This window comes from Abramis brama (genome assembly GCF_963993115.1).
Source record: "Abramis brama genome assembly, chromosome: 9".
In the NCBI taxonomy this organism is placed as follows: Eukaryota; Metazoa; Chordata; class Actinopteri; order Cypriniformes; family Leuciscidae; genus Abramis; species Abramis brama.
The window spans coordinates 24,646,050-24,718,138 of record NC_139971.1 but is presented as its reverse complement, the minus strand read 5'-3'; the positions used below and the strand labels follow the sequence as shown (position 1 = coordinate 24,718,138).

The window sequence follows — 72,089 nt, the reverse complement described above, 5'->3', positions numbered from 1 at the left end:
GCTGATCATAGCTGTACAGGGCGCCTTATTATTTTTCATCTCCATAAATATATCTAGTAGTAAAGCTAATGCAAGGGCTAGAAATCAATTAATCTTTTGCTGATACTTCCTTGTCATCATGGAGAGCGCAGTTCATGGTTGCATAGCAACGACAGACGCCACGGGACAGCAAGCGCTTGTGGAAAGGAGAGAGTGGCGCGCTCGCGCTTTCCACTTGTTTTTACACATCTAAGGTGCGTTCCATTCGACAGGGTCCATACGCAGTGTTCACTGCTCCCCTACTCCCTGAGCACGGTATATCAGTTGAAGTGGACTTCACTGACAATAACCGCTCATTTGAAACGCCCTGCAAACGTCATCAAAGAAAGTCAATGACGGGGTCGCGCAGATTATGATATAACATAAATATATATATATGACTACATTCATATTTTAATTTTTATTATTATATTATATATTTACAATTATATTGCACTATTTTACAACTACCTAAAATAAAATCACTTTACTTCACAAACTAGCTAAGCTGGCTGCATTCACTGAGGTAAATTATAATCATCAAAAGTAGTATATGTAATATTCACAACAATAACCATTAAAATACTGTCATTTGTATAACAATGGCGAAATGTATGAATACTTACATACGTAAACTCCTCCATCGTTAGTTATGACCGTTCTGACTGGTGATGACGTGGTGCGCGAAATGACAGTTGGGTGATCATCGCTCTCCACTTCCTGTGAAGTGATGTATCGATGTTCCCTTATTCCCTATGCTGTGCGCAGTGCCCTTCGAACTGAACATGTTCGCTCCCTTCGGATTGGAATCTCACTTAAGATGGCGGAAAACCCTGTGAAGTCCACTTCGCAGTCCACAACGCACCTCTAGAGCGACATTGTTGATTGTTTGAGCATGTGACTGCGCATTTCTCCTTGTTTTCTATTGTTATGCGCAGCATATTTCCCGTGCGCACAAACACAGCCACAGACAATGAATTGTTTGTTCGGTTAGCGAAGAAGAGCATGATGTATTTTGTATAAAGTTTTTTTTTTTTGTTATTAACTGTTTTGAGAACTGGAAATGCACAATTCATGCATACAAATCTGTATATATTAATAAATGAAGATGATTAAATTAGACCGTTGCAAAAAAACGAAATTCAGGCCCTGCATTTATTAAGACAAACCTAATAAAAACGAATGCAGTCTATACACTGACTTGGCAGCTCTGTGAAATGTAATACAACAGTGCCACCTACTGTCTAAATGCATTAACATTAAAAGTGTGAGGTGAAACTTTTGCATAGACATAGTTAAATGGGTTTGTCAATTAGCCTGAAATAAAAAAAATAAAATAAAAAAATAAAAAATTAGATCTTGTGCATCCTCACATTGGAGTCTCGAGTTAATGTACAAAGTTTGGTTTCGATATGTGACAGCGTTCCTGAAATATGAACTACTTCCTGTTTTGGCGACTACGCCACTGGTTTCGTTTGGCTGTGACGGGCAAACGCTTCCGAAAATCAAAAATCCTTCTAGTAACTTTTGTGAGGCTTGGTCCAAGGATCATGTACGTCCAGTTTCGTGAAGTTCGGACCAAATTTGTGACCTGTGAAAGTTTATTTTCGCTTTCTGTTCAATCCACTATGGCAGACGAACGACATGGACTCGTGATGTCATCTTCGCGAGCAACTTACACTGGTACTGATCGTACGTTTTAAAGTTGGAACAGTGTCTCTGTCTCAAAGGGCCTAGGCGCAGGAGCTGGCCAAAATTTTTCTCCCGGGAATAATAATAATAACTAGAAAAATGCATTTCCGGAGGAACTGCAAAGTGTGCTTGCTCGGGTGCAGTGCACTAACGTTAGCAGGTAGTGGATAGATGCGAGAAAAAAGATGTCAAACTGTCTTTTATTTTCGAATTTAATTCCTCAATCAGCGCTGCACCGGCATTTTCTGTCTTCCGCTGAGCCCTGGCCATAGACAGATCATATGTTTTACGCTGTCAATGCAGTGGTCTGCGTTGCACTGATCTTATTCACACTATCGAGTGTAGGTGCAGCATTCTAACATTGAGTCATAATGAGCTGTTTGTGAAGAAATTATCCGCTTCCAAATTATGTCATTTTAATCACGAAATTGAAACATTAAAAAACAATTTGCTCTTTATGGTGTGCGAGTGATAGAGCGCGGCAGCAACGAACCATCAGCTTGCAGCGTAACAACATTGAATGCTCGGCCGAACAGCTGATCATAGCTGTACAGGGCGCCTTATTATTTTTCATCTCCATAAATATATCTAGTAGTAAAGCTAATGCAAGGGCTAGAAATCTATTAATCTTTTGCTGATACTTCCTTAGCTGTGTCTGAAACCGCTCACTCATTCACTAATCCCTACATAGTGAATAGCAGTTGAGTGCACTACATCAGCAAAGAATTCGGACGCTGACATAATTATCACGCGCCAGAGAGCTCGGACAATTTGTCATAAACATTACCTACCCATCTTTAATATTTCCTTTTTTTGGCTGTATGAATTATATGTAACAATTTTATGTATGTATTTTTCACGTTTATTGCGTTATTTGATTAAAACAAAAGATAATAAAAACACTTGCTTGTCATATTTATTTACTTTTTACATTTATATGTGAAAATAAAAGAGAACAAAACACTACACAACACATTTGTTTATTCAAATATAGATATAACGGTATATATAAATAAATAACCAGGCGTCTGGTCTTATAAATGATTGTTTTCTAACTCGCGTGCACCGTTGCCATGGTGACATTTTTGTTTATTTTTCATTCGCGCTCTATCGCCTTATCGTGTTGGATTGTGGGAAATAGTGTCTCAGCAAGTGTACATCGTATGTACACTCGAATTCAGAGAGGATTGTGGGTAAAAGTAGTGAAGAATGTAGGGAATGATATCGTTCACTCAGAATTCGGACACCACTACAAAATGGCCGACACCCTAAATAGTGCACTATATAGTGGATAGGGAGCGATTTCAGACACAGCTCTTGTCATCATGGAGAGCGCAGTTCACGGTTGCATAGCAACGACAGACGCCACAGGAGAACAAGCGCTTGTGGAAAGGAGACAGCGGCGCGCTCGCGCTTTCCACTTGTTTTTACACATCTAATGTGCGTTCCATTCGACAGGGTCCATACGCAGTGTTCACTGCTCCCCTACTCCCTGAGCACGGTATATCAGTTGAAGTGGACTTCACTGACAATAACCGCTCATTTGAAACGCCCTGCAAATGTCATCAAAGAAAGTCAACGACGGAGTCGCGCAGATTATGATATAACATAAATATATATAGGACTACATTCATATTTTAATTTTTATTATTATATTATATATTTACAATTATATTGCACTATTTTACAACTACATAAAATAAAATCACTTTACTTCACAAACTAGTTAAGCTGGCTGCATTCACTGAGGTAAATTATAATCATCAAAAATAGTATATGTAATATTCACAACAATAACCGTTAAAAATACTGTCATTTGTATAACAATGGCGAAATGTATGAATACTTACACACATACGTAAACTCCTCCATCGTTAGTTATGACCGTTCTGACTGGTGCGCGAAATGACAGTTGGGTGATCATCGCTCTCCACTTCCTGTGAAATGATGTATCGATGTTCCCTTATTCCCTATGCCGTGCGCAGTGCCCTTCGAACTGAACATATTCGCTCCCTTCGGATTAGAATCTAACTTAAGATGGCGGAAAACCCTGTGAAGTCCACTTCGCAGTCCACTTACGGTCAAATGGAACGCACCTCTATAGAGCGACGTTGTTGATTGTTTGAGCATGTGACTGCGCGTTTCTCCTTGTTTTCTATTGTTATGCACAGCATATTTCCCGTGCGCACAAACACAGCCACAGACAATGAATTGTTTGTTTGGTTAGCGAAGAAGAGCATGATGTATTTTGTATAAAGTTTTTTTTTGTTTGTTTGTTTGTTATTAACTGCTTTGAGAACTGGAAATGCACAATTCATGCATACAAATCTATATTAATAAATGAAGATGATTAAATTAGACCAATGCAAAAAACGAAATTCATGCCTGCATTTATTAAGACAAACCTAGTAAAAACGAATGCAGTATATACACTGACTTGGCAGCTCTGTGAAATAAAATACAACAGTGCTACCTACTGTCTAAATGCATTAACATTAAAAGTGTGAGGTGAAACTCTTGCATAGACATAGGTAAATGGGTTTGTCTATTAGCCTGAAATAAAAAAAATTTTGAAACAAAATTCAGATCTTGTGCTTCCTCACATTGGAGTCCCGAGTTCATGTACAAAGTTTGGTTTCGATACGTGACAGAGTTCCTGAGATATGGACGACTTCCTGTTTGGCGACTACGCCGCTGATTTCGTTTGGCTGTGACGGGCAAACGCTTCCGAAAATCAAAAATCCTTCTAGTAACTTTTGTGAGGCTTAGTCCAAGGATCATGTACGTCCAGTTTCGTGAAGTTCGGACCAAATTTGTGACCTGTGAAACTTTAGTTTCGCTTTCTGTTCAATCCACTATGGCGGACAAACGACATGGACTCGTGATGTCATCTTCGCGAGCAACTTACACCGGTACTGACCATACGTTTTAAAGTTGGAACGGTGTCTCTGTCTCAAAGGGCCTAGGCGCAGGAGCTGGCCAAAATTTTTCTCCCGGGAATAATAATAAATATAGCTGCGAGCAGCGATTGCGGGCCCAAGCCGGTGGCACCGCCACCCTGGTGCCTTTAGTTACACTAAAGCCCACCGGGGTGGCGGTGTCACCGGCTTGGGCCCTCCATCGCTGCTCGCAGCTATATTTATATATATATATATATATGGTGTGCGTCCACGGTGAGGAACGGGCAGAGAAGAGCGAACGTTTTTAGTTCATTCCTACTTCCATAGGAATTCATTGAAAACGCTTGCTCTGCACCATTATCCATGTCAGTGCGGTCAAAAGCATTTTGAAAGTGACACACTTCCTACTGCCAGTTGGCGCTAGTTACATCCATCTGATCGGCCTGCTGAAGCACGAACACACTGCTGAAGTTTCATCAAGATCAGTTAACGTATGCAGAAGTTATATTACTTTGTGTTTCTCTTTTCTCGCCATAAATTCGTTTCCTCGCCACGGCCAAACCGTTCGAGATATCAAAAATCCGTCCGCAATTTAGCATCCACAATGTCTTCACTTCATGCTGACCAAGTTTGGAGGCGATTGGATGAATTCTCTAGGATGAGTACATCAAATTCCACAGCATGCGTTTTTCAAACAACCCATAATAGCCGACTTCCTGTTGGGCGGAGCTAATAACTTAGAGTGCGGAAGTTGTTCGGCCCGATGAGATCTATATGTGTACCGAGTTTCATATTAATTCATGCAAGTGTGTTTGATATATGGACCAAGTTTTCAGACTGTGTCCAAGGGGACGCTGTTGAGCCCCCCTGCCACGCCCGGGTACCAGCTTCAGCCCGGCTCTGATGACCGTGGGTTCTGACCTGTGTGAAAAGTTTCAAGAGTTTTTGAGCACGTTAAGGGCCCCAAAAGCCCCTGGAACCTTGAAAAACAAAGATTAAATGGAATAGACAAATCCCCCCCCCCCCCACACAGACAGACAGACAGACAGACAGAGAGAGAAAATTCTCCAGAAAATCCACATTCAAACCAAAATATCTGACTTCCTGTTGGTCTGAGGTAATGACTGTAAATTAGAAAGTTGTCCGGCTTGATGAGAACAATACACCTACCAAGTTTTGTGATTCTAGGAAAAACTAAGCCCCCATTTTTGACTAAAGGTGGCGCTACTGAGCCATTCCACCACGCCCGTTTCTGAAACTTTGCACATGTCTACTGGATAATAAATGTGATGTGTCTGTCGAGTTTCATGCATTTTCAAGCATGTGAAGAGTCTCAAAAGCATCCGAAAAGAATATTAAAGTTTGATGCGTTGCCACGGCAACAGTATTTAAGATATCAATAATCTTTTCACAGGTCTACATCTGCCGTGTGTCTACATTATACACATAAAGTTGAAGCAAATCGGGTAAAAATAAGAGGGTGATTTCAAAGCATTTTGAAAGTGACACACTTCCTGTTGCCAGTTGGTGGCGCTATAACTTTGACTCACAAATGTCACATCCATGTGATCGGCCTCTTACAACGAACACACTGCTGAAGTTTCAGCAAGATCAGATAATGTATGCAGAAGTTATAACACACTTCCTGTGTCCCATTATTCGCCATAAATTTGTTTCCTCGCCACGGCCAAACCGTTCGAGATATCAAAAATCTGTTCGCAAGAATTCATCCTCAATGTGTTGACTTCATTCACACTGAGTTTGGTGGCGATCGGATGAATTCCCTAGGAGGAGTATTTCACATTCCATTGTATGCGTTTTCCAAACAACGTATAATAACCGACTTCCTGTTGGGCTTTTGTAAAACTTAGAGCACGAAAGTTGTTCGGCCCGATGAGATCTATATGTGTACTGAGTTTCATATTATTACATGCAAGCGTGTTTGATTTATGGACCAAGTTTTCGGACCCCATTCCAGGGGGCGCTGTCGAGCCCCCCTGCCACGCCCCGGTACCAGCTTCAGCCCGGCCCTGATGGCCGCAGGTTCTGACATGTGTGCAAAATTTCAAGAGTTTTTGAGCATGTTAAGGGCCCCAAAAGTGGCAAAAAGGCACAAAAAAAAAAATGAAAAAAAAAAAAAAAAAAAATCCTTACGGAAACAATAGGGCCTTCGCCCTTTCAGGGCTTGGGCCCTAATAAGAAGAAGAAAACTTAAGAAGAACAATAAGTGTGCTGCTTTCAGCAAGCACACTTAATAATAATAATAAGAAGAAGAAGAAGAAAACTTAAGAAGAACAATAAGTGTGCTGCTTTCAGCAAGCACACTTAATAATAAGAAGAAGAAGAAGAAGAAAACTTAAGAAGAACAATAAGTGAAGGCATGGGGCATTAAACATCAATGCACGCAGCATGCACCTCAATGACCCCCGCTAGTATTTTTCAGCATCATGGAGAGTGACGTTCTGTCAGAATAAACCACATGAGTGGAGGACAGAGATTTATGAAACTTGACTGGCAGTGACTGATCACACAGCTTTTTCTGTCTGAACCCCACTGCTGAAGACCCCTACAAGGTGCTGCTTATATTTCATCTTGAGTGACAGACAGAGAAAAGGAAGCTTAAGGGGTAAACTGAGCCACCCAGATATTAAACAGTCCCTCCCGGATTTCGCGGGCCTTTTTTGTGATTGTTGCGGCCTAAAATGCCTCATGTTGCGGCCACTTTTCTAAAAAGTTGCGATGAAAGTTGCGATGTTCTTCGGCATTTGTTTTTATAGGTTAAAACGGCAAAGGTAGATAGATTTTTACTTAAAGGGATACTTCACCTCTGTAAAGATGAATGTGTATTTAAAATGGGTCATTTATGTAGTAGAAATGTGAAATTATTTTTGAATTTGGAGCTTTCTAGACTGAGAAAAGCCAGAAAATGTATTTGTGGCTTATGTGGATGAAAGACAACAACTCCCAGAATGCACTTGCTTCGCTGCCCTACGAGGCCACTCCCAAGCCACGCCCTACCAGTAAGAGAGCGCAGTTAAACAACAAGGCTATCTACTAGTGAGTCTCTGTGACGAGTCTGCACGGGATTTCAAGATCGCCAAAAATGTCCGGGATTCGACTTTTGCGTTCTACAGTCGCCATTCATCATGTTTACTGTGGTGAGCAGGACGAGACTGAGGGCCGTGAGAGAACAATGAGAGGCCGGTGGCGTGATTACTAATGAGCGACACCTGTGAGACGCACCGGTCTCGTATCTCTCACGGAGGAGCGGGAATTTTCTTAGCAATGATAAAACGCACATTGACCCATCACTTGTTTAGCGTTCATGTAAACACTACATTCAGATTCACCAATCGGAATGAATTCAGTTAGATTGAAACAAAAGGTGTGCATGTAAACAATGAATGTCGACTGCAGAAAACAAAAAACAAATCCCAGACATTTTGGACGATCTCAACGGCCGGACATGTCTGGGAAAAAGAGGATGGTAACCCCTACTCAGCTTTTTCCACAGAATAAGAACCTGTTAGCTTAGCTTCCAAAAAAAGATGGCTGACACTATTTGAACATTCTGTGAGTGAGATTTGGGCGGGTTGAAAACATGCGGATCTAGCACCTTCTACTGGCTGTAGTTTTTAGCCTCTGGCCAAAAAAGTCTCCGATGATGCAAAATTACGATTTTTGCGTCATCGAAGGATTTTTTACAGACAAAAAATACATAAATCTCTCGTCTCAGGGGGATATGAGGGAGGGAAGCACGATAATTTTAAAATACTACAGGTTTCCTACTGCTACAAAGCTTAATCCTTAATCCTGAAGTATCCCTTTAAAGTGCTCATATTATACTTTTTGGCTTTTTCCCTTTCCTTTATTGTGTTATATATCTTTTTTTGTGCATGTTATAGGTTTACAAAGTGAAAAAGCCCAAAGTCCACCCCAAAGGGACTTACCATGTCCCATAGAAAACACTGTTCACCATCTGCTCTATTGTAGTCCAGCCTTTACTTCAGAGACAAATGTGCTCACTTTGTAACACACATTATAATGCTCGCCTAGCTGCAAAACATAATGTTGTATGTAACTTTGAAATGTGTTTTACCTATTTTGATACAAATGTGAATCAGCAAAAATGGAAATGTCACTTTTTTAGAGTATTCTATTTTAAAAATAATTTATAAAATCCACAAAAGTTTACGGGTGTTTATTTTAAAGTGGCCAAACAATGTGTTTTATTCTTGTTTTGCATATTCACATTTTTATAAAAAATGCCACCTCTGATGCAGATTCTGTTTTCTCTGCAGTGGGAAAAATATGTTTTGTTGATACTAGTCAATTTGATTGGTAAAATGTAGTGACTTAAAATGTATAGAATTTGACATGAAAGATGACAGTTAGGGGGAAATTGCCTTTATAAATGTAAAAAAAAAAAAATGCAATGAGAATCAATTTAAGATTATTGGTTCAGAATAAATTACTTTTACAACACAAAAATTAAACACTTTACTGAAGTAGTTATTGCACCACCACAGGATTTTATAAGGGTAGAGCTTTTATTATAATAAGGTGGTAGATTACATGAGTGAGTCACCAGCTGAGGAGAGTGAGTCGCTCGCTGCGTGAGGAAAGTGAGTCGCCCGTTGTGTGAGGAAAGTGAGTCGCCCGTTGTGTGAGGAGGGTGAGTCGCTGCGTGAGGAAAGTGAGTCGCCCGTTGTGTGAGGAAAGTGAGTCGCCCGTTGTGTGAGGAGGGTGAGTCGCTGCGTGAGGAAAGTGAGTCGCCCGTTGTGTGAGGAAAGTGAGTCGCCCGTTGTGTGAGGAGGGTGAGTCGCTGCGTGAGGAAAGTGAGTCGCCCGTTGTGTGAGGAGAGTGAGTCGCTGCGTGAGGAAAGTGAGTCGCCCGTTGTGTGAGGAGAGTGAGCCGCTGCGTGAGGAAAGTGGACGACGCTTTGCTGGAGACCGCGATGATTGGTCAAAGTTGCAGAAAAGTTGCGGTGATTGGTCAAAATTGCAAGTCGCGCTGAATTTACAGGGATTTGTTGAAGTTGTGTTAATAGTTGCGATCGCAACATCGCGAAATCCTGGAGGGACTGATTAAACACTATAGAATCTCAAGATTTAACATACAAACCACAATAAGAGTGAAGGATGAGCTATGAATAATCACCACATAACAAAAAACTGAAGCTGACAAACACAACAACAACAGCACAAATAAAAGCAGCAAACAGCAAAACAATAAATAGTAACACAGTGTTCCATTTAATTTATTCACACCGGCGCTGCATCGCTGGGAATTTGAATACCATGTCTAGTTTAATTGTATCCACAGATTAAACTCCTTTCTCAAAAATGATGTTCTTACCATTTAATATTTAAAGCATTTTTGAATGACAGAAAGAGCGCCTGTCAAAGATGTGCAATGGTGCCTCAAGAAAAATACGTGGAAGGAGCTCAGACACTGCTGACAACATTCAAAGACATCAAACAGAGTGAAATATGAGCAGTTAATCTGCAAACTAACCAAAGTAACCTGTCAGGAACAGAAAAAAAAAAATCTGATATGCGGAGGGTGAACTAACTCCAGGGTCAGGTTAATGATATGTGCTTTCCCTTTAAAAACACAATTAAATAGATTTCCTTGTCAGTCCCTTGTGCATTATGTGTGCAGGAGTGCGGACACGACCAGATGCTGGCTGCAGCTCCCTTAATGGCCACCGGTGTCACTAATTACAAGGGTTTCTGAATTCTATAGCCCCTTAAAACTAATTCTTGTTTCATTATTTTACTGCTGTTTTTATGACATCATAGTAATTAACCAAATAAATGCAATTTGTAATTAAAATTATTTTGTCAAACACTTATGTATGAGATGATAACTGTAACTCTCATAATGTATAATCAGACAAACACATGGCTGTTTCTATTTCCCCTGTCAGTTTATTGATCAGGATAATTGACTTGAAAGTAATAGGACACAATGCTAATTGAGCTTCTGCGTGTAAACAAACACAGTCAGGCTGTAATAATGGACAGCCGAGCTCAGGAAACAGAAAACAGAGTGATTAAAATAATAAAAAAAATCAGTATACACTTTAACCAGTATATACACTTTACAGTGTGAACACTTTAACTTTTAACATTTGAATCGAAAATGATAAGTGATACACAACCAAGTGCAGTGTGCACTTTCTCATAGAAGAAAGAAATCACTTACATTTGCAGTAGGTCTAATCATCTTTTTATGCTACAGGACCTATGATAATCCCCCAAAAATCCAAAGTCTGTCTTTGATCAATACACCCTCCAAAAAACTCTACATCAAGTAATGCAAGCCAACTCATCAACACATCACTGACCTATGTAACCTTACACACTATACAGCCCAAACATCTGAGGTTATGCATGTAACCTCACATTATGACTAAGGTATTTGAAGCAAGTGTGGAAAACAAGCCAATCACATTGGTTGAAGAATGGTCAGGTGGCGTAACATCAGTGCATCACGAAGACCAATAATAGATGCCCGAAAAATGCACCATGAAATTCTTATTGTCTGAAAGAAGATGTTTCAAGCTCTGCTGAAGTATGGTAAGGCAACGCATTGTCTCGTTCCCTCTCAGGAAACCGGGTTACTTGCGTAACCTGAGACATTCCATTTTGAGTGGAACTCAGTACTGGGTAATGATGTTAACGCTATGGAAACATTACTGCCCATGCCACCATACTGAGGGAATGCCTGACCAAAGGATGTGAACTATGCACAAGCACAAACCCTAGGCCTAAGGAACAGATTAACCCAAAGGTCAAGTCTGGTGTCGATCCTAATTTATGGCAATATACATGAAGTGTGTGGAAAGGACTAGCCTGCCACATAAACAACTTTACAAGGACCGCAATTGATAAGTGACCTAAAACATTCACATTCTTATTCAGTGAACTTGCTAAACAGTAAGATTACTAGGTTGTACAGCCAGTAAAAATGAACTAACCTAAAAGGACCTGAGACCCTGGGGTTGAATCGACATCCAGACTATAAAACCTTATTAATGTGTGTGAAGATGACCAACCAGCCACAACTCAAACACCTAAAGGTTTGAAGGATTGCCGGATGGATGGCCGCAGGGGTCACTTTTGGAATGTAACCCAACCTCGGGTGTAGAATCACTTTAACCAGACCAGGGGCAAAATCTAGACAGGAGGGGGCAACTGATAAAGCTTGCAAGCCTCCTACTCTCTTAAGTTAGAGCCAGCAACAGAGACATCTTAAGAGTCAGAAACTTCAAAGCGAGCCTCTGATAGCCCTTCCAAAACTACTGAAAGATCCCAGGAAGGAACCCACGACCTGCAGATAGGCCTCAGCCATCTGGCACCGCAGAGGAAACGAGGCACAAGGAGAGGCAACCCCACAGAGGCTCCATTAATGTTATTGTGGGAAGCAAATATAGTGGCCATGTATACTTTAAGTATAGCGGGGGATACACCTGTTGAAAGGCGGTCCTGTACAAACTTCAGCTCTGAACCAATCAGGCAGTGGACTGGGTCAGTATGGTGCTGTGCACACCATGATTTGAAAAGATGCCACTTCAGGGCATAAAGTTTTCTGGTAAAGGGAGCTCTAGCATTTAAAATGGTTTCAACAACCTCAGTTGAGAGACCAGAATGGCATTGCTGCATACCCATACTCTCCAAATCCCACTATAGTCGAGTAATTTGATGTTGAGGGGGTGTGGATACGAGCCGAGTATGGGCTGTACTAGGACCTCGACACCTCAGTGTGGAGGTCTGGAAAGGATGGCAGATGTGTACAGGGCTGATGACCCCGACAGCTAGTGAGAAAGCACTCATCTAGCTTCTTTTCGTTTGTGTTTTCCCATCTGGCCATTCAATACTAATCTTCTCAACTGCTCGAGTAACCACCTCTAAAAACTCCTCAAACACTTTAGATGACTGAGGGGGAACTCACGGCATCAGCGCTACCACCCGGTTCCTCAGAACAGTAGCAGGCAGTGGGTCCTCATCTGGATCAGAAAGAAATCGCCAGGCTAGCTTCCGAATCCAGAACGAGATCTCAGGATTCTGGCGATGCAGCAAGAGAGAGGGCAGAACTCATCCACCAGATCTTTCTATGAACCCCATGATTTATGTGGACAGGTGGCCTTGGCAGACGCAGGACTTGAACCACGGGGCACAGACGCCTGACTCCCATCCCTTTAGAAGAGAGTCAGATGTGAGTGGAGCTTATGCAGGGTGAATTTCTCACAGTGTGGGCAATCGCCTCCCTCGAGAGATGTTCTCTGCTCTCAAGCATATCACACATAAGCTTATATTGCTTGTCTGATGCCATAACTCGTTCCTTCACAACAAACATACAGTAGATGATAGACAAACGTAGATTTTTTTTTTTCCCAATCCTAACACACACAATGGACTTTCTACATACACAAAAACATACAGCTTCCTGAAGACAAAGAAGCTAATGACATGTTTTCTGGGCGTCTATTTCTGGTCTTCATGATGTACTGACATTATATCACTTGACTGTTTTTCTGGCGATATGATTGGCTTGTTTTCCACACATGCTTCAGACACCGGCTCACGCAGATGCATTCCCATAAAAATAACATCATAACGCAGCACTCACTTGAGTTACACTCCAAAGGGGACACAGTTCACATGCTACATCATAGAAACCTCAAACCTTAGACATTGTTTTACTTTAATTAAAAGACTGCGGGAGGAAGCAAAGATTATTTATTAGGGTCACTGAGGTTGCACAGCAGTTTAAAACGAATCCAAGTCATTTCTTAATAGATTCTGCAGGGCCACTGCATTTTACTATAAACATCCCGTTTACAGTAAATTAAGCTGGTCATTTCATGCGGTGGTACACAATGATTTTAGTCATCTGTGCTGTCTCTTGAGGACTCACAGAACTCAGCTTATCAGTGTAGTGTTGTGCATCTAATAAGTCACCACAAATTAACTGCTATCATTCTTCTGACAAACTATAAACACTTAGTTGTGTGTTTACAGTTCCACTGGAACATATTGGAAGCACTTTGCAGTCTACATCCAGCGGGCAACATATTAACAATGTTGACTGCGCTATTAACCAAATTTCTCTGTGGACCAATCTGTAATTTACAGTAAGAGAAGCCAATAAACATCAATTCCTATGAGGACCTGAATGCTTCTGTCAAATAGAGCATAAATTTCTAAAACATATGGTGCATAATATTCCAGGGTCTTTTTCTCAGGGTCTCATCTGAACAGTTATTTTCATTCCAACTTTTTTTTCTCTTTCTATGGCCAGTCATCCCTAACTGGGTCATTAAGGATCAGGTGGTTATTTTCTTAATAAAAAACCTGTTCATTTAAAGTGCTTCATGCCTGCAATGCGGTAGAATTAAAGCTCCCTGGACATGGGATTGACTTTTTTATAACTCGATAACATAAAATGAGAGCTTCAATGAAATGTATTACTTAAAAAAAGAGCATTTTAAATTATTCACTGCAGTACTCAATAAAAAAAGGCGAAGAGAACAGACAAATATTCAATAGGACAAAAAAAAAAAAAAAAAAAAGTCAATAGGGCAGAACTGCTAAAAGAAACTCCCAAAGACAGTGAAATAGTTGTTTTTTTTTGTTGTTGTTTTTTATGCTTTTCAATGTTTCATAAAATTGTCTCACCTATCATTCTAAACATTCAAAACTAACTAACAACCTGAAAATGTGAATTCTAAATGGACAAAACTGGACTTAATATTTGAATGAATGAATGGATGGAAGAAATATAGATGACCTTGAAATTAACAGACAAGTACTAAAGCAACAAAACAATTTTGACTTTAAAAGCTTCATTTAAATGTTCTGATGGAAGCATTTAAAACATTCTTAGCACAGCCACAATCACAGATTGGCAGATTAACAGACCATAGATATCTGGAATGAAAATTGAAGAAGAAATAATTATTGTGTAAAAGTATGGCATGTCAAGGAATGTCAGGTGTATTCATTTAAAACAGCACGGTAGAACTGTAATTAGTGATTTTGAGACAAAAAAAAAAAAAATCTGTAAGCTATCTGTCCTCACTCTTGAGAGCAATGCTTCAAACATCAATAAAATATCTACTTGTATCAGTCTGCTCTTTCAGAGGGCTTAAGGATATCGTAGGAGGTCTGGGTCATGACCAGCTTCTATAGAATGAAGATGTCAGCGTCCAGCCTGAATGAGTGCCAGCCCTGTTGCTTGGCTCGCTACATCCTGCCCAATCTCATTCTTGTAGAAATTGAGGTTTGTGAAGGTCGTTATTGAGAAGTGCTGTCTTATTACAGTCAGTGACCTTCACCTCAGTCTTTGTCTCTCTCCTCTGTGTTATTTAGTCAGGTATAACACATGTGTTTGAGTGTGTGTGTGTGAGGCCATCTGAGAAGAGGAATAAACCTCATAGCACTTTTCCTTGCCTCTTTATTGCTATATGGCAGAGTAACTGTTAGTCTTCCTTCCTCACTGTTGCCCAGGGACAGACAACAACGTGATTGGCAGAATACTGCTTTTTCACCAATGATCTGACACTGCCTATAAGAAACAGAGAGAATCTCAACAACACTGACCCAAAGCCTTTTACCTCATGGGAATTCTAATGTAGTACATCCTAATAAAACAAGAATTGACTCTCTCAGGGGAATTAAATGAACAACGTTGAGACTTTAGCACAAAGTATGTCAGAAAATATTCAACAAAGAGTTAAAATTGTTACATTGGCATTCAAAATTTTAAAGTCCGCGTGAAAAGCGGGCTATTTCCCAGTGAAAAGGAATATTGAACAGAGGGCAGGGTTGTACTCTAGCGCTCCTCCTCTCCATCTCTGCTCATAGCAGACTAATGGTTTGAGGGGAGTGGTTAAGCGTTTCCCAACCCAAGCCGTCAAACCTACATCATCAGAGAAGGAACGCCATTCCAGACCGGAAATAACTTTTCAGACTTTGATTAAAGATTACGACGGCAAACAATTTCTTTTCTGTGTATTAACTTGCACGGATTAATTTTTCATCACAAGACTAGTAATATGCGCTAACAAAGTAAATAGGGTCAATTTTGATTTCAGTTGGACTTTAAAGGTTCAGTAAGCGATTTCTGAGAAACACTGTTGATATTTGAAATCAACACCCAAGCAAGCGCACCACTCCATTCATTGCTCCACCCCCAAAATAACGAACATGCTATGCAACACAGGCAACCACCAGCTGGCGCACCAGATCAGACAGCTTGCGCAAGTATGGATACATTCGCTGTGATTCAACAACAACAACAGCATATCTTGGTTCTGTGAAACAGAAAAAAAAAAAAAAAAAAAACATGTTCCCTTTCGAAAGGGAAATCGCACTGCGTTGAGTGACGCTAAGGGGAACAGAGCTGGTGGATGTGATGGATCGTGCTGCGGGCAGGCTGCGGTTGCCTTGGCAGAACGTTAGGGGAGAGGTTGCTCGCGGAAGGCTTGGCGATCGGTTTCTCCCCGGCCATAAGCCACCAGCTCAGGTGAGCCTTCCATTCCTTCCTGATCTCCATACGGAGATCGTGAGGGCATGGAAGAATCCATATTCGTCCCGTATCCACCATCATCAGCGGGCTAGTTTCACTGATGTTGAGGGGATAGGGGAACATGGCTATGTGTCGATGCCGCCCATCGACGAGACGTTCGGGAACTATCTTGCGTCTGGGCAGGCATCGACACTGAGATCTCCAACCCTGCCATCCAAACCGCTTAAAGCAACATCCCGTTTGAATGGCAGAGCACATGGCAGTGGGTCAGGCCAGTGCTGCCCTGCACACCATGGCGGTGTTGCAGGCGTACTAGGCTGATCTGCTGGGGGATCTCGACCAGGGGGCAGGGATGTCCCCTGAGGCGGTTGCTGAGCCACTAAGGTTGCTGAGCCAGCTCCGGGCCACTAAGCAAACCGCTGACCATGGAGTGCTCAACTGTTAATTTTCTGGCCAATCAGACAATTGGCTTCAGTGGGCCTCTCTGGAGGCTAGCCCCGATTATGCTCGGCCGAACAGAATTGACCACTGTCAGGCGATTGGCCTTATCAGGCCACCATGTAGCTCGGTCCCAAACCTTACGGCCATGGCAGTCAGTTTCCTAAAGAAAACATTCAGACGACTGGCTTTAACCCTCTGGGGACCAAGCTGTTTTTGGGGTCCTTGAGATGTTCTGACATGCCTTGACATTTGTGCTTTTTTCAGTTATTTATAAACATGTTAATGGCAAAGGTGTAAATTCACTCTATATAGCACAAACAGGGCTACCATAATATGCGAGCAACGTGTATGTAGATGTTTGTATTTTTAAGAGAATAATGTTTATGCGTGGTTATTGGAAAAAAATTAAAATGAAAGTTGCTGAATTAAGACCACAAAAAACATATTAAATATGTGTCCACAAGACTTTTGACTAATGGATGTTGTCCCTTTGAGTTCTAGCTTCAAAATGATGTAAAAATAGTCTTGCTTTATCGTTCACAAAAAAAAATACATTGATTTAAATGGTGTAAAACAGGTTTTGCTTGGAAAGCCAATATGCGAGGGGGAGGAGTAGTTTACACCTTAGATTATGAATGTCCCACCCACTCTGCATAATTAGCCATTCACTCAGGTGTGAAACTGACTGAGCCACAATGCAAGGACAAAAGATGTATTTAGAAGAAGACTTATATTGACCATTTAAGATTTCGCTTACATCTCTCTTGTAAATATGTTTTGCTATTTTATTAAAAATGTTACAATTACAACAATAATTACAATTTCAACAATATTTCAAGTGTACTCTTTCTTTGTAAAAAAAAAAAAAAAAAAGATTATAGGCCTACATTTTATCATATGTATTCATTAGTTTGAATATAGCCAACATTTTTTTTTGCAGTTTAATACGTTGCTTATACAAATACATTTTATTTCAACATATTCCAGTCGATTTTTACTCATCTCAGTAGGCTATAGCAAAGCAGTTTATTCTTTCACACACAGACGCGCGATTCATATTTAGGCTAAACAGTCTTTACAAATATGTCCCCTTCATTCATCTCACAGAAAGGCGAGTCATATTATAGAAATGCGATTCATCTTTTTGCGGTTTACATAGGCCTACACTAACGTTATTCCATAACGTTATTCCACACGTGAGAAAAGAAAACAGCCTACCTCACTCCTCAGCGGAATCTGCTCCTCATTTCAGGAGATATTGCTCCTCATCAGCACTGTTCTGAGGAATCTTTTCTCCATAAGGTAGGCTATAATGTCTCACTCGCGAGGAGTCGCGACGCGCTTTGTTTACAGCTGATGTGGGCGTTTCACAGCTATGAAATAGTTCTCAGAATTTGCGTTTGAATAGCACGCGCTCTCCGGGGAGTGGTCACATTACTGTGAATTAGGTCGTAATGAGCTCGACAGGAGTCGCTCTCTTTTTATACAGATTACAGAAGCTGAGAATATTTGTTTTTTATATAAATGACTTCATTTAAAAGATGCGATCTCAAGCTTTATGCCCGTGGGTCTGTTTGCCTGTTTGACTGAATTTTCGCGGAGTTATAGATCATTTTCGAACGCGTTTCAAATGGGAGTTTACTGACAGAGAGAAGGCAGAAATCGCATCATGTTAATTTTTCTTTATTTGTCAAAAAGCAAAACACTTTATTTTTATTGTGAGTATACAGAAAAAAAATAGAAACTGAACAGGATCGATTGATGTATTACACGAAAATGAAAGATCAAAATTAACAGAGCATTTAGTGTTTATTTTCATTGCTAAAAAAAAAAAACGAGCAAAACGCGCGGGCGCGTTTGTGGTCCCCAGAGGGTTAACAGGCCACTCCGAGACTGAGCCCCAAGACTGGCAGGCCTTAGCAGGCTGCCCTGGGACTGACACCCAGAATCAGGGTTCATGCCAATAACCAGTTTTAGTTTGCTATCGGGTAGTAGGCCTCTCCAGGCCTCCTTAAAGGCGAGTTCCCACGGATGCTAGCTATCAGGTAGTCCCAAGGATGGGCAACTGCACAGCTAGCTTTATTGGCTGCCAGGTAGTAGACCTCACTAGGCCTCCCTAAAGGCAAGTTCCCAAATACGGGTACTAGGTAGCCAGCCCTCTGGTTATCAGGTAGTAGGCCTCACCAGGCCTCCTTGTAAGCAGTCTCCCAGCAACGCTGGGTTCCGGCAGCTAGTGGCCGCTTGCTATCAGTTCAGCAGTACAGAGTCTGGTCAGATGGTCGTAGGCCTCTCATGATGCCTCCCAGTTAGATCAACCGTTAGGCCTTTTCAGGCCTCTTCAGTGTTTTGAAACACAAACGCTGGGTAGATCCGTGGATCGAGCAGAGTAACTCCCCTCGCTAGCAAGGGTTGTAAGCACTATGCTGAGTCATGTTCTCTGGGATACCCCGTCTCAGAGATCCGGGCCTGCCTACCAAACAGTCCCTTCAGACGAAAAGGTGATTATCATGTTTGCATGGTGACCTTATATACTTCCAGGTCGCACGTTAATGATTCATGGGCTGTCACCGGTCAATAGGATTACCGTCATGCCTGAGGCGTTCCCCTTAGCGTCAATCGATGCAGTGTCTCGTTCCCTGTTCTCAGGGAACAGAGGTTACTCATTTTTTTCTTTTTAGCTTTATTTTACATCAAGATTTTAAATAAAAAAGAATGCATAATTTTATTATTAATATTTTATGTACTATATTATATAGCATAATTGCAATATGGAAACTAAAAAATGGAATATCGTTACATCTAAAAATATGCTCATTTCCATTTTAAGCCCAACCCACATCTGATTCTATTCAAATACAGATACAGATACAGATACAGAAACAGAAACAGAAACAAATTATTTAGTCATTGCAACAGATAAAGATACAGTACAGATAATGCAATAATAATTAATGTTATAATAATTAAAGCAATGGTCTTATAATTCATTCTTAGTGAATTGCCCCGTAAAAAAAAATGCAAATGATTAGCTTTATTATAGTGCTTTCTTCCTTGATTCTTCAGTAAAGAAACCCTCAAAAACCACACAATTCTCTCGCTCTCAGAACTTGCATTCTTTGTCATGTTTTCTTCCACACAGCTGCAGCCCACCAAACAGTGAAAAGAACCCCTGTAGATTTATCCAGCACCTAAAAATGGGTTTCTGGGATGATGTATAATCCAGGTCTGCTCTTGAATGGCAATATTGGGCATCTTTATCTTGCCGCCGTCTCTTTTGTAAGGAGAGTGTATGGATTGGTTAAATAACAAGAATGAGACGTCTGCTCTTAAAAGCCCAGCCACTTTTGTTGAATCAAAACTTTGCGGTGTGTTTATGTGTACCTGCTTGTGTGTGCGTGGAGATCTGTTTGTTATCTCGAACACTTAGCGGATAGCTAATATACGTGAGCAAGAGACTTTTTGTGCGGCTCGTGAGCATGCCCTGGCTGCCTGTGATTTATCTTCGGTGCTGATACGGGACAGACTTTATCAGGGGAAACAGCCTGTATTTCAGCCACTGTGCCGTGGCCTGTCTGCTTAACTCTATCTGCTCATCTTGTGTAGACATTATTGACTAGTTTTGAGACCCAAAATGTGTTTTCAAGCTCTGCTGACAGCTGCTTCTTACAGGTAAAAAGACAAAAAGTGTCACACCGTAGCAGGGGAGAGAAATGGCAGCGAGATCTGTGAGGTAAACCTCATGTAGCACCCCCGCTGACCCCATTGACCTTTGATTCGCACCACTGAATGGATTCAATCTTTCAATCTGTCTGTGGCTCTCCCAGAGGAAACCTTGACCAATTCTGCTATCACTGTGGTATTACTGACTGGATCAAACTCGAAAAGTTGTACAGCTGACACAGACAAACAATTCTTCAAAGGCAACTCTTGAACAGTTCCAAACCCCTCTTTAATTTCCCTCACGGTGGCATCTGGCCTCACTCACAGCTGAACGAAAACCACCTAATTCTCTCATAAAGCTCTAAGATAAACCATCAGCCTGTTGACATCTGTTCTGAGCTGAATCCGAAAGTACATGATGCTTCTCTTCAGGCTAAACTCAACACCTGTCTGTTACCGAAGTCAAAGGATGCTGCTAAGTCTCTCTGCTCTCCATCTGTCGTGTGGCAACATTCTCAACATGTGACCAAATCTGGTCAGACCACATCTTATTTTAATCCTTGGCTCCAGAAAACCTAGTCAAGCAGGCATAAGTCAGTCAGAGATCTCACTCAGGTCAATTTTCCAATGATGCTGGGAGCAGGGTTTACATTTACATTTTTAGTCATTTAGCAGATGCCTTTGTCCAAAGCGACTTACAAATGAGGACTAAATTAAGCGAGTCATTGTGAAGAGGCAAACACAATGCAAGAAGTGTTCAAAATACAAAGTTCATGCATTGCTCAGAGTAGCATAAACCAGACAAGGGAGGATTAAAGGAAAAAGAAGGTTAAGTGCTCACGGAAGAGATGAGTTTTCAATTGTCTTTTGAATGTTGTCAGGGATTCTGCATTCCGGATGAGGGTGGGGAGAGCATTCCACCAGCATGGAACCGTGAATGAGAATGTTTTGGAGAGTGATTTTGTGGCTCTCTGTGATGGTACCACGAGCCATCGCTCACTGACCGATCGTAGGCTTCTGGTAGGGATGTAGACTCGTAGGAGCGAGTGAAAGTAGGAGGGAGCTGAGCCTGTGGTAGATCTGTAAGCAAGCGTCAATGCCTTGAACTTGATGCAAGCAGCGAGTGGTAGCCAGTGCAGAGAGATGAACAGAGGAGTGACATGGGCCCTTTTGGGCTCGTCAAAGACAAGACGGGCTGCAGCATTCTGAATCATTTGTAGAGGTTTGGTTGCACATGATGGAAGTCAAGCCAGAAGAGCCTGGAATGGAATGAATGCATATGAATGTAAATTCCCATGATAAACCTCTGGGATTTTGGAGCACAAGCTTGTAGAAGTGCATAACAGTAGGTCAACACAACATAACTACAATGCGTTCTTAAATTTCGCGTCTTATTCTGCCATCTAGTGGCATATCAAAATTATTACAAACCTTAACAAAAAGAGACAGTGTTATTACCAGACCAAACACAATTAAAATCATACTAATAAAGTATACAGTGAGGAAAATAAGTATTTGAACACCCTGCTATTTTGCAAGTTCTCCCACTTAGAAATCATGGAGGGGTCTGAAATTGTCATCGTAGGTGCATGTCCACTGTGAGAGACATAATCTAAAAAAAAAAATCCAGAAATCCCAATGTATGATTTTTTAACTATTTATTTGTATGATACAGCTGCAAATAAGTATTTGAACACCTGAGAAAATCAATGTTAATATTTGGTACAGTAGCCTTTGTTTGCAATTACAGAGGTCAAACGTTTCCTGTAGTTTTTCACCAGGTTTGCACACACTGCAGGAGGGATTTTGGCCCACTCCTCCACACAGATCTTCTCTAGATCAGTCAGGTTTCTGGGCTGTCGCTGAAAAAAACACGGAGTTTGAGCTCCCTCCAAAGATTCTCTATTGGGTTTAGGTCTGGAGACTGGCTAGGCCACGCCAGAACCTTGATATGCTTCTTACAGAGCCATTCCTTGGTTATCCTGGCTGTGTGCTTCGGGTCATTGTCATGTTGGAAGACCCAGCCTCGACCCATCTTCAATGCTCTAACTGAGGGAAGGAGGTTGTTCCCCAAAATCTCGCAATACATGGCCCCGGTCATCCTCTCCTTAATACAGTGCAGTCGCCCTGTCCCATGTGCAGAAAAACACCCCCAAAGCATGATGCTACCACCCCCATGCTTCACAGAAGGGATGGTGTTCTTGGGATGGTACTCATCATTCTTCTTCCTCCAAACACGTTTAGTGGAATTATGACCAAAAAGTTCTATTTTGGTCTCATCTGACCACATGACTTTCTCCCATGACTCCTCTGGATCATCCAAATGGTCATTGGCAAACTTAAGACGGGCCTTGACATGTGCTGGTTTAAGCAGGGGAACCTTCCGTGCCATGCATGATTTCAAACCATGACGTCTTAGCCTTTGTATTACCAACAGTAACCTTGGAAACGGTGGTCCCAGCTCTTTTCAGGTCATTGATCAGCTCCTCCTGTGTAGTTCTGGGCTGATTTCTCACCTTTCTTAGGATCATTGAGACCCCACGAGGTGAGATCTTGCATGGAGCCCCAGTCCGAGGGAGATTGACAGTCATGTTTAGCTTCTTCCATTTTCTAATGATTGCTCCAACAGTGGACCTTTTTTCACCAAGCTGCTTGGCAATTTCCCCGTAGCCCTTTCCAGCCTTGTGGAGGTGTACAATTTTGTCTCTAGTGTCTTTGGACAGCTCTTTGGTCTTGGCCATGTTAGTAGTTGGATTCTTACTGATTGTATGGGGTGGACAGGTGTCTTTATGCAGCTAACGACCTCAAACAGGTGCATCTAATTTAGGATAATAAATGGAGTGGAGGTGGACATTTTAAAGGCAGACTAACTAAGGGTCAGAATTCTAGCTGATAGACAGGTGTTCAAATACTTATTTGCAGCTGTATCATACAAATAAATAGTTAAAAAATCATATATTGTGATTTCTGGATTTTTTTTTCTTAGATTATGTCTCTCACAGTGGACATGCACCTACGATGACAATTTCAGTCCCCTCCATGATTTCCATGTGGGAGAACTTGCAAAATAGCAGGGTGTTCAAATACTTATTTTCCTCACTGTATATGTACAATATAATCTGATGAGCCCAGAATATAAACTCAACGCGTTTAATTACAAGTTACGCATTGCCAAATTACGGAAAGGACGTCAATAAATGCACGCGTCACCTGTACATCTTCTTTGTTGCATGCGCAAATTATGATCACTAATACAAAATAAAACATTTTATTCACAAAAATGCCTCTATTATTGCTGCACATTCGTTGAATTCTGAATTTTGCACACATAAGTAGAAAGCAATTTGTTTGTGGATAGTAGCCTAAAACATATCTGCAACATTTATCAAGTTCACGGATAATTGTGCGTGAATTTCTTAATCATTATGATACTAAAATCATAATAAAGTATACTACAAAAAATCAGATGAGTCCAGAATATGAACGCAACGCGTTTAATTTCACGTTAAGCATTTTCCGCCCATTAGTACGCTAAATGTGGCTTAACGCAGGCTATATTTGTTGCATGCGCAAATTATAATACAACATTTATTCACAAAAATTTCTCTATTTGTAGAAATTGCTGCACATTCGTTGAATTCTGAATTTTGCACACATAAGTTGAAAGCAATTTGTTTGTGTATAGCCTAAAACATATATGCAACATTTATTAAGTTCACGGATAATTGTGCGTGCATTTATTAATCATTACGATACTAAAAACTAAAGTATACTACAAAAAATCAGATTAGTCCAGAATATGAACGCGTATAATTTCACGTTAAGCATTTTCCTCCATATAGAAAACCATTATAAGAACGCTAAATGTGGCTTAATGCATATTGGAATGTCCCCTTACTATGTTGAAATAACGAGATATTTATGTCGAAATAACGAGATATGTCGAAATAACGACTTATGTCGAAATAACTTATGTCGAAATAACAAGATATTATGTTGAAATAACGACTTATGTCGAAATAATGAGATATTATGTCGAAATAATGACTTATCTCGAAATAACGAGATATTATGTCAATATAACGACTTATTATGTCGAAATAACGACTTAATATCTCGAAATAACGAGATAAGTTTTCTTTTCTTTTTTTTTTTCTCACCTTGTGGTTCAGGGCTTCCGTACAATAGAATTAACAAATTATTGATAGGTAGATAAATAACACTGTTATTAATAACTAAAACTATTTTAAAAATAATAACTAAAAAAAAAAAAAAAACTGAAATCAAATAAATCTTATGTGACAAAAATAAAAACAAATGAAAATTAGAAAAGTTGCTTATGACAACTGAAAAAAAGTGCTAAAATTACTCAAAACTGAAATGAAAAATAGCACAGAGCAAAATTAATTAAACTAAAATGAAAAGGAAAACTGAAAAAAATAACTATATTTTCAAAATATTAATATAAACTATAATAGTATAGAAATAATTCTGAATAATGATAGAACAATAGATCGATGGACATAGTCTAGATAGATTGATTGTCAGCATGGGGTTGTGGCAAACACACAAAGACAAAATGAAGGTAAATATTACTTCAATAAGCTTCACGTGAGATTCGAGGAACAGGTAAACAAAATACACAACCTAAACAGTGCGTAACTTAAACGAGACCGGGCAAACACTGAGTGAAGGTGATGAACTACACATGGTGATGAATTAAATGACGAACAGCTGTGATGAATGCATGTCCATGGTTACTGATGAGTGGCTGGAAATAAGAACAAAGGAAACATGTGACTGAAGACAAACAAACTAAAAGTCCATGAAAGAGAAACTAACTGAACATAAACATGACATAGATAGATAGATAGATAGATAGATAGATAGATAGATAGATAGATAGATAGATAGATAGATAGATAGATAGATAGATAGATAGATAGATAAAAACAAAAATGACTAAATCTATGTATTACCATGTACTACTATGCAATTACTATAACATATAGTACATTCATGTAGTAATAATAATAGTACATAAATAATACAAAAATAACACTGATAGAACAACAGACAGAACGATAGATAGAATAACAGACAGACAGACTGGAAGCCAATTCTGAATTTTGCACTTTGGCTTGTGGAGGGAGCTTGGACATTTTGAATCATGTTACGGATTGTGAAAAAACGAACTGCCTGTTTCATTTTTCAATGGATGGCAGAGTGAATGACGTGAATTCTTCAGCACATTCCTCTTTGACAGAGACCATGAATCAGCCTCAACATGCAGGACCTGTGAGGAATATTTGTCAAGTTTCCAATACCTAGTGCACTCGGTGGCGATGTTAATGGGACAAGGTGAGCAAGCTGAGGCCATGGGCATTTCATCTCCTCGAAAGGTCCTTGTGAGAGAACAGAGGTGACACAAGACAGCCGTATCAGGAAAAGTGTCAATGGACTGAAACGAAGGTTTGCCAATTTTAATAATGCATGTGCATTGATCACCTAATGATCCATTATGAGGATCCATTATGAAGAGAAACAAGTTATTAATGATTTTAATAGGTCATTAGAGAGAATTCGATGAAGGACTGTAATTATAATGTCGATATTAGTGCAACGCTGGTAGTGCAGTGATAACATTGCTTGTTTTGAATGTTCATTTTTTTTCCTCTGACCTGAGAAATAAATGACTAGCTCTTCTGTAAACACTGGCACAGTGCAAAGGGAATCGATGGCTTCCATGAGTAAATAGCATTGTCTCCTGTTTGTGTAACAAGATGACCTTATGAAAACATTACGCTAAATTTTGCTACGTCTCTATTAGGTTGTGCTCTGAGTACCATGGGGACTCAGTTCATGAATTCCCTATCTGAATCACCTCATGTGAGGTTAACTAAAATGTTGACATTGCTTGTGCTGACATATTCGCATAAACCTCATATAAATTATAAATTTAGGGCCAGATTTACTAACAGCTTGCGCCAGCTCAAACCCTCGTTTGGTGTTAAAAAAACTATTGTCAGGGTTTACTAAAGACATGCAGTGAAAAACTAGCGCTGTAAAGGCGTGGACACATTTATCATTGCGGCTGACCTTATTGCATTTCCATTTGTGGGAGTTTCTTTTTCAAACACAAAATTTATGGGAGGAGAGTATTTAAATGAAGCCAGCAAGGTGATTTACTAAGATTTGTGCTTGTCAATTTACTGGTATTTGCACTATTATTTACTGTCCAAAAAAGCTCATCTGAAACCAGACGCTAATTTGCACTGCTCTTGCTCTTGGTAGATTGGTTTGGTCATTATGGAAATTATCTGGCTGCGTATGTGTTCTTTAATTTGTGCGTCATTACTAGATCACGTAAGTGCATCACATTACGTTTTCATCAACTTACAGGTTATAAAGGTTACTGTTACTATATGAATGTTCAGGTTTTTTTCTGTCATTTGCCCAAAGTCTCATGTTACAAAAGATGAAGTGCTAGTCACAGGCCATTTAAGACAGTACTGGTTATGACCAAATGACAAATGCTAGACTAAGACAATACAGAAAACGCTGTAATTATTCAAACACTTCTCCATTTACCCTTGCATTGCAAACAAGCAGAGAATGTCCCCACAGATTAGTCATACAGATTTGGAACAACAAGAGTTAATGACAAAATAATTTGGTAACACTTTATTTTACGACCCGCAAACAACTGCGTAAGTAAACCGAAATTACGGTGTACGTTTCTGTAATTATAGTGTACTTCCGTGTAGGTATAAGGGAACAATATGTTAAGTTTTGGGTAATAAAGTGGTAACAAGCAGATATACAACCTGCAAAGAACTTCGTAAGTAAACCGAAATTACGGTGTACGTTTCTGTAATTATAGTGTACTTCCGTGTAGGTATAAAGGAACAATATGTTAAGTTTTGGGTACTAAAGGGGTACAACCAGATATACAAGCAAATTATTTATAATGTAATTATTTTAAAAATAACAGGTACCTATTCTGTTAATATATTCCAGGCAAAAATTGTACGTCTGTTGTATATAAAAGGTTTTATCACATTTCTGGCAAAATTATGTTCTTGTGCAATGTAGTTACATGGTAATTTTAACATTGGTGGGTTGTAAATTAAACTTTTATATATATATATATATATATATATATATGGCTGTATGTAAGCACAGTATGATAAAAATGTAATCTGAAACAATTTTATAAACACCTGATTTTGAAAAAATATATATATAATGGGGGGATATAATGTGTTACTTTGTTGTTTGATACTGTAGAAAAGACAATGTTTTATTAAGATGAAAAACTGTTTTGAAATTTTCTTGTAAAATAAAAGTCAGAAATTAAATGGGATCCTTTATTGTATATTTACTGCACTTACCCTGTAACTACACAGAACAAGGGGGTAACAAGCGACACTTTAATTTACAGCCCGCAGGAGTTACACTTACCCTGTAAATACACAGTTGAAACGGGTAACAAACACTACTTACTATGTAACAATACGAAACAACACTATTTGCACAGTAATTACAGAGAAAGGTACTCTTATTAAAAAAACCTTTTAATTACACAGTATATTTGCCCTGACATTTAAGTGTCATTGCAATACAATGTGATAAGGTAAGTACTAAGTACTAGCCTACATGGTACGTTCTAAATTAAAATCATAGCAGAAACTAATTTTTTTGGCTTATATATATATATATATATATATATATATATATATATATATATATATATATATATATAAAGTTTAATTTACAACCCACAGATGTCAAAATTACCCTGTAACTACATTGCACGAGAACATATTTTGCCAGAAATGTGATAAAAACTTTTATATACAACAGACGTACAATTTTTGCCTGGAATATATTAACAGAATAGGTACCTGTTAGTTTCAAAATAATTACATTATAAATAATTTGCTTGTATATCTGGTTGTACCCCTTTAGTACCCAAAACTTAACATATTGTTCCCTTATACCTACACGGAAGTATACTATAATTACAGAAACGTACACCGTAATTTCGGTTTACTTACTAAGTTCTTTGCAGGTTGTATATCTGCTTGTTACCCCTTTATTACCCAAAACTTAACATATTGTTCCCTTATACCTACGCGGAAGTACACTATAATTACATAAACGTACACCGTAATTTCGGTTTACTTACGAAGTTGTTTGCGGGTCGTAATATAAAGTGTTACCAATAATTTTATTTTATTTTATATTTTTGGTAAAACTATTCATCTAACACATTAGCAAAAGTTTAGTGTGACTAAAAAAAAATAAGCTTACAAATTAGCATTTCTGGCAGACTTCATGAGCACAACTATTCAAAGGTACTGTAAAAATTTAGAAAAAAGGTACAATGATTCTGACATTTAAAAAGGGAAAGGAAACTCACAGTGTGAGCACATGGACATGTTAAAGCACTCTCAAGTTGATTTTTCTTCATTAAGCCTGTGACAATGTTAAACAGTCAAATAATGTTCAAACTCTGGATCCATAGAGAAGAGAAAAGTGGAGTGGAGAGGCCTCATGGATTCTTTGGATGAATGTATAATTCAAAAAGATACATCCAAGACAGTTTGCACAGGGCATAGGCAGAAATTAACTTCATATTCACCATTTCTGGGACTGAAATAAAATATCATATTCATGACAGCATGGGCCAGTAAATAAACAAATGTACTCATAAGAATTGACTTGATTCAATTTATCTCCTTCCAAAATGCACTTCAATTCAATAGAAGCAGGACAAAAAAAATACAATATGAGATCTCTTTAAAATCTCAGTTGTTCCTCCTCAGTAGTTCAGAGATTAAATGGAGAGCAAATTTTGCTCAAGTCAGAGATGTTTCTCCTGAGAAAGACTCCTAATCGGACAACTTTAGAAGAGGTCTCAATTTAGGCTATTACACAAATAAATTATGGACACATGGAAAAACAAGAGAGAACCAACTAAATACTAATTTTGTAAATGTATGATTTTTCCTGTGTTTTTCTTTGCAATTTTCTTTCTTTAAAACCTGTAGTTGTATTTTGCCTTTCTTGTGTCAATAATATGGTCAGATAAATACCTTAACCAAGTTTAGTGTTTTGATGATGGTTTAATGATGGTTTAATCAAATGTAGGATCATTAAAAACAAATATTCCCTCCGGACATCACTTTTGGCCACTACTGTGTATATGCTTCCATTGAACAAAGGCTCACAGAACTGTAGACCTGTATCTACACTTCTGGTGAGGGTTTCTAATGAGATGTCTGTCTGTCGCTGAAACTCTTTAAAACACCACACATTTGTCGCAGAATTCACTGGCATTTCCTCTGTAGTGTCAAGAGTCCCGAGAGCGGTTCCCGAAGCCTGTGCTGTCCCTGGACGCCAAAGCTAACACATCAAGAGCTGCTCCAAGTGCCAGACGACACGCTTATATATAGATACAGATATAGGTACTATTAAAAAAAAGCCTGCATGTGCATTTTATTTTATGGTTACAATCAAGGCTGCTGCACTTGCAGACATGTCATTATTTCACTGAACATTAGAGATTAACACACGTTCCAAACTCACAAATCAAAGTACTAATGTCACATGGTTACATAATCTGTGATGGTGGTATATCAAAAGGTGGTATATCACATCATATTCCATACATGATTTGATCGTTCTGTATTTTTTTTTTTTCAAGAAGGCATTCAAGGAGGTCTATAAAATCTAGAGAGAGTTATCCGTTAGTATTCCAAATTATCCCATTCAACCTTATTACTCTGCATCACACAAAAACAATAACATTTCTGTTAACAATGGCATTGTACAACTGTACGCAACCAAACTGTATATTTTTTTCTCAGTTTGGGCCTCTGTTTTTTCCTACTCGAGTATGAGCTCTATATTCTCCTATATCATACTATGAGCCATACAAGCCAGACGTATCAAATAAGATACTGGGAAATAAATCATTCAAACTTTTATATTTTGTCTAAAAGTCCAATAAACTCTTATGAAAAGTCTTATGTCTGTTGTTATACAAATGCCAATATAATACACCAACAAATTTTAACTAAAATGATATTATACATTTAATATATAACATATAGGGGCGGTTTCCCGAACAGTGATTAAGCCTAATCCTAGACTAAAATTGCCCTTTAAACCAGATTAACAGAAATCTGCTTTCTCGGTCAAGGCTTTAAAATAGTCCTAGATTTAGTTTAGTCCAGAGTTTAATAAGCTGATTTCCTGGAGGAGGACTAGAGTTACTCCAGGACTAAATTGAGGCTTAAATTAAACCTACCAGGAGGCAGGTTTAACTTCAGATTAACATTGTGTTTCAAAGTGGACACGTGTATTACTTGGATACACACACACACACACATACACACACATACACACATACATACATACATACATACATACATATATACACTCACCTAAAGGATTATTAGGAACACCATACTAATACTGTGTTTGACCCCCTTTCGCCTTCAGAACTGCCTTAATTCTTCGTGGCATTGATTCAACAAGGTGCTGAAAGCATTCTTTAGAAATGTTGGCCCATATTGATAGGATAGCATCTTGCAGTTGATGGAGATTTGTGGGATGCACATCCAGGGCACGAAGCTCCCGTTCCACCACATCCCAAAGATGCTCTATTGGGTTGAGATCTTGTGACTGTGGGGGCCATTTTAGTATAGTGAACTCATTGTCATGTTCAAGAAACCAATTTGAAATGATTCGAGCTTTGTGACATGGTGCATTATCCTGCTGGAAGTAGCCATCAGAGGATGGGTACATGGTGGTCATAAAGGGATGGACATGGTCAGAAACAATGCTCAGGTAGGCCGTGGCATTTAAACGATGCCCAATTGGCACTAAGGGGCCGAAAGTGTGCCAAGAAAACATCCCCCACACCATTACACCACCACCACCAGCCTGCACAGTGGTAACAAGGCATGATGGATCCATGTTCTCATTCTGTTTACGCCAAATTCTGACTCTACCATCTGAATGTATCAACAGAAATCGAGACTCATCAGACCAGGCAACATTTTTCCAGTCTTCAACTGTCCAATTTTGGTGAGCTCGTGCAAATTGTAGCCTCTTTTTCCTATTTGTAGTGGAGATGAGTGGTACCCGGTGGGGTCTTCTGCTGTTGTAGCCCATCCGCCTCAAGGTTGTGTGTGTTGTGGCTTCACAAATGCTTTGCTGCATACCTCGGTTGTAACGAGTGGTTATTTCAGTCAAAGCTGCTCTTCTATCAGCTTGAATCAGTCGGCCCATTCTCCTCTGACCTCTAGCATCAACAAGGCATTTTCGCCCACAGGACTGCCGCATACTGGATGTTTTTCCCTTTTCACACCATTCTTTGTAAACCCTAGAAATGGTTGTGCGTGAAAATCCCAGTAACTGAGCAGATTGTGAAATACTCAGACCGGCCCGTCTGGCACCAACAACCATGCCATGCTCAAAATTGCTTAAATCACCATTCTTTCCCATTCTGACATTCAGTTTGGAGTTCAGGAGATTGTCTTGACCAGGACCACACCCCTAAATGCATTGAAGCAACTGCCATGTGATTGGTTGATTAGATAATTGCATTAATGAGAAACTGAATAGGTGTTACTAATAATCCTTTAGGTGAGTGTATATATATATATATACAGTACCGTTCAAAAGTTTGGGGTCAGTACGATTTTTTATGTTTTTAAAAGAAGTCTCTTCTGCTCACCAAGGCTGCATTTATTTGATTAAAAATACAAACAAAAACAGTAATATTGTGAAATATTATTCAAATTTAAAACAGCTGTTTTCTATGTGAATATACAGTAAAGTGTAATTTATTCCTGTGATCAAAGCTGAATTTTCAGCATCATTACTCCAGTCTTCAGTGTCACATGATCCTTCAGAAATCATTCTAATATGATGATTTGATGCTCAAGAAACATTCATTATTATTATCAATGTTGAAAACAGTTGTGTACAATTTTTTTTCAAAATTCTTTGATGAATAGAAAGTTCAAAAGAACAGCATTTATCTGAAACCTAAAGCTTTTGTAACATTAAACACTACCGTTCAAAAGTTTGGGGTCAGTAAGAATTTTAATTTTATTTTTGGGGGAAAGAAATAAAATAAATCAATACTTTTATTCATCAAGGATGAGTTAAACTGATCAAAAGTTACAGTAAAGACATTTATAATAGCCGCTTTCCGACCAAGTAGTTACAGGAACTTAGTTCTAGGAACTGTCCACTTCTAAACAGTTCTATGAACTACTCTCCCCCAAACTCGGTTTTGCTGTTTGCGTTCGCACTGGCCAAGTGGCCATAGGAACTGGTAGGAGGGGTAAGGGAGTGACGCAAGCACGGTGACTTTTATTTTGACGGTGCGACGGACCTTTATTTTGGCGGCGCTGAGAATGCCAGAGCAAACGATGCTCGCATTCTCTGTGTTTATTAGTTAGCAATCTGTCTAACAGTACTGTTTAATATCTTATTAGATAGAACTGTTATAGAAAGTAGACAGTATTTGAAAAAAAGGTTATTAGCCTATGCCGTGTGGTTGATGTCCAGTTTGGCTTGGTCCCCTCAAAGTTGCGTTGGATTTTCTCTTCAGCATAAAGGTTTAGAGACCCATCTATCACTGTTTTCCATGTTTGTATAGTTAGTTTATGGAGTAAATATATAGGCTATAATCTGTGTGTTTACATTCTAGCTGTTTTAAAAATGGCGGGTGCTGGTGTTCCCAAGCGGGAAGGAAGTCGACCGGAAGTTGAAGCCGGCCACGTGCCACCATCTTGTAGCAGAACTTCACTTGCGTTAGCATTCCATTGACTCCCATTCATTTTGGCGTCACTTTGACAGCGAATAACTTTACATCTGAGGCGTTTGAAGACTCCATTTTGTCCATTATTTATTTCTAAAGAAACACGACAATGTATAAAATGCTCCATTACCTTGTAGTTTGTTATGGCCCCGTAGAAGCAGTTTTTGTAAAAGTAGGCTAACGATTGCGTCATAACCACGCAACTCTCTGTCGCACAGTAGAGAGATTACCGTATGGACGGGAGGAGAAGCTTGCGAGCAATCGGGGAGACGTGGAGGCAAAATGACAAAATAATTAATCAGAATACCTAGCAAAAGTTTCTCCTGCTCCAAGCTCATAGACAGCTCCTACTCACACTCTCCGTCTCTGCAAGTTTCGGAAGGGAATGATTCAGATTTCTCATGCCACAGCCACTAGAAGACAGACGGGTTGCTCACGTCACATCTACGTCGTCAAGCTCTGTTTGAGTCGGTTTGAGTCTGCGCGTCAGGAACGGAAGTCCTAAAAAATCGCTAAAAATGGGCTTCACTTGTCTCAATTGAGTTCCAATGAGATGGCTCTGTCCACTTCTTATATTGTCTATGGGTGTTCCACGTGCGTTCGGTCAATCAGCGTACACTAACGTCACGGGTAGTTCCTATAGTGCTGGTTTAGACCCTACTCTGAAGTAGGACCTAAATTAGTTCCTACAAATGGAGTTCCTAGAACTAAAATCATTCCTAGTTCCTGCGGTGCGAACACGCCGACATCCGGGTACTTTAGCCAATAGTTCTAGGAACTGTGAAAAGGTTCCTCCGGTCGGAAAGCGGCTAATGTTAGAAAATATTCTATTTTAAATAAATGCTGTTCTTTTAAACTTTCTATTCATTTTTATTTATTTTTTTGAATAATTTTGAAAATTTGTACACAACTGTTTTCAACATTGATAATAATAATGAATGTTTCTTGAGCATCAAATCATCATATTAGAATGATTTCTGAAGGATCATGTGACACTGAAGACTGGAGTAATGATGCTGAAAATTCAGCTTTGATCACAGGAATAAATTACAGTTTAAAATATATTAAAATAGAAAACAGTCATTTTAAATTGTCATAATATTTCACAATATTACTGTTTTTTTATAGTTTTTTATCAAATAAATGCAACCTTGGTGAGCAGAAGATACTTCTTTTAAAAACATAAAAAATCTTACTGACCCCAAACTTTTGAACGGTAGTGTGTGTGTGTGTGTATATATATATATATATATATATATATATATATATATATATATATATACAAACAGACTTCCAGCATTTATTTTCTTTTATTCCATAGCTGGTGTGTGCAGTTTATTTAGCTTGCTTAAAATAATTTTCTCTTGTTTAGTAAAAAAAATTTTTTGATTGCAGTCTTTTTCTGATTCCATTGTTTCCTTGGATTTGCTTCTCAGTTCCATGCAATTTTAAGCTTTTTTTGGTTCATTCCATGTTTTATAGGCAACCTCTATCATGCTAATTCGGATTAGCACAGTTGGTTTTAAATTGATCTGGTTTATTTTAGTTCAGGACTCCATAGTCCAGGTGTAACTAATCCGTACTTAATCTGTGTTACAGAAAGCCATTTTTTAAGACACGATTAACTATTCTAGATTAAGGCCTACTCCTGGCTTAATTTAAACCCTGTCCGGGAAACCACCCCAATGTGTTTGCCAAGATGTTCTGAGCAGTGTTTTTAGCATTAGTAACTACGGTAACACTTTATTTCAATGGTCCACTTTAGGCATTCTACTAACTATAAGTAATTTTGCAACTAAATGTCAACTAACTCGCCTTAGGGTATTAGTAGACTGTAGTAGAATGTTAGTTTAGGGTTAGGTGTTAGGGTTTGGTTAAGTTGAATAAGTTGTGTAGGTACTTCTAGTCAGTAAAATGTCTGTTGGGGTTTCATCAAAAGAAAGTGTTAGCAAGTCTACTAAAGACCTGGATATACTTAATTTTCCGTGTTCTGCTCCGTCTTGCACACAGTTGAAAGAGCAAGCCTTTCAAAGTATACAGAAAGATGCGTTCATTGAGACCTTGTGGACTGTTTTCAAGCGCTCTCAAGTCACTCACACATGCACTGTTTTACACACACCATCTCCGCGGACACAAAGGCTGTTTCTCAGTATACGTTCTTGTCTGTACTTGTGTTCTTGTGGACTTGTGAAATGTCATCAGTCGCTGGCCAAGTATTGTTCCAATTCAAAGTTCACATCTAGCCAAGTACAGTTCAAAGTATACTTTGGGCTTAATACTCTGGTGTCTGGTTGCTGCAAAGTTACTTATAGTTAGTAGAATGATTAAAGTAGAACATCAAAATAAAGTGTTATCATAACTACCATAATTTTTAAATATAAATGATCTCCTTCAGTGAAGTACTGTCATCTATGGATGGGGATTTACAAAGTGTCAGGCAGTCAAGGTTTCAGTTAATGAACTTTTGGGGATATTGACATTAAGGTGTCAGCAAAAAATCATAACCACTTAATGAGCAAAGAGGGCACGTGCCCTTTATGGGCTATGTCCCCTACAGCCCCTTGGCAGGGTGCTTAGACCTGGTTAGGGGCCTCTGTGACCGCTGACACTTACTGTGTCATTCATACAATCCTGAACTCAAGCCTGCTGATTCCCACAGCTGCTCTGCTTTGCCCTGTATAATTACTGAACTAAAACTAAAAGTTACGGTTGGTACTTATAAAGTGAATGTGTAAGAAATGGAAAAGCAGTTTTTTTATTGGAATCGGACAGTACACATTATTGCTTTAAAACTCCCATCAGTGTAAATCATGTATCTGTCAACTAAAAAAGGGTAAGAGTTATGGAGAAATTATTTATAAAGAGAGAAAAAAGGTGAAGCTCATGTTTGAGCGTTCAAGTGTGAAAAGGAGGAGAGAAAATCACAGTTTAAATATGACTAGATGCATACCTCTGGGAGACATGTTCAATTTTTCATGGCTTCAGTCCATGTCATAACACATCCACATCAAGAATGTTACATGCATCTTCAAAGATCTGTTTAGTGGGTCTGCAGTGGGCATGGAAGTGCATTTTAAATAGAGTATTTTTTTCTACGTACAGTTATTTATTTATTTACTTTACGTTATATATATTTACTTTAATGCATGTTCCTTATCTTTATTGCATGACATATGCAGATGTTATTCTAGAAAAATCCCCAAAATTGACTAATTTGTTCAGACTAAACTTTCCTTTTCACTTTAGTAAGGCTACTTAAGTTTCAACCAACAGTTTCTGGTTGTGTTTCAGAAGGACTGCAAACTCTCATAAGGAATGCCAAAGACTAAAGGCATACATTTTCAACTAAAAACTGAAACCTTTTCATGCATTTTGGCTGTTCATTTACACAACACTGGCATTTTTGGGGCCTGAAAACCTTTGAAAACGTCTCGGGTTACAACTGTAACCCTTGTTCCCTGAGGAGGGAACGAGACACTGCGTCGTTGTAAAACGACTCTTTGGGGACGCTCCCTTAGCGTGCGCCTCTGAAGTATGAATGGAACTAATCCAATCCTGATTGGTGTTGCATCATGACGTAACGTGATGGCATAACCGGATGCATAAAAGTGACGCTGGCACACACACACATTAGCATCGTGATGAAGCAAGCCGCTCCTAGGCATTGAGGGGCGTGGCAAGACGACGCAGTGTCTCGTTCCCTCCTCAGGGAACAAGGGTTACAGTTGTAACCCGAGACGTTCCTTTTCATTAGGGAACTCGCACTGTGTTGTTGTAAAACAACTCTTTGGGGAACGAATGCCCACTAGACCACGCACCGAAAAAGGCCTGCCCTAGAGTGAAACTGATCTCAGGCACTCAGCTAGGACTAGAGCACACGTGCGCCAGGCATACAAGGGAGGTGCAGACTATAAAACCTGATAAAAGTGTGCGGGGTAGTCCAACCAGCTGCCTCACAGATCTCCTGGAGGGGCACTCCCGAGAAGAGGGCCCTAGAGGACGCCATGCCTCTAGTAGAATGAGCCCTTACGGCCAAAGGTGAAGGCAAATTGCGCACCTTGTAGGCCTACTTATGGTTTGTTTAGCCAGGAGCCCCTTATTAGGTGATCCAAAACACACTACAGTAGGTCCGACCTCCTCCAAGAAGAGGACCTCTCAAGGTAATACTCGGAACTCTGACTGGCAGAGCAAGGAACCTGTCCTCTTCTGCCAACACGTGGTGGAGGATGAAATGCTTGCAGGACCATGGACCGAGCCATGTTAGATTGCACTTAACCCTCTGGGGTCTAAGGTTTTTTTGGGGTCCTTGAGATGTTCTGACATGCCCTGACATTTGTGCTTTTTTCAGTTGCTTATAAACATATTAATGGCAAAAAAAAAATACACTCTATTTGGCACAAACAGGGCTACCATAATATATGAGCAACAATAATGTACATGTTTGCATTTTTGAGAGAATAATGTTTATGCATGGTTATTGAAAAAAACTAAAAACTAAAGTTTCTGAAATAAGGCCACAAAACACATACTAAATATGTGTCAATAAGACTTTTGACTAATGGATGTTGTCGCCTAGAGTTTTTTTCTTCAAAATGATGTGAAAATCACCCTGCCTTATCATTCACATAACACAATACATTGATTTAAATTTTGCAAAGCACTTTCTGTTTGGAAAGGCAATATTCGAGTGGGCGTCAACGATCCAATGACACCATCATGCATATTTAGTGGTTCGCACCTGAGGAGACAATGGGGCCCGCATACTTAATGAGCCATTCATTCAGGTGTGTCACCTATAGCCACAAGAAAGAATGCAAGAGCATTGGTTGGAAGCATCTCAATTTTATTTTATTTTTCCACAAATTGTGCTTGCAAATTGGCCTATAATATCCAAGGTAAACATGTCTAGTAATTGTGCAGTTAATTCTCATACTGTATTTTCAGTTTTGGAATATTTATCCTCTCCCCAAATTTGTCACTAATAAAACACAATAAAAATTATTTAAAGAAAAGGCTTTTCACCTTTTAATAGTTTGTTTACATCTACCTTGTAAATATATTTTTTTTATTAAAAAGGTAACAATTACAACAACAATTCAAGTGTAATCTTTCTTTGTAAAAACTAAAGTATACATTTTATCATACATATTTCAAAGTTAAGGATTTGATTGATTATTTGATTATTTTTGACAAAACATACTATATTTAACATATGAGCAAAAATTGGCAAACAAAAGCTTATTTGAGGTGGCAGATATTTTACAGTAAAAATGTATAATCTATCCAAAACTAATCAACGAAATGTTGTCTTTCATATGTCTGTAACATAGGTCTTTCGTTTTTATTATAAGAAATATAAATGTTAATTTGCAGTTTAATACGTTGCTTATACAAATACATTTTATTTCAACATATTTCAGTCGATTTTTACTCAGTATAGCAATACAGTTTGCTAAAAGCGAAACATTCATTCACACACAGAAACGCCTGACTGTAACATTGTTTTTATGAAATATTAGGGCATATAAATGTTAATTTGCAGTTTAATACGTTGCTTATACAAATAGCCTACATTTTATTTCAACATATTTCAGTCGATTTTTACTCATCTCAGTTAGTGTTGCACGGTGTACCGATACTTCAAAAGTATCGCGATACTCGGAAATTAAAAACGTCATTAATAGAACCGACGCCTATTTTTCACGCGACACGCAAGCGTGTTGGAAGCGTTTCCAGGCCAAATAGAATAGGAAAAGCTGTTTCTGTCATTTTGACACGAATACATATTAATAAATGACATTTTGATGTTTGAAAGATTTGACATAAATACAATATAAATGTAATTAAAAAAAATATTATCGATTTTCAAATATTGCACCTCTCAATACAGAACGAATTATTCTGTAGCCTATTTTGCCGTCAACACTGCCGACGTTGTCTTTGCTGCTATATATTTATGTTTAACATGAAGTATAGGCCTTCCACAACTCTCTCCCCACATGCCAAATATATCACCAATGAGGCTTATCATATGTTACCAATATTAAACATTGTTTAATATAATCGCTGTTCATATTTATATTCAAAGTTCAGAATCAAGTGAAAAGCTCTTATGTTTCTTATGATAAATGAGATAATGCTGCTAAATTTATATTTTTGTTTACCTTGAATGTCATTGCTCTAATTTATTTTTTATATTTTGATATTTCATATTTTGTTCAAATGTTTAATATATCTGCTGTTCATATGTTCATTTATTAGTTTGTTATATGATTAGAATGTTGTCCCGGTTTTAAAATAAAGCACAGCAATGATATTTGAGAGTGTTTCTCCCTTTTCAGGAAAAGTATCGAAAAAGTATCGAAATCGCAATACTTGACTTGGTATCGGTATCGAAACAATAATTTTGGTATCGTGACAACACTAATCTCAGTATACCAATACAGTTTGCTAAAACATCATCATTCATTCACACACAGAAACGCGAGTGTGCGAGCTGTGGTAAACAGCACGCATCTCTGCCGTTCATTCATTCACAAACAGAAACGCGATTCACTTGAGAAGGAAAAAAAACTTACTTCAGTATTCCTCAGCTCAGTCGGATCCTTGCTCCTCGAAATACCCGCACTTCTGAGGTACATTTTCCATTATTATGACCGCCGCTAGCGTAGCGTTTGACGTTGTCAAAGTTTTTTTTTTTTTTTTTTTTCGTCATCTACTGAATTTTTCGTCAACGATACCAGGGACACCGAAACACCGGGGAACATGAAATTTGGTGGGCATGTAGCCCCACTAGACTTTTACGGAAAAATTTTGTTTGGTCCCCGGGGGCCACTCCCCCCCCGCGCTGGGCCCCCCCAAACCCAAAAAATGCAGTTTTTCCTAAATAACTACCTGAACCGTGGCACCGAGGATGAAGAAATTTTTATGGTATGTTGGTCTTAAGGGCCCACATCAACCTAGCCCATAATCGATTTTCAAAGTTTTTTTGTTTTTTTTTCCCGTCATCTACTGAATTTTTTCGTCAACGATACCAGGGACACCGAAACACCGGGGAACATGAAATTTGGTGGGCATGTAGCCCCACTAGACTTTTACGGAAAAATTTCGTTTGGTCCCCGGGGGCCACTCCCCCCCCGCGCTGGGCCCCCCCAAACCCAAAATATGCAGTTTTTCCTAAATAACTACCTGAACCGTGGCACCGAGGATGAAGAAATTTTTATGGTATGTTGGTCTTAAGGGCCCACATCAACCTAGCCCATAATCGATTGTCAAAGTTTTTTTTTTTTTTTTTCGTCATCTACTGAATTTTTTCGTCAACGATACCAGGGACACCGAAACACCGGGGAACATGAAATTTGGTGGGCATGTAGCCCCACTAGACTTTTACGGAAAAATTTCGTTTGGTCCCCGGGGGCCACTCCCCCCCGCGCGCTGGGCCCCCCCAAACCCAAAAAAATGCAGTTTTTCCTAAATAACTACCTGAACCGTGGCACCGAGGATGAAGAAATTTTTATGGTATGTTGCTCTTAAGGGCCCACATCAACCTAGCCCATAATCACTCATTTGTGATTTGCGCCCCTCCCATAAAAAATGAAAATGCAATATTATTCTGCTTTAATCGCCCCTATCTTCAGTTGAGATGTTCAGAACTGCACCATATTTCATGTGTATGATTAACTTGACATCCTCTGGGGGTATGCCAAGTTTCGTAGAATTTCATCCATGGGGGGGTATAAAATAAATTCATTTATGTGCACATTTAGTGACTGTACACTCATCGGCCTGATGATACTGTCACTAAGGTTGCCAACTGTCCCGAATTAGGCGGGACGTCCCGCATTTTGGGCCTAATTTATTTGTCCCTTGCGTGACCTCCCGTGTCCCGTTTTTTGACAAGCTGATAAACCACTGACTGATACAACAGCAACAGCAGCAGTGCTGACCACGACACTTGAGAATGATCACCGACACCTGTCATCATCCAATCACAGCTTTTTTTAATCACTGTTTTGAGACAAATCATTGTTTGATTTGCGAACATCCTCTGCCGTCTGGTCGCTTCCGCTTCAAGCCGGACTCGTCTCGCGCTAACGGTAATTTCCTTTCACTGTCCACGTTTTGATTTCGGCTAATCAATTTTGGCGAATGCAAACAACGTGATTATTGTTCATGAGTCTAACATCCAGCCACGCAAGAAAACATGTAATCTACCTGAGGGAATAATATGCTCAAAAAACATTTCTGATTATTATTAATGTTTTAAAGCTTTTAGAAAGTACATAGAAAGCTTTTGTAACATTATCTTAACTGTCACTTTTGATTAATGTAATGCATCCTTGCTGAATAAAAGTAGGCAATTACTTTCTTTATTTTTTTTCCCAAAAAATAATCTTACTAACCCCAAACTTTTGAACTGTAAGCCTAGTGTATAATGTTAAAAAAGCTTTCTATTTTAGATAAATGCTGTTATTTTGAACTATGGTTTGTTTGTAATGTGACTTTTTTCATGTATGACATTAAAATTATTTTTAGAATTAAATACATAAATAGGTTAAGCAATACAAATGTGTTTATGTCTGATAACCTTTTAAACACAAACTTAACTGCAGACACTGAAATGACGTACACTGTGTGATACAGTACAAATATTTTGAGTGTCCCTCATTTTCCTATAAATAACCACGATTGTCCCGCATTTTCCTTTTCTGAAGTTGGCAACCCTAACTGTCATACACACACATGCAGGAATACAAACAAACGCAAGCATGCACACACACTGACATCCACACGCACAGACACACACCCATACACACACACATACACATACAAATCCACATGCACAGACACACACACAAACACACATGCGCACACACATGTACGCACGCATACATACACGCACAGACACACACACACACAGACACACACATACACAAACACACACACATACACACACACACACACAGACAGACATGCACATACTACTACTTTTTTTAGGTATATACATAAACACGCAATACAGCCAAATTGCTCCACGTCATTTCTTTATGTGGAAAGCCAGTGCAGGCCTGAGCGGCGGTCATATTTTGTACCGCCATGCGGTACATCTAGTTATTATTCCTCACAGCGCTGCGAGACAGTGTAAACAAATAATGATCTGAATAAACTTGTGTTTTCTCGAGCTGATATGGGGGCGTTCACAGGTTTGCATGGATTGCCTCAGTCATTTGCGTTTGAATAGCGCGCGCTCTCCGTGGGCGGAGTCACATTAAAAATAATTAGATGAGATGAGAACGACTGACATCTCGCTCTTTTCTTACAGATTACATGAACTGAGAATATTTGTTTTTTATATAAATTACTTCATTTAAAAGAAGAGAATTCAAGCTTCATGCCTGTGTGTCTGTATGCCTGTTTGACTGAGTATTCGCTGAGTTATTGTTCATTTTCGGACGCGTTTCAGAATGGACTTAACTGACAGAGAGAAGGCAGAACTCGCTTCGTGTCTATTTTTCTTTATTTGGCAAAAAGCACAACACTTTGTTTTTATTGTGAGTATACACAAAAATAATACACATTTAACAGGATCGATTGATGTATGAAACTGGTTTGTAAGATCAAAGTCAACAGAGTATTTGGACTCTCGTTTGAACTAATAGGAAAAAAAACGAGCAAATCACGCCGGCGTGATTGCCGACCTCAGAGGGTTAAGGCACATAGCTGAGTCTCGGATGCAGGATGGCCTTAACTCCACTGGGGCAAACCCCAAGCAAGCTGGCGTTGGAGATTGGAGATCTCCCAGTCTCTTTAAAGAAATAGCTAAGAGAAAGGCTATCTTGAATGTGAGGTCCTGGGCAAAGCCGACTGAAGGGATTCGAAGGGAGCCAGGGATAGCCCTTCGAGAACCACCGCCAGGTACCAGGAAGGAACCCTGGACCTGACTGTCAGTCTCATCCTCCATGTACCATGGAGAAATAGTATGACCAGTTGGTGCCTCCCCAAAGGCCCAACATTCAGTGGTGCATGGAACGCCACAATGGCAGCCACGTACACCTTACGTGTGGATGGGGAGAGATTCGCAGAGAAACGATCTTGAAGAAACTCCAGAACTGAGGCCACTGGGCAGTTAACTGGACCTAACTCATGTTCTCTACACCAAGTGGAAAAACATTCCACTTGAGGCCATATAATCTCCTAGTAGACGGAGCCCTAGAGATAAGTATGGTTTCGACCACCCCAGATGATAGACCAGCATCTAGGTACTGAGCCCCCTCAAAGGCCAGACCCACAATTTCCACAGCTCCGGATGGAATATAGTGCCCTCCGCCTGAGACAACAGATCCCTCCTCAGAGGAATCTGCCATGGCGGAGCTATCAGGAGTGAAAATAAGACCGAAAACCATACTCGGGCCAGCCAAAACGGGGCAACCAGAAGAAGACTGATGCCCTCCTGACGGACCCTCTCCAGGACTCCCGGGAGCAGAGCAATCGGGGGAAAAACGTACAGGTGAAGCCTCGGCCAGGCCTGTACCATGTTCATGTTCTGTACCAGAATCAGGCCAACCCCAGCTGGATGAGTGAGGGAGAACCAAAGTGGACAGTGGGACGTCCCTCGAGACGCAAACAGATCCACTTCCATTGGTCCAAACCTCTGCCAAATCAACTCCACCACCTCTGGATGGAGTCTCCATTCCCCAGGCCTCAGCCCCTGCCTCGACAGGATGTCTGCTCCCTGATTCTGAACCCCCGGGACATATATTGCTCTTATAGATAATATTTTCCCTTGGGACCATAAAATAATCTGATGCGCCAATCTGGATAGAGGGCGCGATCTGAGTCCCCCTTGTCGGTTCAGATACGCTACCACTGATGTATTGTCCAAACGTATCAAGACGTGGTAACCTTTGATGTCTGGGAGGAAGCTCCTCAGAGCCCTCAACACAGCCAACATTTCTAGGCAATTTATATGCCAAGAATGATGATGGTCCTGCCATAGACCCCTGGCAAAGCGGCCGATAACCGCGCCCCAGCCAGTGAGGGAAGCGTCTGTCGAAATGGTTTTCTGGCGACATGACACCCCTAATACTGGCCCTTGGGACAAGAACCAAGGTTTCATCAATATTAATAGGGAACGAAGGCATCTGCGCGTAACCTTTATTATACGGAACGGATTCCCCTTGGGGGAAAAACCCCTTGGCTTTGAGCCACCACTGAAGGGGCCTCATGTGAAGAAGGCCCAAAGGATTTATGTTGGATGCCGCTGCCATGAGGCCCAGCAGTCTTTGAAATTGCTTTACAGTGATGGCCTGTGCCCGGTTGCATAAAGCACCTTAAGTTTTTCCCTTAAGTATGATACTTAAGGGGCGATTTCCCCTTAGCTAAGAGAATAACTTAAGGGTGTTGCATATAATCTCTTAAACGGTTCTCTTAGGTAAGGGAAACATTTAAGTGTTTGACGACAGCGATCCTGGATTCACGTTATAAAAGTCTGTTGTTGCCATAGATATGCAAAACACTAACACTAGCAATTTCGCAGTTTCATCAAATAAAGTAGGCTCGGAATGGACAAAGAAAACAAAAAAGAAAGCCTAATTGGACAGAGGAGGAGAAATGCATTCTTCTTGACGAATATGGTAAAAGAAAAACAATTTTGAAAAACAAACTAAATCCCAATGTAACTGCGGCAAAAAAACAGAAACAGTGGGAAGAAATAACAGAAAAAAATTAATGCACGGAATTTTGATGTGAAGAGGACGGTTCAGGAAGTCATTAAAAATACGAAAACATCTCTGTGGTCGCAAAAAAAGAGCTGAGCGCTTATAAGAAAGAAGCCAACAAAACAGGTAAGATTAAGCAAGACTACGCTTTTAAGATTGTAGCCTATGCACCGCACCGTGGTGAAGAGTTCGCTTTATTGCTGTACAGTGTTAAGACCTAACGATTACAAAACTGACCAACAGGTGGAGGACCCCCACCGGCTGAGTTGTCGGACTGTACTATAATGGTACAAAACATCATTGGAGCTGACTCACCTGTCCTGTCTGGCATCTGTGGCGGTTTAGAGAGTGAAGCTGAACCAGTGCAACAGTGTAACATAGAGTGAGGCATTATTGTCCTGTATCAGCATAGAATAGCTAACACTAGTGGCTTAGAGGATACATTATTATTTTTACATCATTAGAGACATAATATGTTATAACATAATGATATAACTGACATTCCTTTCACACTTAGACCCTTACAGCACTCTGAAAAACAACTTCAGCACCATCAGATCGCCAGCAGAGCGCCGATACAGGCAACCGCTAAGTAATGATTTATGTGTTAACTATCGCTTCAGCCTATTATTAATCCAACGTAGAACAGCTTTAATGTTATTTTTAAGATTTTCTTAATTTTCCCCATCACTTGCGTATTTGAGAACACCGCAAACATCACCTGCAGCCACAAGAGAAGATGTGCTGGAACTGCAGAGAGAGGTTCTACAGCTACAAAAGGAGAAACTGCAGCTGGAGATTCAAAAACTGAAGAAGGAGACGGAAAATCAGGAGCTCTATAATTTTATTCTAAATAACAAACTGTTACAGCTAAAGGATGAAGGAAAAATAACAATAACTGAAATTGAGTAATTTTTTTAAATATTTGTTAATTTAATTAAATTATTTGTGTGTGTGTGTGTATGTTATAATAATAAAAACTACTACTACTACTTATTAAGATTACTACTATTACTACAAATCAATTAAAGAAAGCATTGACAATGGCATCTCTAGCAGCATATCCAGCCTGTTGGAAATCTTGATTTTGAATCAGATGCAGTTCTTCATAGCCCTCTTCATTCCCGTGCTCATCCTCTTCTTCGATAGCAGAATACGTCTTGGAAAGGATGAAGAGCTAAAATAATAATTCTGCATGCCCTTGAAGGCTCAACACGCAATTCGCTGTGGAGACAGTGAAACCTGCGCTTCAGCTGTCCGATGGTCCTCTCAATAATCGACCTTGTGTGGGTCAGCACATTATTGTACCTTTCCTATTCGGGTAAAAAAATAAAGATTTTTACTAGTATCAACAGTGCTTTAAGATAAATACTATGAAGGCCATTTATTGCATAAAATATTTTAATACACCTATAATTCAGTAAACTACTGCTAATATTTCTTTAATGCACACAATCTGATTAACATTTTCCATGCAAATATTTTAGGCACCAAATTCTACCTTCATAGGAATATACGGTAACACTTTATATTACGACCCGCAAACAACTGCATAAGTAAACCGAAATTACTGTGTACGTTTCTGTAATTATAGTGTACTTCCGTGTAGGTATAAGGGAACAATATGTTAAGATTTGGGTAATAAAGGGGTAACAAGCAGATATACAACCTGCAAAGAACTTCGTAAGTAAACCGAAATTACGGTGTACGTTTCTGTAATTATAGTGCACCTCCGTGTAGGTATAAGGGAACAATATGTTAAGTTTTTGGTAATAAAGGGGTACAACCAGATATACAAGCAAATTATTTATAATGTAATTATTTTAAAACTAACAGGTACTGTTACGTCCTGTGTGGTTTGGGAGGGTTGTTTTGTTTTCTCTCTCTCTTTCCGCTATTCTTTCTCACAGGACTAGTGATTGGATGATGTTCCTGTCACTCATCGAGTTCACCTGACAGCCTGAGAACCAATCAGAGACTGGTGTGTGCGTATAAAGATCCGGAAATGACACCAGTGCGAGAGAGCGGCTTCGTCTCTCCTTTGTTTTGCTCTCTTGTGTTTATTTGTTCTTGCTTGTTATTGCTTAGTTTTGGTGTGTTAAAGTTTACTCTGTTGAGCTTTTCATAACGCTGTTTTACTGCGTTTATGCTGTGATCCGACTTTTGATTTTCTCTGAGCTTGTTAAGTCTTTCATCGATGCATAGCGATGGGACCAGGTTAGTACATCACGTGATTTACATTTCACAACACGCAGAGTAAAAACTATTTAACACACTAGTTTATGAGCGGGTGCCAACTTATGTATTTATGTTTATTAGGTAGGGTAGTTAGTGGCGTTTTACGCTGAAGATTATTTTTCTCTGTTTCTTTACTTGAGTTTAGTGTTTGTCCTGGGGTTTAGTTAACGTGTTTTGTTTTATTTATTTCTTTTCTTTAGCACCGCTCTTGTCCCTTGCTTTGTAATCATTTATCGTTTATGTTGTATATAATTTGTAAATAGATTGTTTGGACGTATATTTGATTCACGGTTTGTGTTATTGGGTGTTTTGTTATATCAAACTATATTACTTACTAAAAGCAAGTACAAATTCAGTTTGATCTCTGCCTGTTTCTTAATTCATCACATTACATCTCCTCAATAGAGTGCAAGTATATTACTTTAAACAACTTTCTATTTAATTATTTCTATTTTTATTTTGTCTATGTTACGTTCCATAACCTCTAGATGCCAAATATAATTATGTGAACGTAACAGGTACCTATTCTGTTAATATATTCCAGGCAAAAATTGTACGTCTGTTGTATATAAAAGTTTTTATCACATTTCTAGCAAAATATGTTCTTGTGCAATGTAGTTACAGGGTAATTTTGACATATGTGGGTTGTAAATTAAACATATATATATATATATATATATATATATATATATATATATATATATATATATATATATATAATGGCTGTATGTAAGCACAGTATGATAAAAATTGAAAATTGTTTTTTCTTATTAAACTACTTAACGTTAAGCCAAAAAAAATTAGTTTCTGCTATGATTTTAATTTAGAACGTACCATGTAGTACTTACTTACCTTATCACATTGTATTGCAATGACACTTAAATGTCAGGGCAAATATACTGTGTAATTAAAACGTATTTTTGTTTTGTTTTCTTAATAAGAGTACCTTTCTCTGTAATTACTGTGCAAATAGTGTTGTTTCGTATTGTTACATAGTAAGTAGTGTTTGTTACCCGTTTCAACTGTGTAGTTCCCTTTCAAGGGAACTCGCGTTGCGTCGAGATTGACGCTATGGGGAACGCTTTGCGTGATGACGTCTTGAAGCACATGTAAAATCAGTCCAATGGTGTGGCGGAACGTCAGAGGCGGGTGACGTCACGTACCAGGAAGCTATAAAAGCCGGCCCGAAACAGAAAACGAAAGCTTTCTGAGTCTTCAGTCGCGCTCTGTGTTGAATCTGTCCTTGTTATTTGGTGTTGTCTGTCTATATTATATTATATATTCAGTATGGCGAGCAAGCAGCAGTTTAGAGTGTGTGTCCATCCCTGCCCGCGTTATTTAATGGGAGGTGATACTCACACTCTTTGTGTTGTTTGTTTGGGTGAGGAGCATGCCCAGTCAGCACTCGAGGGTGGTGACTGTGTGCATTGCGACGCGCTTCCATTGCGTACGCTCCGATCCCGCTTGGCTCGGTTCAATCCCGATCACGTTCCCCAGGGCTTGGGTCCCGCCGCTGCTGAGGCACGGCGTCGATCTCAGACCTGGGGTTCGCAAATGGATTTATCAGTGGATGTTGAGACGGGCTCTGCCTTATCTCAGCCTCCTTCTGATAGATCCAGTGCCTCTCATCAGGGTGTGGAAGCACGCGCTGCGGTTTCTTCCCCCCCGATGGAGGCACCAGTACTGCAATTGTCCAGCTCTGAGGAGTTGGACATTGTTAGTATTGACGCTGAGTCTGAGGATTCGCCACCTCAGTCTCATGCGTTTGAAGAATTGCTCGATGTAGTAACTAGAGCTGTTGACAGACTTTCAATTGAGTGGCCAGAGGATAGGCAGGATGTCCGTTCGAAAAGCAAGCTCGACGAACGCTTCCTGCCATCTCGTGCACAGCCTCAGCGCAGGAGCCTTCCGTTTTTCCCCGATCTCCACACCGAGGTGTCGAGATCGTGGGGGAAACCCATGTCATATAGAGTGTACACACCACAGACATCACACTACTCCTCCATTTATAAATATAAAGAGTATGGTTATGGGGAGATGCCGAAGGTGGAGGAGACGCTTGCGAGCTATCTCTCTCCAGCAACGGCATCTTCCTTGAAGGCTCCTTCACTTCCCTCTAAGCCAGTTAAATTTACATCATCACTGGTTCATAAATCGTATGCAGCCGCTGGTCAAGCTGCAGCATGTCTGCATACGATGTCCCTTATGCAGGCTTATCAGGCTGAATTATTGGGTGATTTAGAGGAGGGCGGGGGAATTGGTCCTGACACGGTGGCCGAACTACGCAGAGCCACAGATCTGTCTCTCAGGGCCACCAAGGAGACCGCTAAATCAATCGGCTATGGCAGCCCTGGTGGCCACTGAGAGGCATCTGTGGCTCAATCTGAGCGACATAAAAGATAAAGAAAAACATGTTCTCTTAGATGCTCCGGTCTCCACTGTTGGTTTGTTTGGTGATGCAGTTAACAGTGCGGTAGCTAAATCTCAAGAAGCTTCTAAACAGGCAGCTGCACTTCAAAAACTTCTCCCCCGCCGTTCTTTCTTTGAGGCTGCTGAGCGGGAGCAGCCTCACTCCTCTAAAAAGAGCGCTGAGCACCGTGCCACTCAAAAACAGAGTGTGTCCTCCCGTGCTCCCCCACAAAAATCACGGGGACACGGAGGACGCTCTCAAACCCAGCAGTCTTCGAGGGGTAAGACGGATCTGCGGACCGTCATTACCGCTAAGAAGGCTGCTGGGAAAAAATCCTGATGTCCGAGGGCTCAGGACGAATGAGGGTAGTCCCCCCCGAAGCAGAGCGGTTAACACCTCTTTTTACGGTGCCCGTCTCTCTTCGGTGCCCTCAGGGGACCGTTCTGCCAACCCTGCCGCCTCCGGTGTTACAGGGCGCAGCGGTCTCCGGCGAGCACATATCTCAAGGACCACCCGGAAACCTCGGCCTCGGGATGCCCGCCCCCTCTGAGGAGGGTGTTAGAGCAGTCTGTTCAGTCGTTCCCTGCCGGTGCGCCGTTACAGGGCGACGAACCGACTACTCAACAACAACAAAATCCAGAAACCAGTCTCGAGAGGCTGGTACCTCTAGTAGAATCTTTGACAGCGTGGAAGCTACTGTCGAATGTTTCTCGTTGGGTCCTGCAGACCGTAGAAAAAGGGTATCAGATACAATTCAAGAAATGCCCACCTCGGTTTATGGGGGTCCTGCCCACAGTGGTGGGCCCCGAGCAGGTTCTGGTTATGGAACAGGAAGTAAACACTCTGTTAGAGAAAGGGGCCATAGAATATGTACCTCCCTCCAACAGGGAAACCGGGTTTTACAGCCGGTACTTCATAGTTCCGAAGAAGGACGGGGGATTGCGTCCCATTTTAGATCTTCGAGTTCTGAACGAGTCAGTCATGCAGCTCAAGTTCAAAATGTTAACATTGAGACAGATCGTGCCACAGATCAGGTCCGAGGACTGGTTTGTCACGATAGACCTCAAGGACGCATATTTCCATATTTCCATCCGTCCGTGTCATTGGAAGTTCCTGAGGTTTGCTTTCGGGGGCAAAGCATACCAATATCGAGTACTTCCATTCGGCCTAGCTTTATCACCCCGCACTTTCACCAAATGCATGGATGCAGCTCTGGCGCCCCTGCGCCTCCAGGGTATTCGCATCATGAACTACATCGACGATTGGTTGATTTTAGCTCATTCGCATCAGTTGGCGGTTCAACATCGAGATGTTGTTCTCGCCCACATGAGAGAGTTGGGGTTACGGCTGAACGCCAAGAAGAGTGTGCTTTCTCCACTCCAGAGGACCACTTTCTTAGGCGTGGTTTGGGATTCAGTGTCGATGCAGGCGCGCCTGTCACCGCCACGTATAGAGTCCATCCTTGCGGCTGTGAAAAGTGTAAAGCTAGGCCAGCTACTCACTGTCAAACAGTTCCAGAGACTGTTGGGTCTCATGGCAGCAGCTTCCAACGTGATACCTTTTGGACTACTGCACATGAGGCCCCTGCAGTGGTGGCTCAGGACCAGGGGGTTTTCCCCGAGGGGCAACCCATTTCGCACAATCAAGGTCACGCGGCGATGCTTACGTGCCCTGGTTATGTGGAAGAAACCTTGGTTCCTGTCCCAGGGCCCAGTGTTGGGAGCTCCTTGTCGTCGCAAACTGCTAACGACGGATGTTTCCCTCACGGGTTGGGGAGCGATCCTGGAGGGTCGCTCATCTCAAGGTCTGTGGGAAGACCATCATCGTTCCTGGCATATCAATCGCCTAGAGATGTTAGCTGTCTTCCGGGCTCTGAGGAGCTTCGTCACAGATCTCAGGGGACACCATGTGTTAGTGCATACGGACAACACGTCGGTAGTCGCCTATATCAACCACCAAGGGGGTTTGCGCTCGCGCCCATTATCCAATCTGGCACGCCATATCCTCTTGTGGTCCCAGGGGAAGTTGCTGTCACTCAGGGCAGCCTACATCCCCGGGGTCCAGAATATAGGAGCAGACACTCTGTCGAGACAGGGGCCGAGGCCCGGGGAATGGAGGCTCCACCCCGAGGTGGTGGAGCTGATATGGAGGGAGTTTGGCCAAGCTCAAGTGGATCTGTTTGCGTCTCGAGAGACGTCTCACTGTCCACTTTGGTTCTCCCTCACGCATCCAGCTCCTCTGGGACTGGATGCTATGGTACAGGCGTGGCCGAGGCTACGTCTGTACGCCTTTCCTCCAGTTGCTCTGCTCCCGGGAGTTCTGGAGATAGTTCGCAGGGACCGGGTTTGCCTGCTGCTTATAGCCCCGCGCTGGCCGGGCAGAGTATGGTTTCCCGATCTTGTGTCCCTCCTCGACGGGCATCCTCTGGAGCTTCCTGTCAGGAGGGACCTTCTGTCCCAAGCAGGGGGCTCAATATTTCACCCCCGCCCAGAACTGTGGAACCTGTGGGCTTGGCCTCTGAGGGGGCCCAGCTCATAGAGTCAGGTCTCTCAACTGAGGTTGTTGAGACCATTCTACAGTCCAGAGCTCCCTCCACGAGGAAACTTTATGCCCTGAAGTGGAGAGTCTTCACTTCTTGGTGTAGTGACCGTCGGTTGGACCCAGTTAACTGCCCAATTGGTACAGTGCTGGAGTTCCTGCAGGACCGGTTCACTGCAGGTCTGACCCCGTCCACCTTAAAGGTTTATGTGGCGGCCATAGGTGCTTACCACATTCCTTTGGGTGGAATGTCTGTGGGGAAAGACCCCTTGGTATCTTGTTTCCTTCGTGGCACTTGGAGGCTGAGGCCTGCAGTTCGCTCTAGGGTGCCACCTTGGGATTTGTCCGTTGCGCTGCAAGGCCTTTCCCTGGCCCCCTTTGAGCCCATTGAGGAGGTTCCTGAGAAGTTTTTAACTCTGAAAGCTCTTTTCCTTCTCGCTATTTCTTCTCTCAAGAGAATAGGGGATCTGCAAGCATTGTCGGTTGCTCCGTCATGCTTAGAGTTTGCACCGGGTATGGTTAAAGCTTTTCTACATCCGAGACCGGGTTATATCCCCAAGGTCCCCACTAATGTGGCCAGACCTATTGTTCTGCAGGCCTTTTGTCCTCCTCCTTTTCAGAATGCGGACCAGGAGGCTAATAATTTGCTTTGCCCAGTTCGGGCGTTAGACGCTTATGTCCACAGAGCTGCCCTGTGGCGTAAAAGTGATCAGTTATTTGTATGCTTTGGGTCCCCTAACAAGGGAGGTCCGGTGTCTAAGCAAAGAATGAGCAAGTGGGTGGTCGAGGCTATCTCACTTGCTTATGAGGCGGCTGGGCAGCCTTCTCCTTTGGCTGTCCGGTCGCACTCTACGAGGAGTATGGCGGCCTCTAAGGCCCTTATATCAGGAGTATCGTTACAGGACGTCTGTGATGCGGCAGGCTGGTCCTCACCGCACACGTTCGTCAGGTTCTACTCTCTGGATCTAGACTCTGCTCCAGGGTCTCATGTTTTGTCTTCCTAGTGCTGCTCACCAGATTTCACACAGGACAGACATTCGTAGCTATGGAGGCGTTGGTATAGACGTTCCCCATAGCGTCAATCTCGACGCAACGCGAGTTCCCTTGAAAGGGAATGCCTCGGTTACGACTGTAACCTCGGTTCCCTGAAGAGGGAACGAGCGTTGCGTCGCCTTGCCATATCTCCTCCATGCCTGTCAGCACGACTTCAGACTTTACGAAGCTTTCGTTTTCTGTTTCGGGCCGGCTTTTATAGCTTCCTGGTACGTGACGTCACCCGCCTCTGACGTTCCGCCACACCATTGGACTGATTTTACATGTGCTTCAAGACGTCATCACGCAAAGCGTTCCCCATAGCGTCAATCTCGACGCAACGCTCGTTCCCTCTTCAGGGAACCGAGGTTACAGTTGTAACCGAGGCGTTACAGGGTAAGTGCAACTCCTGCGGGCTGTAAATTAAAGTGGCGCTTGTTACCCCCTTGTTCTGTGTAGTTACAGGGTAAGTGTAACTCCTGCGGGCTGTAAATTAAAGTGGTGCTTGTTACCCCCTTGTTCTGTGTAGTTACAGGTAGGGGTGCAACGGATCAAAAAACTCACGGTTCGGAACGTTTCTCGGATCAGAGTCACGGATCGGATCATTTTTCGGATCAAAAAAAAAAAAAAAAAAAAAAGACAAAACAAATAAACATACGTTTTGTCTTTTTGTTTATTAACACTTTTAAATTATTAAATTAAAATATATAAAATCAACTTAAAGTGCACAAGGCATAATATCTTCTTTTTAACATAATGAAAAACAACTTAAAGTGCAACATAAAAAGGCATATCTCCTTCCTTTAAACATGGACCAATGACCATTAATAAAAAACAACTTCAAGTCGGCATGAAATCAAATTTGACAAATCTTCTTTTTATATGTAATATTGTAGTGTTTATTATGAATGATTTATCTGTGCACTTCATTATTTTTTTTAAATTCATGTACCCTTATAATCTTTAATCAAAAACATTACCCTTCCCTTCCCCCCTCGAAACGACCTCTCTTCTCTTTTGGTCACGTGCCATGGCGAAAGGGTGCGGCCAGAGCCGATGAGGGTGCGGCTATCGGTGTCCGTCTCGTTTCTGCTCTCGAGGGTGAACTTGACTTGACTCATCTTGGTTCGCGGGAGGCTCATATAAATATGAGCTGATTCCTGCCTGAAAATTTAGCTGCTCGTCCTCGTCGCCGGGCTCCTCAATAAAAAATCCTTCATGGGAGGGTAACGGTGGGGAGTCCGGTGGAGAGAAATCCTCCACACCTGAATGTAAACTGGCATTCAAATCTGCCTCCATTTTGTTTGCAACGCCCAACCTCCAACGATCCAATCAATTCCCGAAGAACGAAATCAAGCCCCGCCCTACATTTTTTTCTAATTTCAGAAGCCGTTTCACTCGGATATACGTCACAACAAGGAAAAAATGACAATCTCAACTTCCGTTTCATGCCGACTTTAAAGTGCAACATAAGAAGGCACATCCTCTTCCTTGAAACATGGATAGTGAAATAAAGCTTATGTCCACATCATCAAAGAAGAATAAAAGAAAGAAAGCAAAGCATACCTGAGCTTATAATTTCAAATTCTTTTTCAAAAAGACAAGGATGTCTACATTATCTGGGGAGAGTGTGGACCTCTTTGCAGTCACTATGTCCCCTGCTGTTGAGAACACTCTCTCGGAAGGAACTGAAGAGCCTGGCACAGCGAGATAGCATCTTGCCATCTTGGCAATATGAGGGTATTTACACTCATTGCTCTTCCACCATGTCAGTGGATCACCATCCACTGTAATGCCGCTTGCTGCCAGGTAGGATGCCACCTCCTCTTTGATGATGTCAGCAGGAGTCTTGCTGTCCATATCTTTGCTGGCAAAGGTCTCTCCAAAAAGCTCTGCCATTGCCGACTTCTTTTGTGGAGGAGATGTGTCCAAGTTTGCTCCTGTTGGCTCTGCAGCTTGACCCTGCAGAAAAAAATTAGTTGATTAATTAAACCTATTATTTATTTTCATGTTTCATATAGACATGAAAAATGTGGCAATAGCATTTAATAAAAGCCATTATTACTGCAAATAAAAAATGTATTTAGATTTAAATTCATCATTTTTAAATAATATTATTTTTCTTTACCTCATCACAGTCTTCAGTGCCCAGACTGCTCACAATCTCAGTGGTGAGGTCACTGTATGTCCTCTGGCGTAGGGCAGGGTCCATGTGAGACAGGGGCTTGAACCTCGGATCCAGGGCAGTAGATCTGTGAAGGTAGTCCTGTAGAGTAGGGGGTGAAGTGTATCTGGGCTCCAGGTCCTCTCTAATGGCATGGTCCTCTCTTGACATCTTGAGTGATGGTACTGTCTTCCACACTTGGAGCCATGGATTGTAGAATCCTTGTTTTCAGCGGCAGGATCATTGACACAGATGGTGAAGTTTCAGTGCTCAGCAGAGATGTAACAGTTTTGAGGGGTTTAAGCACCTGGAGGACCTCCTCTGCCACTCTCACATCATCATCAGACAGGGTGATGATGTCTTTGACATTTTTCTTCAGGGTCTTGTCGGTCAATGCAGAGTATATAGCTGCCTTGCTGCTCCAGATAACGCTCCAACATATAAGTGGAGTTCCACCTTGTTGGGACATCATGTATGAGCTTATGAGTAGGCAGCTTTAGCATTTATTGCTTTGTCTTAAGCACATGAGCAGCTGTTGTGCTTCGGTGGAAGTAGGAAACCACCTTCCTGATCCTCCCAAGGAGGCGGTCCATCCTATTGACTGAGATTCCCTTCTGTGATGACAAATTCACTACATGTGCAAAGCACCCTATCTGTGGGCCCAGTCCAGCCTCATTCACTGCATTTATTTGTTTTTTGGCATTATCAGTTGTGACTGGGATATTAGTACTGGGCCTCTTTATCTTCCATTCCTCCACTGCTTGTGTCAGTACCTGCGCAAGATGAGTGCCTGTGTGACTCTCGTAGAGGGGGCGTGTCTGCAGCACCGGACTTCTCATCTCCCAGTCAGCTGTGATGAAGTGAGCGGTTATCGTCACATAGCTCTGCGTTCCCCTGGACGTCCACCCGTCTGTCGTGAGCACAACAGAGGATGCTCGGGATAGTTCATCCACAACTTTTTTCTTCTCCTGCTCATAAAGATCTGGCACAATCTTTTCGCTGAAGTGGGTGCGCGACGGAATGTCGCAACGTGGCTCAAGCACTTTCAGCATGTGTTTAAAGCCCTCGTTTTGCACAACCGAATATGGCCTCATGTCTGCACCTATAAACACACCGATAGCGTTTGTGATGGCTTTAGCCCGCTCTGATTGTGCAGCAAGGGGCTGCTTAAATGCCGCGGTGATAAGCAGTTGTTGAGCAGCCTTCGTCGTTTTTACTCCTGTCAGTAAAACACCGGGGTGATGTCGCTTCAAATGTGTGGCCATGCTTGATGTGTTTCCACTCTCATATTGCTTTCTTGTACCACAGTGCCTACACACCGTCACGGTTTTATCCACTAACCTCTTTCCTTCATCATTATAGTTGACAGGGAAGCCAAAATGCTCCCATACAGGGGATTTAAATGACGTGGGGCGTTCAAGCTCCTCCGTTCCTCCGCTCGCCATGACCACGCTGTGTGTGGACTAAACATGCGCACAACTTTCTTTTTTTTTCTTTTTTTCATAAATCAATCCGCGGATCACGTGTGTGCCGAACCGAAGATATTGATCCGAACGGATCACGGATCAATGATGATCCGTTGCACCACTAATTTTAAACATATGCCTGAAAAGGTTAAAAAGGTCTTGGTATATTTCATGTAAAAACACTCGACTGACTTTCCCATTGTAAAGATATTGGTATATAATTGCGCATTGTGTGCAACAACACACAATGATTAAATATATCTTCTTATGATATATCAGGCCACTTATTAATTTCATCCTCCCATTGGTTCATACATGGCAGGTGTAGTAAACTTTTACCATAACTGTTTAAATCATGTTTTATGCATGCTCCCATGAATATTGAAACGGACGTCAAGGGAAATACGTCACATCACTTACTTCTGCGTTCGAAAATAAGGTGGATAGATGTGCAATATTTATTTTTATGAAGTCTATGATGCTATGTAGCCACAACTTCATATTTATTATGTATATTATCATTCCAACATTAATGTGTAATGCAATAAGTTTGTTTATAAATTAGGTACAAGAACATTGCTTCAACGGAACTTGATGAATTGTGTTTGGACATATTAACAAGTGCATTTATAATGTACAGTACCAGTGATGTTTAGTTCTTCAATTTGATGTTTTAAAAATTAGGAAAGTGGTCACAAGTATAAGTAGAGCAGGAATACAATTTAAACGTATAACCTTTCTTTTCTTTTTTTTTTTCTTTCAAAGATAAGATTATCACTCTTAAAGCAGAGATCACCTTGCTCAAAGATGAGTGTGATTTTTTGAAAAAGGAAATTGAAAAGATGAAGTCTGCTTTCCCATCTGCATTGGCACAAAGATATACTGTTCCTATAGTGCCACATCCCTCAGGTTTGTGTTTCATGCTTTTTTGTTTTTTGTTGCTGGCAGAACAACTATGCCTTTTTTTTAAACATTTTCTGCTGCACTATAGTCATTATCACTATAAAATATCACACACACCCCCCCTCCCCCCATGATCTGCCTCAAATATATATATATAAACCGTAATTTCGGTTTACTTACGCAGTTGTTTGCGGGTCGTAATATAAAGTGTTACCGAATATACATACGTATTAATTAATTACTGTACATGCCTGTGCAGCATTACGGGGATTCATGAAGGGCGTCATGAGCCATGGACGGCAGGGGTAACCACTGTCCCCGAGCAGGAGACCAGTGTGCTAAGTGTTCTAAGTGTTTATGATGTTTCACTTAAAGAAACCCTTAAGTAACACTTAAGGGTTTTTTTCTGCAACACCATTAGGTTTAAGGGAAACATAAGGGCGAACTTAAGGGAAAATTACACTTAAGGTGCTTTATGCAACCGGGCACTGGCCTAGCTTTATCCCGGACACCATGGCCAGGATGGATTCGATACGTGCGGGAGACATACGTGCCTGCATCGTAACCGAATTCCATACCACGCCCAGAAAAGTAGTTTTCTGAGCTGGTTCTAACACACTTTTCTTAGTGTTGAGTCTCAACCCCAATTTCTGAATGTGGCCAAGAACGACATCTCGATGCCGAACTGCCATTTCTCGAGACTGGACCAATATGAGCCCTACACTGTTAGACTTTTCAAGGGTTTTTTACAATAACTTACTTGCATTACCGGTTTCAGTTTTACAGTATGGTACTGTAATTGTGTAATACAGTGCATTACTGTAAAAACGAAGCTAATCAGTACACTACTGTAATTATTTTTTATTTTTTCTAAATTAGATTTCATAATTTTTATATATAATTAATTTTATTTTTATCCTACATAAATACTACTAACATACAAACCAATTATTACAAAATACCATATTTTTATTTAAAACATTTCATATATATCACAAAATATACAGTCTGCCCATGCTGGAAATGATGTGTGGAATTTTTACACATTAATGGGTGAGTTTAGGGACAACGTTTTTTGTGTTAATTTTAACTCATTCATTGTGTTAATGATTTTAACAAAGTAAATATGTCAGAAAGGTTAGCACAAAGATGTGTAGACGTGTTAAATTAAGACATTCTGTGCTGTCCTTCACTACACACATTGTTAAAAACATACATAAAATCATAAACAAAACGTTAGCATTTGACAAAATGAATACGTCATTGGTTGTTTAGCTTATACAAGTATTATAATGAAATATCAACCATTACATTCATAAAACTGCAGAATATAAATACATTTTTAAGCAGTCAAAAATAAAATGTCCAACACAGGACAAAACACAGTTCTTTTCACAATACATGACACATAACCCCACCTTCAAAATAATTTCACTTATTTACAAAAATGTGTTGGATTCATGTACACTGGTGGCCAAAAGAAGTATTTAAGTGTCTTAATGTTTTTGAAGTCTATTTGATTCTCAAGAAACATTTCTTATTATTATCAATGTCTGACTGTCTACCCCTCAGTCTACTTCTACTTCTACGAGTAAAAATTATCATCAAAATAATCTTTAAAAAGTCAACACAATGTTTTTGTCCACCTTTGCGAATAAATGAACTTCTCCAAAGATTGGTTCCTGTTCAGAACTTGACTGACAACATCAGAATGTTCCCTGAGCCTGGTTCCAACACTATATACTGTGAGAGAGAGAGAGAGAGAGAGAGAGAGAGAGAGAGAGAGAAATAAATATTAGTGTCAAAATATTTTTAACCTCCTTTTTTTTACATTTTTATTATTATGTTTACAATAACTTAAGAATATATATTTGTAAACAGCTTTGGCAATAGCATATTCAAACATTTCAACTGAACTAAATTAAATTATTCCAGATTAAATTTTAATACTTACAAATCCTAAATTCTGTCCAAAAATGCTGAGATCCATAGAGAGAAAGACTGACATCGGTGATTTAGCCCATTTCAGCTCATCTGCAGTGAAGGGGTTCCTGTCTGAGACAATATACATTAAGACACATGCAAGAAATCACTGAGTGATGACCGTTCTCCTTCCTACAGTAGTTAACCCACCTGTGCGCTGATGTTAGGACCTTCCTGTTCAGGTGGGACTGCAATGGTAGAGAGTCTTCTGCCTAATAAAATATCAAAATAATGCAAAAATATAAACTTAAGTTGTTTAGAATGCTAGATTTGGTATGAATGAATTAGTGAGAGTTTTAGTGCAGTGCTTACCTGGATACATTTAATCTGGTGAGACTGAACATAGAAAATGGTCCATCTTCTGATTGGTTCATTTGCTGTGTAATAAATATAAAGTTAGACATGATGCAAAGGTCACTTATTTGATATAAAGTTAGCCAATTTTATAGAGATTTTATAAGATATTGTATGCTACCTAGTCTGCACCAGTGGCTCCAAAGCACTTATCACATATTGCTAATCATTTCAGCAAACTTGTGTCAAAATATATCACAAATGGCCTAACGTTAACTTGTCTCTGGAATCTTGCTAGAAGTCACTGGCGCGAATTGGCGCTTTGTTGCAGTTGCCTTAATACAAAAATGGAAGTAAATATTAAATTCCATTAAAAAAAAAAATATATAATATGTTATAGTTTGCAAACTAATGCTAAAACTAGAAAGGTGGCAGCTAGCCAAATAAAACTTAACGTTAACGTTAGCTAACATACAATGTTATTTTCTCATCAGTAGGCCAACATTATGTACAACCAAAACAGAATTTCACATAGTTAATTTATTGTTAATGTGAACTAAGCGTTGCTTGTTGGCGTATTTTAACTCGACAACAAAGTGTGTAAAATGAAACGTTAGCGCAGTTTACTGTGGTAAAGTTTGTTACCGCCATGTTGACGAGTATAACAGGTTAAACTGGGCACATTCCTGTCAACACACACAGAATGTTTTTTTTTACCTTGCTTGCTGGTCTCTCTCTCTCGTTGAAGTGAATTCCGTCTCTTCCCCGGGCCAGACACGAACGGCACGGTCCAGCAAAAGACAGTCCCAGTGATATTACACTGGATGCTCCGGCGAGACACGACAAATCCCAGACAGTGTATAGTGATGCGCCGTTATATTTCAGACGTACGGACGGTAACGTTAACGTTACGAGTCCAAGCGCTCGCGCTATTTCTGGCAAGGGACAAGCAGGTTTACATTTTGCATTAATGGTCGCTTCAATGTGTCCAATATCCTCTGACTGTTATAGCGTTGTAGACACGTGGTGTAAGGCAAAAATTAGGAAATAAAAAGCACGATGGAATAGTGCCAGCCAGAGAGGCCGTTACGTCAAATACAGTAGTATATACAGCAATTTTAAAAAATACAGTAAGTCTCTGTATGTGGTGTTAGACAAATACAGTAGTATACAGCACATTTAAAAAATACAGTAAGTCTCTGTATGTGGTGTTAGACGTCACAGAAAATTCCCATGATGCAATGGGAAACACAGTTATTTACTGTAAAGAGAAATAGCAGTATAATACTGGGGGATTTAAAGTAAATAACTGTAGAAATTACAGAAAAGTCTAACAGTGTATGCCTGGCTCCGCGTGTGTGCGCTGCGCGGAGACATCAATCATTTTCATTTAGCTAAGGGTAGGCATGTTCCAAACTGAACGTAAAAGTTAGCCTTCTCATTTGAGTCTTTTTATGAGGTTAGAAAGTAGGGCTGAAAGATTAATCGATTATTGCGATTAATCGCGATTAATCACAGAAAAAATGTGTGATTAATCTAGTTATTTTTTTAATCGATTGACAGCACTAATTCAAATATTCTATTCTAAACCAGTAGTGAATTTAAAAACAACCAGGCAGCTAATATGCACACTTTAATATGCACACATGCTTTTTGATCATTACAAATAATAATGCAAAATTATTATCTTAGAATAGATAGTTAAGTACGTGGTCTTGAAGAGGATTCTTTTTTTCTGTCTCTGTCTTGACTGTCTAAGTTGGACTCGATCTTGACTTGGACTCGAACCTCTTTAGACTCGGTCTCGACTAGTCCTGGTCTTGGACTTGACTACAGCCCTAGCAACCGTTCATACTAATGTATTTAAATAAATGTAATCTTACCATTCCACTTCATCTGTATCTGATTTAGAACGAACAGAAATCGGTAAGTGATGTAAATACCCTTAGACAGATAAATGGTGAAATAAACTTTCCTACGCAGGGTTCCTACGCAGCTTTGAAAAGTATGGAATTTTGATTTGAGTAATTTCCAGGTTGGGATAAGTATGGAAAAGGAAAACTAAAATTAAGGAATAAAAAATGAAGAATTTCTAAAAAAATAAATGTATCTTACAAGCAGTGTTTTAATGGCAACAGTTTAGTGATCCATTAGTGATTGTCAAAGACAATTGAATAAATGTGCACATTTTTATGCAAAGCTCTTTGTCTTTTACCATAAGCAAGTCTCTTTTGAACTTTTTTAAATTGATGATCATCCAACATCAGACAACGATTACAATATCAAACCGATGTGTCAGAAGTGAATATACACAGGTTATAAAGCATTTTAGGCTTCTCATCATGAAGGTGCATGTTATCACTTCGAGAAAACCAATATAAAAAACGGAGAACATAAGAATATTTACAAAAACGTTTAATAATCGATCTCTCAGCCCCGCATTGTTTCCACTGAGCTCGGGATTCCAATCGCCCAGGATAAAACTAATGGGAACAGCCACGTCCATTGAATTCTGGGCATTAACTTAATACAGTTAATTTACGGGCCTCACTGCACAATAGGATAGGATAGGATAGGATATTACGATAGGATAGGACGATTTCTGGTCGCGTCCACCTTCCTAGACAGTCTAAACGTGAACTGCTATCTTTGCTCGCCCACTTAAACTTTAGATGTGCATAATTCTGAAAGGCCTTTCATCTCACATCTCCTCTTCCTCACGTCTTTCATTCACGCGCTAGAAGATGAGCGTCGGCCCACCAGGCCCCACTCTCCTCCTCTCTCCGCTCAGCCACACACAGCGGCTCTTCCCTGCGCTGCACTCCATACAACAATGTCCCCCGCTCTTAACGAATGCCTTCCCCTTACCGGGAGATGGCCTCCGCTAATGAAGCAAGCTCAGCCATCTCTAAGCCTCCCCACTGTCCATGGCCTGCAGCTCCTAGTGCGAGGCTGCCTCCGCTAGCGACGCAGGCCCAGATAACACTTAATTCTCCCGCTTCCTCTAACCGTTTTCCCTACCACTGCTCCTTCAGCAGAACCTAGAGTGAGCCTGCCTCCGCTAATGGCGCAGGCACAGATGGCCTATTTTCCACCCCAGCCTTCCTCTTCATTTACCTTCCCCATTACAACCCAAGCTCCAGGGGCTGACCCAAGCATGAGGCAACTTTGGCCCCGGAGCTTCCTCCTCCTAACTATGGCTATATCGTAATTTTCCCTCTTCTCTGCAACACAGATGCCCATCTCACCAAATGCCATCGCTCTGTAACTGCCTAGACCACTAGACTAACTAGCTAATTAACTAATGCTGTAAACTATGGGAGTCAGTTGTAGCCTACTTTCCTTCATTAGCCTACTATAATACTGAAGGAAAAATTAACTGATTTCTATACAAACACTTCAATTACACTTTTATTTATTTTTATAATAATAAAGTTATATGAAATATAAACATTTAAATGGTGGCTGTCATAAAAACCTGCCAGATTTATTCAAACATGCATTAAAAATTGAAGAACATTAAAAATTATAATGATTATGTAATAGGGTGCATATATTTAGCAAAATGCTCCTTTCTAGGGTTAATTTTTCTAGCTGACTAACGAGTTTATGGTCACTGGATATGGTTTTTCTGAGGTAAATGTGACGTGACATTGTTTACAAGCTGATTTACTGACGTATTTCCACGGTTGAAACACTGATTGAGCGATTCCATGTCACATCATGATACGGATTTCGATGTTGTACTCTACCTTTTAACACACTTTCAGATGCTCATTCATGTTTATTTCGCGTGGTAACTGGTATTATTAAGGCGGAAGAGAAGATCATGTGCTTCTCTTGAGCAGCGCCAGAGCGATCTCACGCCACAGCGCCAAAACGGTATTTATGTTTTTGAATTTCGTAAGAAAATGGACGTAATTTGAAATCTGAGACTTTGTTTCATATCAATAGTAACAAAGCACAAAGATTATTGCGATTTATTGGATGGGATGCCCTACAATGTTACATTCATTCATCAACTGAAAACAGGATGACTAATCGATTCTTGGGATTTAAGAATCGATATCGGTTCGTAAAAATGAGAAATCGATATTTTTTACCCAGCCCTATATATATATATATATATATATATTGCCGCAGCACTGCCGCAGCAGTGATGTTTCCTCACGCTCCCGCAGTGGCTCAGTTTCTCTGGAAAATGTTTCCGCTGCCACAGTAGTAATGTTCCCTCATGCTCTTCACTGCCCTAAATACAGAGTAAGAAAATGTAAGAATTATTTTTTGCCGTGTTGTTGTTCCATAATACCAGTGGTTCTCTTACAAGAGGTCTCTCGTACTGCGTAAGTATCTTACGCTAGGGGAAAATCCCTTTTCCGCGAGATATTGAAGCCAAAAATTATCCTTAATTTTGTAATAATGTAAAACGCGTTGCGGCAGCATGCAGACATAGGCAAGACGGCTCGCGTGCCTATTGGCTGACCTGCGGCAACTGCAGCAGCCTATCGAGCGAGGCCACTCGTGACGTCAGACCCAATGAGGACGTTCCACGCCCATTGCGTCACGTCCCGCCGAAACAGGCGTGGCTTAGGCCTATAAATATAGCTCGAGGCTGATAGAATCTGTTTTTTCATCTCTTCAGCGAAGCTCACGCATCGCTGGATCCGGAGAGAAAGAAGCCGCGCCGTCTGAGAAAGCCTTTCAGCGGGACGAGCCACTGCACCTGAAGCCACTGGCCGCGCCACCTTCAGCCGCCGTTCCTGCTGCGCTATCCGGCGTTATATCCTTTTCTCTTCTACTGTGTTGTGTGTGTGTTCGCCGCCGCGACACACACTCTCATTGCACTAAAAGAGCCGGGCGTCTTTTTCAAGATGCCCCTTTCCTGTGGCTCGTGTCGAGCCCCACTCAGCGACGGGGACCGCCACGTGATCTGCGTTTCCTGCCTGGGTGAGGATCACGCAACTCGCTTACGGCGCCTGCCCTCACTACGAGATACTGCCTACTGCCCGCGGTACCGCGCCGTAAAAGCGCTGTGCTCAGCGGGTCCCAGAACCTCCCCCAACCCGCAAAAGCTCGCCGGTTCACCCGCCTGCTTCACCCGCTTCGCTAGAGTCTCTTCCTGATGTACAGCGGCCGCTGCCTGCCGCCGTTTCCGTCGTGGATATTGACGAAGAAGCCGCGTCTGTGGGGGATGATACCTGCTCTATCCTGGCGTCGGGCAGTGAGGATTGGGCGAGCTCTGTGGAAAAAGAGCCAGCAAAACGGGGCTAGTTTTTCTTTACGTTACAAGAAAGCTACCCTGCCCTTGCCATTCACGCGTCACTCACCGGCGAAAGGAGAAAAGAGAGTGTTTTAGTCCCGCCGAGGCCGACCCAAACCTCCATTTCTCACACATTTCTTCAAACAAACACCGTTTCTAAAAACGAGGCCTCAAAGTCTTCCTAGCCCGCCTAGGAAAGCGACAGTGTTCAAGTCCCGCTGCGGCCAGACTTCCACCAAAACTTCTCGCTCGTTCAGTTCCAGGAAATGTGACTGTTCCAGTGTATTTTGCAGTAAACAAGCCGGAACCACAGCCAGCTTGCCTGCACACAAACGCCGTTTATACGGCGACCCAGATAAATCCCATAAAGAGTGTATTTTCTGGTATTCCGGCCACGGCCGATGGTGTTATGAGTGTAGTAGTGTACAACTATAGGCCGATCTCAAATCTTCCTTTCATAGGCAAGATCATTGAAAAAGTTGTCTTCAATCAGCTGAACAAATTCTTAAGCTCGAATGGATACTTTGACAATTTTCAATCTGGTTTCCGACCGCACCACAGCACAGAGACAGCGCTCATAAAGATAATAAACGATATTCGCTTAAATACTGATTCAGGCAAATTATCAGTGCTGGTATTACTCGACCTCAGTGCTGCATTTGACACTGTCGATCATAACATACTTCTTGACAGGCTGGAAAACTGGGTGGGGCTTTCTGGGATAGTCCTAAAATGGTTCAGGTCATACTTAGATGGGAGAGGTTATTATGTGAGTATAGGAGATCATAAGTCTGAGTGGACATCCATGACATGCGGAGTCCCTCAAGGCTCAATTCTTGAGCCACTCCTGTTCAACCTGTATATGCTCCCAATGAGCCAAATAATGAGAAAGAACCAAATTGCCAACCACAGCTATGCAGACGACACACAGCTCTACTTAGCCCTATCGCCTAACGATTACAGCCCCATTGACTCCCTGTGCCAATGCATCGATGAAGTCAACAGTTGGATGTGTCAAAACTTTCTTCAGTTAAACAAAGACAAAACTGAAGTCATTGCGTTTGGAAACAAAGATGAAGTTCTCAAGGTGAACGCATACCTTCACTCTAGGGGTCAAACAACTAAACATCAAGTCAGGAATCTTGGTGTGACACTAGAGTCAGACCTTAGTTTCAGTAGTCATGTCAAAGCAATAACTAAATCAGCATACTATCATCTGAAAAATATTGCAAGAATAAGATGCTTTGTTTCCAGACAAGACTTAGAGAAACTTGTTCATGCTTTCATCACCAGCAGGGTGGATTATTGTAATGGACTCCTCACTGGCCTTCCCAAAAAGACCATAAGACAGTTGCAGCTCATACAGAACGCTGCCGCCAGGATTCTGAGCAGAACCAGAAAATATGAACATATCACACCAGTCCTCAGGTCTTTACACTGGCTCCCAGTTAAATTTAGGATTGATTTTAAAGTATTATTACTGGTATACAAATCATTCAATGGCCTTGGACCTCAATACATTGCAGATATGCTCACTGAATATAAACCCAACAGATCACTCAGATCATTAGGATCATATCAGCTAGAAATACCAAGGGTTCACTCTAAGCATGGCGAATCTGCTTTTAGCTATTATGCCAGCCGCAGCTGGAACCAGCTTCCAGAGGAGATCAGATGTGCTCCTACAATAGTCACATTCAAATCCAGACTCAAAACACATCTGTTTAGCTATGCATTTACTGAATAAGCACTGTGCCACTGTTTCGTCCGACTGTTTGTACTGTACTGTATTTTATTTCTATTTTTCTAAACCGTTTTTAATTATTCTTATTTCTTTTTATTATTTTAATTTCTTCTATGTAAAGCACTTTGAATTGCCATTGTGTACGAAATGTGCTATATAAATAAACTTGCCTTGCCTTGCCTAGTAAAAATGCCCACAACCCAGTGCTCATTCGTACACACAAGCACAGCCCACCACACAGGGCTCGCGCACATAAAATCGACCCATATCGATTGTGCATTAAACGTAGTAAATGTGCCCACAAACACTACATTCTGCATGTCTCACGGTTTCTGTAAGAACGAAACCAGCACACATTCAATCTGCCCAGGCAGATGGTGTATTCAGTGCAGTAAATGTGCCCGCTGTCCCACGCCCACATTCACTCACAGACATGACAAGCCCCACGGGGCTCACCCCTCCCTCCCCCTCTCGGCTGACCGCCGCAGAGGAGTCGAGCGCGCTCTTAGTGAGCGTGACATGTATGGAATTTGGGCCAAATGACTCGAAAGTCATACTCAAACCAAGGCACGGGTACGTTCCAAAATCCCTCAACACACCGTTCAGGGCACAGGTCATTTCCCTGTCAGCCCTGCCGGTCTCTTACGAGGAGAATGCCCTCCGCCTCGAATGTCGCAAGCACAGCGTTCATGTTACAGCACACCGAAGCTCTTCGGTCGCCATGCGACCAGAGCTCACATTTCATTCAACCCCTAGCCATTCGTGCAGATGCATGGGCAGTGCTTCCCGGGGTTTCAGAGTGGGTGCTAAACATTGTAAAGAGAGGCTATTCGCTACAGTTCAGTCGACGCCCCCTCAGTTCTGCGGCGCGCGTCGAAACTACGGTAAAGAAAGAAGTAGTACACCTACTTCGAGCCAAAATAACGAAACTGTTGAGCAAAGGGGCCATAGAGCCTTTATCTCAAGCTCAGAGCGAAGGGGGGCTGTACAGCAGATATTTTCTGGTACCGAAAAAAGACGGGGGTCTCAGACCCATACTAGATCTAGACAGCTGAACAAAGCACTTGCAAAACGCCAGTTCAGAATGCTCACAACCAGAAAAATCCTCACGCAGATTCGCCGAGGGGACTGGTTTATGTCAATAGATCTGAAGGACGCGTATTTCCAAATACAAATAGCGTCACATCACAGGCGATTTTTGAGATTCGCCTTCGAGGGCCAGGCATATCAGTACACAGTCCTGCTGTTCGGCTTGTCCCTGGCACCCCGTACATTTACGATGTGCATGGACGCGGCGCTCGCACCCCTGAAACTCCGGGGAATGCGAGTGTTGAACTACTTGGACGATTGGCTGATTCTAGCTCAATCATACTCAGAGCTCATAGAGCACAGGACCATTTTACTCGAACACCTCGAGAATCTGGGTCTCAGAGTCAATTGGGCGAAGAGTTCACTGTCTCCCAGTCAGAAAATATCTTTTCTGGGCACAGAGCTGGACTCGCTGTCTATGACAGCGCAGCTATCGCCACAGCGCACACTGAATATTCAGCGCATGACGGAATCCTCCTGCTGCGGCGCTATTGTCCCGCTCAGAAAATTTCAGAGAATGCTGGGTCTCATGGCCTCAGCATCGTCAGTACTTCAGCTGGGTCTGCTTCGCATGCGCCCACTGCAGTTCTGGCTGAAAGCGCGAGTACCGCACCGAGCGTGGACCTCCGGTCTGCTTCGTCTCAAGGTCGATCAGAAATGCATCTCAGCTCTGAATCCTTGGAAAGCAACCGACTGGTACCAATCAGGTGTAAGCCTGGGGACTTCCTCGAGTGTGAAGGTGGTGTCTACGGACGCCTCCACCTCGGCATGGGGAGCGCTGCTCGAGGGACCAGTGGTCAGAACGGGAGAAGCTTCTGCATATAAACTGCCTGGAAATGCTGGCGGTAGACAACGCGCTGACACATTTTTGTCCCCAGATAAGAGGGCACCACGTCTTGGTCCGTTCGGACAACATGTCAGTGGTGGCTCATATAAATCGCCAGGGAGGTATCAGGTCCCGAAACCTTTACAGGCTGACGGAACCCTTCCTGGTATGGGCTCAGCAAAACCTGCGCTCGCTGAGAGCGGCGCATGTGCCAGGTCTTCTAAATATAGGACCAGACAGACTGTCCAGGAACAATGTTCAGACCATTCTCCTGGTCTCTACACCCACAGACAGTCCAACTGCTGTGGAAAAAGTTTGGCAGAGTGAAGGTAGACCTGTTTGCATCTCAAGAAAATGCTCACTGTCCAGAGTTTTTTTCCAAGAGCAGGGATGCGCTGGCCCATGTGTGGCGCGCTGGCCCATGTGTGGCCCGCTGTCCGCTGCCCGCTCTATGCTTTTTCCCCCATCTCGCTTCTGCCTCAGGTGTTAGAGCGGATCAGGGAAAATGGATGCTCAGTGCTACTCGTGGCTCCGCTCTGGAAGAACCAGGCCTGGTTCCCGGTTCTGATGCAGCTGACAAGCACTGTCCCATGGCCAATACCAGTGAGGAGGGACCTCCTCTCTCAGGCCAAGGGCTCGATTTGGCATCCTCGCCCAGAGCTATGGTCCCTACATGTGTGGGCTATCAACGGGTACCCGCTAACCTCCCAGAGGGAGTGTTAAACACGATCACGCAGGCTAGGGCCCCGTCTACCAGACGGCTCTATTCCTCAAAATGGTCAGTGTTCTCTAGCTGGTGCACAGCTCGTGGCATATCACCCCCAGACTGTGGGGTGACGGAGGTTCTCTCCTTCCTACAAGAGCTGTGATAAGGGTAGGACCCCATCCACACTCAAGGTTTATGTGGCGGCTATAGCAGCGTTTATAAACTGGCGCCCGGCCAGTCACTTGGAAGGAACGATTTAGTCATCTGCTTCCTTAGGGGAGCTAAGAGGCTGAATCCTCCTAGACCTCCTTCAGTCCCTGTGTGGGACCTTTCTACGGTGTTGGAAGCCATGAAAGGTGCCCCATTCGAGCCTATCCAAACGATAGATGTTAACCCTCTGAGGTGTTTTTGGGGTCCTTGAGATGTTCTGACATGCCCTGACATTTGTGCTTTTTTCAGTTGCTTATAAACATATTAATGGCAAAGGTGTAATTACACTGTATTTAGCACAAACAGGGCTACCATAATATGTGAGCAACATGTATGTACATGTTTTCATTTTTGAGAGAATAATGTTTATGCATGGTTATTGAAAAAACTAAAAATGAAAGTTTCTGAAATAAGGCCACAAAACACATACTAAATATGTATGATATTTCTTCAAAATGATGTGAAAATCATCCTGCCTAATCATTCACATAAAACGATACATTGATTTAAATTTTGTGAAACACTTTTAGTTTGGAAAGGCAATATGCGGATGGGGTGTAAACGATCCAACACCATCATGCATATTTAGTGGTTCACACCTGAGAAGTTCACACCCATAATGAGCCTTTCATTCAGGTGTGTCACTGAGTCACAGGAAATAATGCAAGGACTATATATATATATATATATATATATATATATACACATACATACATACATACATACATATATATATATAATTGGTTCACAGTTGGAAACACAGTTGTTGTTGTTGTTTTTTCACAAATTGTGCTTGCAAATTGTATAATATCCAAGGTAAACATTTCTAGTAATTGTGCAGTTAATTCTCATGCTGTATTTTCAGAAAGTTTTGGAATATATTCTCTACCAAAATGTGTCACTAATAAAACACAATAAAAAATTATTTAAAGAGAAGGCTTATATTGACCTTTTAAGTTTTTGTTTACATCTATCCTTGTATATATTTTAGCTATTTTATTAAAAAGGTTATACAATTACAACAATTAAAATTTTAACAATATTTCCAGTGTAATCTTTCTTTGTAAAAATACATTTTATCATACGTATTTCAAAGTTAAGGATTCATTAGTTTGAATATCGCCTACATTGGAACAAACACTATAACATCTTAGTTGATTATTTTTGACAAAACATATATATATATTTAACACATGAGCAGAAATTGGCAACATTATAAGCTTATTTGATGTGGCAGTATTTTACAGTAAAAACTTTATAATCTATCCGATTTTTGTAGTCGATTTTTACTCATCTTAGTATAGCAATAGAGTTTGCTAAAAGCTGTTCATTCATTCACACACAGAAACAAGATTCATTTTGAAACAGTTTTTGTGCCAGCTGTTGTAGCTACACAACAGTGCACATCTGTGCGTTCATTCATTCACGCACAGAAACGCGATTCATATTTAAACAGTCTTTTTGCGTGTACAGACACTTGCGATTAGAACAAAGCATAGAACTGACCTATTCCTCAGCTGGATCTGTTGCTCCTCGAAATGAAACTTCCAGAACTTCTGAGGTAAATTTTCCAGGATTATTATCAAGATAGTATCATTCCTCACAGCGTCGTAAAGTACATGACTCTGAAAGTGTACTCGCGGTGTGTGTTATCCAGCTGATGTGGGCGTTTCACAGGATTGCAGGATCGCCTCACATTTGCGTCTGAATAGCGCGCTCTCCGTGGGCGGAGTCAAATTAAAACATAATGAGCTGAGATGAGAACACTGACATCTCTCTCTTTTCATTCATATTACATAAACTGAAAATATTTGTTTTTTATAAAAAATACTTCATTTAAAAGAAGAGAATTCAAGCTTCATGCCTGTGTGACTGTTTGACTGAGTATTCGCTGAGTTATTGTTCATTTTCGGACGCGTTTAAGAATGGACTTAACTGACAGAGAGAAGGCAGAACTCGCTTCGTGTTTATTTTTCATTATTTGGCAAAAAGCACAACACTTTGTTTTTATTGTGAGTATACACAAAAAAATACACACTTAACAGGATCGATTGATGTATGAAACTCCTATGGAAAATCAAAGTCAACAGAGTATTTTTGAGTCTCTTTTACACTGATAAAAAAAAAGCGAGCTGGTATCGCCGGCGATACCGCCGACCCCAGGGGGTTAAACACTTGTCTTTCAAGACAGTGTTTCTTCTGGCTCTCGCTTCAGTGAAGCGCATAGGGGACTTACAAGCGCTCTCAGTGAGCGTGACATGTATGGAATTTGGGCCAAATGACTCGAAAGTCATACTCAAACCAAGGCACGGGTACGTTCCAAAATCCCTCAACACACCATTCAGGGCACAGGTCATTTCCCTGTCAGCCCTGCCGGTCTCTTATGAGGAGAAGGACGCAAGCTTCCTTTGCC

At 41.0% G+C, this 72,089-nt stretch overlaps 1 long non-coding RNA gene across 3 annotated transcripts; it reads right to left on the bottom strand.

Annotated features, from left to right (window-relative positions):
* Positions 1-58,765: 58,765 nt before the first annotated feature.
* On the bottom strand, positions 58,766-60,016 carry LOC311089928. 3 transcript variants are annotated; one of them, XR_014607800.1, is made up of 4 exons: positions 59,860-60,016; positions 59,698-59,759; positions 59,519-59,615; positions 58,766-59,300 (listed from the first exon to the last, which is right to left on the bottom strand). It is a non-coding gene; the product is annotated as an uncharacterized lncRNA (long non-coding RNA). The 3 variants fall into 3 exon arrangements; XR_014607798.1 differs by having other exon boundaries at positions 59,519-59,619; positions 59,698-60,016; XR_014607799.1 differs by having other exon boundaries at positions 59,698-60,016.
* Between the last annotated feature and the right edge of the window lie 12,073 nt (positions 60,017-72,089).